General features: G+C 42.6%; 2 protein-coding genes across 2 annotated transcripts in view; both read right to left on the minus strand.

Annotated features, from left to right (window-relative positions):
* Window positions 1-25,324: 25,324 nt before the first annotated feature.
* LOC311057683 (zinc-binding protein A33-like) lies at window positions 25,325-29,865 on the minus strand. The gene is made up of 2 exons (XM_084074709.1): window positions 29,551-29,865; window positions 25,325-27,375 (listed from the first exon to the last, which is right to left on the minus strand). Exons 1-2 carry the CDS (start codon window positions 29,801-29,803, stop codon window positions 26,357-26,359), a joined length of 1,272 nt encoding a protein of 423 aa, XP_083930835.1. The 5' UTR covers window positions 29,804-29,865; the 3' UTR covers window positions 25,325-26,356.
* Window positions 29,866-55,380: 25,515 nt separating this feature from the next.
* The window catches only part of LOC311056701 (zinc-binding protein A33-like), a gene marked incomplete at its 3' end in the record, with an annotated part of 15,175 nt that continues 5,555 nt past the window's right edge, over window positions 55,381-65,000 (minus strand). The window contains exon 2 of the mRNA XM_084073508.1: window positions 55,381-56,381. Coding sequence (XP_083929634.1) covers window positions 55,381-56,381 — 1,001 coding nt within the window. The remainder of the gene's footprint in view (window positions 56,382-65,000) is intronic.

The raw sequence follows: 65,000 nt of genomic DNA on the forward strand, positions 1-65,000 counted from the left end.
AATGGAGTTCATGCATTCTCATTGAGTGATTTGCATGTGAAACCCAACAAACAAAGCATATTAACACTAATGGCCCTGGCTATCAGTGTAACAACCATGGGCATGCTCACCTTTACCATCGAGTATAGAGTTGAGTCGTCCAAAATGAGGGACAATTTCAGGAGAAATTACAATTGGCTCTATGCAGCAAGTGTTACCAATGATAGTAATGAAGGCTTTGTTCCATTCTGGTCAAACAGAGTCAGGGTGCTGATATTGTGCATGTTGGCCCTCTGGAAACACTCTGCTACACCATATGGGTCTCAAAGTGTGGTCCAGGGACCCTCATGGTTCCTTGAGGGGGTTCCGCATGGCCCTTTACGGTTGTGTGTAACATATACACTCTCAGAGTTATGGGGGTCCTTGAAAGGTTTGAGAACCACCGTGCTACACTAAATGGAACGGAGCCTCCATTAGTATAATTGGTAACACCTTTCTGATGGCTGAACAGTGTTTGTATCAGTTTGGTGTGCCTCACACACACACACACACACACACACACACACACACACACACACACACACAAACACACACGCACGCACGTGCATGCAAGTGCACACGCAAACACACACGCGCGTTCACGCACCCACGCACGCACTCACACACACACAGTGATTTTCAACAAACATCTAAGTAAAGTGCAATTTCAATTTGGGGGTCCTTGACATGAAAATGTTTGAGAACGACTGCAACATTAGGAAGCAAGTCCAAATAAGCATCTACACTTTAGAAACAAGCCCCCCCCAATAAACCCTGCAACTACCAATATTCACAGGCGACTTTATACGGAAAAAAAACAAGCCCAAAGTCGCTTACAATAAGCTGACTTGGCGACACTGATCGCATGTGACGTCCAGCCGTCACCTAATCAATACAGCTTCCCATATCATCTGATCATGTAATCAATACATTTCACATATCATCTGATCAGGGGGGACGGGGTTATCGGCACCGGACCCCTGGGATCGTTGATGTTGACAATCAGCGCGGGTAATTAATCCTCTAAATGATCAATCACTCCAAACGAGCCATTTATCTTCATGTTGGCTTTTAATTGGATCCAGCTGCTCGGCAGAACGGAACCGGTTCACACTCGTTTGATTTCCTGCGTTTGAGTTCTTTGTTGTTCCGGTGACTCTGTGGCAGAAAATACTTTATGGTTGTCGGGTGGCAGTGGTGTAAAGTAGGCCCTAACTAAGTACATTTACTCAAGTACTGTACTTCAGTGCAATTGTGGTGTTTTTACTCTACTGGAGCATTTCCAGTTTTCTATACTTTTACTTCTACTCCACTACATCAGAGGCACTACTCCACTACATCAGAGGCAAACCACAATTATTTGAAAGCTTTAGTTACTAGTTACTTTGCAGATATAAAGTATTACATTATAAAACATATATTAACCACTTCAGCCCTATTTTATACCTAGGCTATTTGAAAATAGCCGATCTACAAGCTCACAATGTGTCGCATTGCGACGCGTTGTGAGCTTGTAGATCGGCTATCTTCAAACATTTTAGTACTTTTACTTTTGGGGTACTTTGAGTATATTTTGAAACCTGTCCGAAACTAACTAACACAAAATAACAGTGTTCCGATGGATGCGATGTAATTATTACTCAGTCCCAAGCTGTTGTTAATCATTTTAATTGGTTCAATATCTATAAAAAAAACACATATTTGAAAACCAGCGGACCGGTAGTCAGTGGTTCCGGCAGGAGACACAAAGGAGACTCTTTTTGTCTCCTACAGGTCCGCCGGTCATCAAATTATTGGCTTAGGAATGCGACAAAAGCTAAAAGATATCCATGAATTCAAGTCTGACAAATCGATAGAAAAAAACTAGGGCTGGGACTTTAACTGATTAATTTGGATTAATTAAAGGTAGGGTAAGTGATTTTCTTTGGTTAAAATAAGTGTTGAATAGTTCTATATTCTGATAGTACTCATTGCTATAGAGTGTTTGTTCAGTAAAAGGAGTCTCCTTGTCTCTCCACCTCTTTATAAAACAGAAAATGCAGTTTCAGTTTCATTTCCAATTTTATCCAATCAGGATAGAGAACTCAATCAGGATATAGATTAAGTGAAATAGGAAGTGATGAAGAATTGAGCAGGCAGAATTGGAACTGGAACACTATAAAAAATAAGCTTAAAAATGGGTACTTTCTCCTGATTGGCTGAGATTTTGACACCTACCAGACAATGTATTTTCTGTTTGTTAAAGAGCTGGAGAGACGGGGAGACTCCTGTTACTGAACAAACACTCTATAGCAATGATTACTATCAGAATATAATGCTTTAACCTTTTAACAAAATACTTTTTGTTTTAACCAAAAAATATCACTTACCCTACCTTTAATTACAGAAAATTCACGGGTTTAAAAATAATTAACACACTTAGTGTATTTTTATTTCACCTAGTGGTCAGGGTTTCCACTGTTCTGGAATGTACTTGAAAGTATTGTGTTTTACTTGTGCTTGAGTTTACAGAAGGTCCTTGAATTTGTATAGGCTACCTGAATCTCTGAATATATTCCTAAAATTGCTGCACTGCACTATGGTAATACTTATGGTAATACTGATCTGTTGGTCTTTTTAGTACCACCTTGATAAAAAAAAACAATTATATTTTGTTGTTCAAACTTATGTATTCAGTCATTGATTAACTCATATACCAAAATCTGTTTTAACTGAAAAGAAATGGCTTCTCGGGTGAAATATTGATATGCAATTATTTTCGATTAATTAAAGGTAGGGTAAGAGATATATATTTTTTAATTTTTTTGTTAAAACGGTTAAAGTACTATATTCTGATAGTAATCATTGAGGCGTTTGTTTGACAAATGCAGTGGTCTCTCCAGTTCTTTAGTAAACAGAATATACGTACATTTTAGGTAGGTGTAAGGTGATGCATTTTAAGCCAATCAGGATAGAGCACCAAAAATGCATTTTCTGTTTAATAAAGAGCTGGAGAGACATGGGAAACTCCTTTTGCTGAACAAACACCCTATAGCAATTAGTACTATCACAATATAGAGCTATTTAACATTTATTTTAACCAAAGTAAATCACTTACCCTACCGTTAATTACAAAGCTTCTAATTAATTAGATTTTTTTTTTTAATCGAGTCCCGGCCAAAAATCATTATGGGGGTGAACTATCCCTTTAAACTAGATATGATGACCATGCAGACACACCTTGGTCATTTGTTATCATGTTTTTGTTACTGCCTTTTTTTTTTCTTGACCACAATGTTAAATGTTTTTTTATTTAGATAGTATGTTGTTTAGACAGATGCTAGGTTCATAGTTTACCTGGAATCAAATCAAGGTACAGTACAAAGCAATGTACCCAAAGGGTTAGGGGCAGATCTACAAGCTCAGAACGCGTCCCATTGCGATGCATTGTGAGCTTGTAGATTGAATAGAATATTGTAGAACAGTTTCAGAGTCAAAAGTGCAAATAAAAGTCATATAAGTATCCAAACAATATGATGAAAACAAGAAGTGTGTGTGTGTGTGTGTGTGTGTGTGTGTGTGTGTGTGTGTGTGTGTGTGTGTGTGTGTGTGTGTGTGTGTGTGTGTGTGTGTGTGTGTGTGTGTCCGTCCACAGGGATTAGGAGTGATGTCAGGTTGTCAGGCTGAGGACATCATAGCAACACACACACGCACGCACACGCACACGCACGCACGCACGCACGCACGCACGCGCGCGCGCGCGCGCACGCACACACACACACACACACACACACACACACACACACACACACACACACACACACACACACACAGGTGTTTTGTAGTTACAGAAAATTTGAGTTTAATATTTCATCTTTTTCTCTGTCTGTCTATGATGATGCAGACAGACAGACGTGTCTGACATGAAAAATACATCTTACTGTAAGTCTTACTGTACACGTCATAAATATTAGAGAATATGACAGCAGCCTACCTCATCATGAATCATAGAAATATCATCTCGGTCAGGTGGAAAACACGTACGTACAAAACTGTTACTTTTCAGGAAATGTAAAAAAAAATAACCTGTTCCAATGTAGTTATTATTTAGTCACAAGCTCTTGTTAATACTTTTCATTTGTTACGTATTTATAAAACCCACACAGACCACTTTCACTTAAAATAGCTGATCTACAAGCAGTGGTGGAAAAAGTACTCACATGTTTTACTTAAAGAGGTGCTGCCATGGTTTTGCACTTTTTCTGTTTTTCATGTGTCTATGAGGTTGATAGAACTTCATTAAGCCCCCTGGTGGTGTTTTTATGGTGTTTTATGTCTTCTATGACTACTTTGAGTTTCTACCTGGAGGCTCAAACGTGCCAATAGAAAAACAGCGCTTTAGTGACATAGTAAAAACATACCCTCCCCCTCATTATCATAACACAACAGGTGTGGGCATGAGGAGGAGGAGGGACTAGGACAGGTGGGTGGTGCTAAGGTGGTGGAGGAGGTGCTAAGGTGAGAACCAGGTATACTTTATGAACTGGAGGCGTGTCCACATAAAAACATAATTTTAACCATTTCTGTACACTTTTTTGAAAAAAATCTTCCTCCTAGTATAACCATAATACCTGATGATTATGTTTTAGGGGGGGAAAGAATCACTGAAAATCACGGCACCCCGTCTTTATATAAACTATCTGAGTACTTCTTCCACCACTGACTGTACATCATAAATATTAGAACATACTACTGTATGTCATCATAGAAAATATGACACAAGGAAAGCATGACTCGTTGTGTATAAGTGATATTATTTGTTTTATCTAAAATAAATGTTAAATAGCTCTGTATTCTGATTAGCATTCTGTATAAACCAGCTTTCACACTCGAGCACGATAACTATTATAGCTATAATTAATTACATTATAATTATAGTTCACACTACACCAATTATAGTTGTAGTGTGAACTGTGCCTTCCACTTCAGTTAGAACAACATATTTATTATGAATTGTGTATGCATTACTTCTGGAGGTCCCTGGCACAAAATATTTCTGAGATTGGTGTCCACAGCCAAATATATATCATGGTGGGGGTCCTTGACATGAACACGTTGTATACTGCCTTATGGGTTTATCTCACCTCCTTGTAACAGGTTCAGAGTCTGATCATCCATAATATCATCCTGTTCATGTCTGTCAAACAAACAACAAATCTACGTAAAAGCAATGCTGATTTTTATGAGAAGTGATGTAAAGAAATGATCAGCTTGTTTTACTTAAGTAAACGTGTGTGTGTGTGTGTGTGTGTGTGTGTGTGACAATAATCCAGACTGTATGAATTCACAGGAGATTTTAATTTAAAAAAAGAAATTGCGGTTTGTTTATCATTAAACAACCTTGTGGCTTAATTACGACTTTGTGTGCGTACGCGCACGCACGCACGCACGCACGCACGCACGCACGCACGCACGCACGCACGCACGCACGCACGCACGCACGCACGCACGCACGCACGCACACACACACACACACACACACACACACACACACACACACACACACACACACACACACACACACACACACACACACAGTGTTAATTATCTCAACAAGGTCTCATCAGTGTCTCTGTGCTTACACTGATGACTTAATTAGTCTGTCTGTCTGTCTGTCTGTCTGTTGTCTGCCTGTCTGTTCATAAAGTCATCATCAGGTGTTAACTATCGCTCATTAACTCCTTATAAGTCCTTATAATTCATTACAATTCAGTATAAATCATTTCAATTTATTATAAATCCATAATCAATCATTTGGCTTTTTTGCCACCATCTTTCCACTCTTAGACGGGTGTTTTTCCTGAGCATCATCAGATTTATTTTAGACGAGCCCATACACTGCGGGACAATTACTTACCTCCAACTGGAAAAGAATCTTGGCTCAAAAGGCCAATAGGTTCTTAAAAATGCATGAATTGTCCACACTGCTCAAATGTTAACAGACAAAAACTGTTATTGACTTTAAACCCAGAAGTTGTACGGTATTAATGACTTCATAAAACCACCTTTGATATTTACAGACTCACTTGTACCTGTCCTGATGTTTTTTTTTTATGTAGGCCTAGGTAGGCCTAAGCTTGATTTGGCAAATAGGCTCTATGCACAGCAGCCATATTATCACTTCTTTCACATGTGTTACCAATGATACTAATGAAGGCTCTGTTCCATTTAGTCTAGCACAGTGGTTTCCACGGGAGGCATGCGTTAATCCGACAGACCTTTTCTCCGACTATGTGGCATCCGCGTGCGGTTAGGGTTAGGGTGCGGGTTTGGTTCGGGTTTAGTATTGGAAACGTCGGAGCGCTGCGCTGTCGGACTAACGTACTGCACCCGGTTTCCACGACCCCCATAACTCTGAGAGTGTACAAATGGAACCAAATGGACCCGTAAGGGTCCATTTGTTACGGGTCCATTTGGTTCCATTTGTACACTCTCAGAGTTACACACCTGTAAGGGGCCATTTGGAAGCCCATGAGGGTCCCTGGACCCCAACTGTAGACCCACTGGTGTAGTAGAGTGTTTCCAGTGGGCTTACATGCACAATATCAGCACCCTGACTCTGTTTGACCAGAATGGAACAGACCCTTCAGTAGTATCATTGGTAACACCTGTGAATGTCTTCATGATATGTGTGAATAGAGCCTATTCCTCACACCAGTCAAATTCCCCACACCTGTCATTTGATTAGTTAGTCAGTCCACTTTCCGCAGTCAGTTTGCACTCTTCCCAAATTCTCCACACATTCTCCACAGACGTTTACCACTGCACAAGGACTTTCCAGAACCGCCCATCACCCACGATATGCCCATATATGATAACATCAGGAATCTCCATTCTCCATATTATGGGCATAAAAGGGACACGTACAGACAGATATAGAGATCTCCACCTATGGCCATAAAAGAGACACAGGCATAACAGGGTGGGCATGCTGCATTCCCTATTTGCATCGTTCCCGAGTAGGCTGGGCACTATTCTAGTGGTTATCAATGGCCTGTTCACTTGTAACGTCACGTGAATAGACACTATTTAATGGGTTTCTATGTTTGTTGGTCCAGTTCTTGCCCCGATGAAGACTTTAAAACCCTAGAACATTGAATATTATCACACCATCACTAACGTTGGATGTATTTTACCCAATATAATATATTCCATTAAAAATACATCTCATGAAAATATTATAAAGTACAACAATACATGGCAAATTGAGATACTCATCTTTAGTGTTTCGATATAAAATATATAACAATAAAAATAAAAACTCATCCCTATACAAAAAAAACAATACCATAATAAGACCTCATGTAGGCAGAATCTGTGAAAATGTGGCAATTGTTAACAAAGAATTCCTACAATAAATACATAATGGAGCTGGGAACTTCTTTGGTCCACCATTCCTGGGTGAGCCTTGTCCAGCGAAGGCACAGTCTCCCTACATGACTGACAACTGTGGGAGAGCCCACCCAATTTGTTTTACTCTCTATCACTGACGTCGGGTGAAAATCCACCCAACAAATAAAACAGGGCTGGGGCCAAGAGGCAAATAGCAAGAGTCACGATCTCGTTTCTGCGTGACGTAGGTGGACGCCTTTTTAGGAGACAGGAAGCAGGTTGGAGTCTATTGATTCCAATGGGAGGGTGAACGTGAACACAGCTTCTGAACCATTCCTTAGCTCCATGGTTACTGAACTAAATATTGGACCCAATCATCACAAGACACACAATATGTACACGATTTTCATACTAAAATGGCTTTTTTTAGAGACACAAATTAGGAGAAAATCTACTTTGTTATCGACCTTTCTCTATCCCAGCAACACACTCTCGCGAGATTTGGGAAGATATCTGAAGAGTCCATCTGCAGTCTGACGGACATAGAGGGCTCTGTCTGTCCCTTATTATATTGTATTATTATATTAGATTTTAATGCTCTGTGCTCTGTCCCCATAAGATGTTCTAAAAACTGATAAACTGAGATTCTATAGGCTATGTGAATGTATAGGCCTACGTGAAATCATTATGGACAGTTCAAAAATTAAATCAATAATATAATTTTCCATTATTAACGGTCTTGGTTGATGGGGTATGATTTGGGAATCTTGACATTTTGTTAAACATTCATGCTAAACACATTATAGTCTATAGTGGTAAAATATATACCATATAAATAAAATAACCTGTTACAATGTTGAGCAGCAGAAACAGGAGCACATCTAGCATAAGACTGAATGATACGTGTGAGTTTGTGGGGGGAATTTTATGGGTGTCTTAAAAAGCATCTTTGAACAATAACAGTGCACTTTCAAACATGTAAAGCATTTATTTTCTTTAATGAAGAAAATACACAAATGCACATCCACATGACATTGTCAGCCAGGGAGAGGGGAGGGGTGAGACGGTCGGGGGAGAAGCAAACCACGCCTACTTAGGAGACCATTTGTAGGATGTGTGTACTATTTCGCCTCTAGTGGCTCCAATAGGCTCTATGCACATTACATTACATTACATTACATTACAGTCATTTAGCAGACGCTTTTATCCAAAGCGACTTACAACTTTCTTAAACAGATAGTAGGTAGCTGATATGCACAGCAGCCATATTATCACTTCCTTCTCAGGTGTTAACAATGATACTAATGAAGGCTCTGTTCCATTTAGTGTAGCACAGTGGTTCTCAGATATTTCAATTTCCACGACCCCCATAACTCTGAGAGTGTACACATGGAACCAAATGGACCCTTACAGGTCCATTTGGTTCCATGTGTACACTCTCAGAGTTACACACCCGTAAAGGGCCATTTCGGAGTGTTTCCAGTGAGCCAACATGCACAATATCAGCACCCTGACTCTGTCTGACCAGAATGGAAAAGACCCTTAGTATCATTGGTAACACCTGTGAATGTTTTACAATATGGCTGCTGTGCATAGAGGCTGGGGCCAGGAAAACAAGCCTACCTTTGATGATGTCACTGAGCAGCCTGAAGGTACCCAAGGACCCGCCCACCTCATCAGCAACACAATGAAAATCGCATCAACATAATTGTGTGGGTGAAAATCACCTGACACTATAGTGTTCCAGGTTTAACTGGTCGAAACATGTTGTCATTTTTATAGAATAAAACTTGTTTTAACTTTACTTCCTCTGCTCCACATTTTTTTGAGAGCTCAGATCTCCTCTTCCTTTTTAAGTCTACATTACCGCTTATCCTAGAAGCACCTTTAAACACTTTATAAAACATTTTTTATCTCCTGTGAACACTCGGTTGGCCTCTGTGTTTTTTCTCTGCTACCGTCTTACTGACATGACAACCTCTGACTTACACTGACATCTGCTGGTGAAATATGGATACTGCAGTCTTCACACGACATGTCAGTCAAGTCAAAGGGGAATCAATCTGGGATTTATAATCAGTTAATCAAACTAATTAATTGATTATAAAATCAACTAATAATCAATTAAAATAAAATGTATTGATTTTAAAATTTAAGTTTTGCTTTGACATTTATTTATTTTTTATTGTGAAAATAGCCAATCTACAAGCTCAAAACACACCGTGATGCGACATGTTGTGAGCTTGTAGATCAGCGTGTGCGTGTGTGTCTGCACCTGTAAAGGCAGCTACTCTCATCCACCTAAAGGTCCATTGAATGATTTAATATTTTTTATTAGACAGAAAACAGCACAAACAGTCAAACACTTTGTCAAAATGGATAAAAACAAAAAAGTCCTTACGGTCTTGTTTCCATTGGGGTCCTTGGTATTCAATTCATAAACATATAAAATAGCACCTAACAATTCAATATCAATTCAACAATTCCATCACACACCTTTGAGGGTTGACCCCGCCTCCCTCTGGTTCACAGGGTTGGGTGGAGAGTAAAAACATCTAGATGTGTTGAGGTGAACACCTCACCTCTTATCACCACTGCTCACTGACCTCACTTTGTATTTGTACTCTCTCAGAGATACACACCTGTAAGGGTCCATTTGGTTCCATTTGTACACTCTCAGAGTTACAGACCCTTAAGGGTCCATTTGGTTCCATTTGAACACCCTCAGAGTTACCGACCTGTAAGGGTCCATTTGGTTCCATTTGAACACCCTCAGAGTTACAGATCTGTAAGGGTCCATTTGGTTCCATTTGTACTCTCTCAGAGTTACAGACCTTTAAGGGTCCATTTGGAACGCCCTCAAGTAACCCAGAGGGTCCTTGGACCTCACTTTGAGAACCACTACAACAATATGTATGAAATAATATATGCATGCTGTTAAGGAATGGGACCGTTAACAGGGAATCATTAAGGAACAGTAATTGTTAAAATCATAAAGGATCATATTTCAGTATTTCTTCACTACATCTCAGGGTAAAATTGTACTTTTTACTCGGTTACAATTTTTTTTAAACTTTGGTTAATTTGTAGATTTAGATTATTATTGCAAAGCATAAATTAATTCAATCAACCGGTCCCGTACGTTCCCAAATCACGCGTCAGTGGTTCATCAAACTTTGTCGTGTCTGTTTTTTCAACTGTTCCTCATGCATGTTCCCTTTTCTGCCAGCAGGGGCCGTCAGCACACAGGCTCTTACTGTAAAACACATCCCCGCTCATTCTGCACACAGAATGTAGATCTACAACTAACGTGTCTGTCTTGTACAAGCAATGATGTTCTTCCTCCAGATAAAGTCAGATAATTACAAATGGCAGTGAAGACATTTGGCTATTTTTTCAATACAGCTGTTGTAGGCTACAGTGGTGGAAAAGCTTCTAAAATGTTTCACTCAAGTAAAAGTATCAATATACTGCAATGTTGAAATTCTCTTTTACAAGTTAAAGTCCGGAATTCAAAGAGTACAAAAGTATTGGTATCAAAATGTACTTAAAGTACCAAAAGTAGAAAGTACTCATTATGCAGAATGTCCCATTTCACAACTTTTCAAATGTATAAAAATCTTTTGAAAATAGCAAATCTACAAGCTCACAATGCGTTGCTTTGCGACACATTGTGAGGTTGTATCGGAATTCTAAATTAACTTGAGTAAAAGTAGGTTTTGTATTTTTGTTTTTAGTAAAAGTATGTACTTTTACTTAAGTTAATTTAGAATTCCGGACTTTTACTTAGCAGAGTATAATAATTCCTGTGTGGCCCTTTGGATTACTATTATACTTCATCATGTCAAATTTTCGTGTCATCCATACACAGTACAAAGGTGTCAACGGTGCTTTCGGGACACTTCTGTGAGGGAAAGAAAAAAAATGTAATATACAAATAAGGCAATTAATATTTTGAACCTTTCTCTATTTTCTCTTTGTAACATTTCAACCTGTTTTTTGCACTTTCACCATTTACACATTTTCAAATATAAAGTGCTTATTCCATAACCACGGATGTTACAATTCACTTCGGGCGGGTATGAATACCTGTACCTTCCGTATTGTTCAATAAAAAGCATTTTAATCGATCGGTGGCCATTTCCTCAAAGAGTTATAATGTATCATATTGCAATACACCTCCCAACCGATAGGGTCACGTAGTTGAAAGCATATGGAGAAAAGTCGGAGAAAATGGCCACCGATTGGATTAAAATGCTTTTTATTAAACAATACAGAATATACGGGTACTTCTGAGGGCCAACACAAAATTGTAACATCCGTGGCCATGGGGTAAGCACTTTATATTTGAAATCTGAACGTTTATGTGGATGTACGGGTTGTAAATGGAGAACATGCAAAAAACAGGTTGAAGTTCAGCAATGACGCTCGTGACAGACAAGCGGTGTGTGATCCATGGATAGAGACACACGGGCGGAAACGGAAGGCCTACAAATTCACGCCCACTTTTGAGACAGTGCCGCTACTCGGGGTCCGTTAGAACGATGAACTGCAGCTCTCAATGCAATCTCTATGAGAGGCATTGTAAAAGACCGTCATTTCACTGGTTAACTACTGAAGCTGTAGCGATTTTTTTTGTGTTCCAATAAACTGTCCCATTTGTTTAATTTGTCCTTTTTAATGTCCCATATCTGTCATCTCGATATACTACCCACAATATACTATAATATACTCCATCAGTGTGTCAAAACCGCTAGCATCGGAGATCTTGATTTTTTTCTGTCGCATTATATATACGTCACGCATTCATCCCAATATATTCCGAAAGATGCGACATTCGCAGCGACGGGTTGAGCAAGCCTTGAGCGACTACGACGAGCGTCGAGCATCCTGTGTAATAACAGTGTATCGTGTGAACTGAGTAACACAGACTGGCATTATGCCGAAATCGTGCTGTGTGCCACTATGTGGGAACAACAAGGAAAAAAACCCAGATTTGATGTTTTATCAGTTGCCGGCCAATGATGACAGGCGATTGAAATGGCTGCAGGCAATCCGCAGGGAGGATGAGAAAGGGGGACTGTGGCGTCCGAGCTCACTATACTTTTACGTATGTCAGAAGCACTTCATCACTGGTAAGAACGTTAGGCGATCTAAATAAGTAAATACAATTTACTGCATTAAATCTGATAATCATGTTCATTAGTAGCCTTAGATCAAGACTATCGTATGTATTTATCGATGTTGACATTTTATATCTACGACAGTCTTAGTGCCCCCCCCCCCCCCCAGATTGCCCTGGACTTTCACCAGTAAAGCCCTTACTTCTCCGTACATGTAGAATATAAATATATACGGTGCTGACCCGGTTGCTCCAAATGTTAGATAGCGGTCCGGAGTCTTTGTGCAATATATTAAACCATATGTTTCAATAAGAAGTGTTTTAATCCCGTCTGTGGCCGATTCTGTCCGAAGTTCCTAATGGGTGGTGGTAACGGGGCGCATCCGGTGAAAGGCGTAATTACACAATTATACATCTAACATAGTCTTGATCTAAGGCTGGTTCATCGGCAGCATTGCAGACGTGCTTAACCAGTTTGTTACACAGCTGAATTAACTTGAGTAACTTTTTTAATACATTATCTACTTTTTACTTTTACTCAAGTATATTTCTGAAGACAAAAACATGTTTATTCCTTCACACTGGGGCCAAATGTAAAGGGGTAATATTTTTCAAATTATTTGCCTACATCCCGTTTTTTTGTTTTGTTTGTACCTTTCTCCTCTTTTTTTTACCCATTGTTATTAAATGCAAGTTAGATCTGTTGATCTTTTTCCATTTACTTTTGTAGAACAAATAAATCTAAACCCTGCCCACCCTGACTATATTCCCTCCATATTCCCTTCGCGTCCTCCTACAACCTCACCAGCTCTAAAGATGAGGCGTTTCAGCAATTCCCTGAAAAGGCAGCACACCACCACCACCACCACCACAACCAACAAGAAGGATATTGAAAAAGCAAAAGAGGAGACAAGAGGAAGAGGGGGGACAGGAGGAGGAGATGAGATGAGGAGAGGAGAGGACACAGGACAAGAATATGAGACAGGAGAGTTGCAGGCCAGTGAGGAGGAGGAGGGTCTACTCTACTGTCTGGAGCGGAAAGTGGCAGTGGTAGTGAAGAAGACGAGTCTGGCGAAGAAATGGACAAGTGTGACCAGGCCTGTGGTATAAATGATGAGGGCCTAGACTCTGGAGAGGAAACGATGGACCAGGCCAGTGAAATTGAAGCATTGAGGAGGCAGGTCAATGCACTGAAACTAGAGAAAAAGGCAGGGTGGTTGGGTAATTTAAAGGCAAAGAGTGTGGAGGGAGACGATATGCGCTGCAGAGAACTGACAGGACTGAGCTGGAGCGGTTTTCAGTCGCTGTGTTCTTTCCTGATGCCATTTGTTGAGGCCAGCAAGTCTAAACTTACCCAAGAGGACCAGCTCTTCATTGTCCTTCTGAAACTGAGACAAAATCCATCCACATCACTGCTCAGCCATGTACTGAACATGGGGAAGACAACTATTCGAGACATTTTTTCTAAATGGATCAACCTGCTATATTGCAAAATCAGGTTTCTGATACACTGGCCAGACAGGGAGTGTATTCACACCACAACACCCCCAGCTATGAAAGCTCTGTTTCCCAAGCTCACCTGCATTGTGGACTGCTTTGAGATCCGCATTGAATCATCCAGAAATCTTAAAGCTAGGTAGGTAGTTGTACTACTTAGGGTGTGTGGAACATAATTGAAGCTAGTGTTAGTGTCCCAACTGAGTGGGATTCATTCACTCAATATTTATCTGTAGGATATTAAATATGATTTTGGTAACACTTTACATAAAGGTCAGGTCTATGCATCATAATGCATATATAAGACATATTTATTATAGCATTCTAATGCTTTATAATTGAATTATGATGCATTATAGACCCAACCTTTATGTAAAGTGTTAGCATGATTTCAGTACTTGTTCTACAAACTAATTGAGGTAATCCAACAATTTTACTTTAACAGAGCCCAATTCTACTCCAGCTATAAAAAGAGCGCAACGGTAAAGTATTTCATTGCGTGCAGTCCAGCTGGGAACATCATCTTCCTGAGCACAGGATGGGGAGGGAGAGCTTCAGATGTCAACATTGTGAGAGAGTGTGGCTTTCTTTCCCCCAACTACCATCACCATGGAGATCAGGTAGAGTCATGTCATCTGTGATCTGTAATGCTATATTGTCTCTGTGCATAACTGTAATATATGTGTCAATATATATTACTGGAATCCTGGCAATTTGAACTGGAAACACATGAAGGTTCCATATGTGTTTCAAGTTCAAATCTGCTATCGAGCCAATCAAATAACTATGTGGAAAATGACCCCGAACAGAAAACTGGTATGCCACCTTCAAGAGCCGTGGGGCTACAGATATGCACAAAGCCTATGAACCATTGCTTGTCTCCCCCCCAGATCTTGGCTGACAGAGGCTTCCTGCTGCTTGACGACTTTGCTGTGCTGGGAGCACATCTGCTAACCCCTTCCTTCACCCAGGGCCGAAAGCAGCTACCTGGCAAAGAAGTGGAAGAGTCAAGAGTCAAGTCCAATGTCAGGATCCACATTGGTAGTGACTTTGCTCTGCTTCTGGTTTCTGTAATAATGTGTTTTTTCCGGGAGCGGGTTATCAGCCCACAGCCCAACCCTCAACCTGGAGGGCCAGTGGGATCACTCTTTGTCTGGTCTCTACCCTTCGACCTGTTCGGCGTGGGTGACCCTGCCAGGAGTACAATACTCCTGCCGACATAGCTCTAGGGGTCATGGAGACGCACAAACCACCCCACCACGATAAGGTGGTGATCCCATCGGGGGGAAAAAACAGTCTTTTGCTGTACTTAAATTATAATTCCTGTGGGCATCTCCTCCGATCCCGTCGGGGGGAAAAAACAGTCTTTTGCTGTACTTAAATTATAATTCATGTGGGCATCTTCTCTGTCATCTCAACAGAGCGGGTGATTGGCGTCCTGAAAGGCCGGTTCAGGATCCTTGATGGCCCCCTTTCACTTCGGCTTGTGAAGACCCTGAAAGAGGAGAAGGAGGGTCAAGTCACCATGCTCGACAAAATTGTCCATGTCTGGGGGCTCTAGTGAACATGAGTGAGAGTGTTGTGTACTCATATTAAGGAAAGACATAAATACCTGTTTCAGCTTCACTGCCTGAGTGCTTTCTCCTACGAAGAAAATATGTGGTAGATTATTTATTTATTTTCTCTTACACACACACACTTCAAAATTAGATTATACGTTAAATTAATTCTAGTTGGTGATACCTTTTTCCTTCACTTGTGTCTCCCGGGGATCTTGTCCTAAGTTCAGGGTAGATGTGTGTTTCCCAAAATGGTTGCAATCTGCTCAACTCCGTTGTGAGGAACACATCATCTTTCTTAACACGGAATATCACAGCCATATATGGAGTCCAGGTGACAAAATCACAATACTGTGCTTGACACACAAGCATCTGCATCTGGGTCTTTGTGTGAAAAGAAAATAATTCAAATGCATTATTAGTTGTCCTTCTGATGACAGTGCTTACATAAACACATACTGTAGGCTACATTTACTATTTGTATGATTCATTTGTAAAACCAATAAATCACCACTGACCATGGACACTAAGCAGCTTTTACCTGTGTATAAAAGGAATGCTTGGCCTTCAATGACAATGGACTAAACAGATGTCCCTTTGGATCTTGTACCCAGTCATCAAGTGTCAGCTTCGTATCCTGTCCCCAGTTGTACGGGCATTTAACCTCCAGCACACCTTTCCCGCAACACTCACAGTGGACATAGGCATCACAGGACACACCTAGGTAGGGTAGTTATTGACAAATGTGAAAACCTGCTTTCTCCACTCTGAGATTGGAATGACCTTTAACATCCTCAGAAACATACACACCTAGGTAGGGTTGTTTTTGACAAATGTGAAAGCCTGCTTTCTCCACTCTTAGATTGGAATGGCCTTGGCATTCATGAGAAACATACACCTTTCCTGAGGTTTTCTCTGTGTGGCTACAAAGTCCTCGGGCATGGGTGTAAGTCTGGATGGCATGCTGCTCATTATTTCTTCCCCATTGAAGATATATATTGCGGAGCTGTGTAGATGTAGGCTTACAAATTTTGAGGATGACAGATTGTGCTGGTTTGAAAATGTTTGTGTGTAACACCGAATGTGCAGTTGAGCCAGTGATGCGGCCTGCCCTCTGCATATGCCAGGTATCGGAAGAAGCCTGCTCCAGAGTTTCTTCCTCCACTAAAGCGATCTGTTCTTCTGTGATTGCTGGAACATGTGGTACAGGATTTTCAGAGCCAAAGAGCGAGCGGAGTGTAGGCGGGAGACTGATTGGGGGGGGAGTTCACAGGGGGCACATCAGGCTGAGTAAAAGCATGCGAGTATTTGGCAAAACTGCTCAAACCTACTGGTTTTTCACCACTTGATGCGAGTAGTCCCAGGAGTACATTTTGTTCTGCCAGGGTGGATTCTGGGGCCATGATTTTGTTAGTTGATTTAAGTTTGTTTTTTGCCTCACTGCTGTATATCATAATGTCCTTTATTTGGCCAGCCTCAACTTTTTTTACAGACACATTGTTCCATTCGCATGCAATGCTTGTGGATGCAACAGCATTCATCCCCAGACGCACTGATGCCTCAATCTTAAACAGCACTGCACCAACATGTGAGCAGCTCTCACCAAGACTGAAAATCAAAGAAAAATTGCTTTAACAACCAACCACAGTTGCTACCCTACTATTATGTTAAGAATTTAGGTACATCAGTGAAACTTAAATACATGACTAACTCTGTAAGGTGTAGCCTATCAAAAAAGCTATATATATTCTCTCAATGACAACCTAGTCCAATTCAATGAAAAATAAAATGTTACCTTTGTTTAATGAACACCTACCCTGCCGTGCAGTCGCAATGAGCAACAATTATGCTCCCATCCATGCTGACAGCAACCCAGGCATTATGATATGCCTCGGTTACCTTCCAGGAAGGCTTAACCTTGGCCTTAAGAATGATGTGATTCAATCCCTCTGGTTCCAAATGAAGTATTGGTTGCACCCATCCACTTGTGAAGAAGATATGAGCATCCAGGGATCGATGGTTCTTCATTGTGTGGGTTGTATAGACCCCTGAAACCATTCAGAAGAGGTTTGTGAACTCCACAAGTGGAAAAAGTATTCAAATGTTAAAGGAAACACTACAACTGGATTTATGGCAGTTTAGATTTACAATATCAAGAAGTCAGACACAATCACCTGAGGAGCACAGGATTACATAGGATTACACTGCAATCAGTCATTTATTATATTATTCCTATTGATGCAGCTCCCTAAATTGAAATAAATACATTGTATGAAAACTGCAATAAAATAGATGAATTCCTAGGCATGATATGTGAATATACACGCACAGTGCCTAGTATGTATCTTTTTTCTAAAATACATTCATCACATGACAGTCTTGATCGCAATGTCGCTATAGTCACTGAAAATCCTCCTCTAAAGCCTGTACTTATCCGCACATGGACAAATGCAAAGTATGAAGTTCCAACCTTGTAGCCACGGATGTTCACTCACCATTCGGAACCTGTGTGCACTGCATTAATCAGTATTTCTCAATAAATATGTGTTTTAATCCCGTCTGTGTCGGAAGTTCCCTGTATTCCGTAATGAGTGTACTGGCGGAGCGCATCAGGTGAAAGCTGGTATTACACTCAATGCATAAGAGGAAATTGAACGGGGTTCAGGCACAGACTGGATTAAAACACTTATTCGTTGAGAAATACGGACCAATACAGTGCACACATGTTCCGAATGGTGAGTGAACATCCGTGGCAAGGTGAGCGCTTTATATTTTATCTATGGCAGTCTTCCAATAGGCTATTACTACAAACCTGGAGAATCCACTAGATAATTGACGATGTCGGGATATGTCACGTCTGGCCATTTAGTTGGGTCATTTCCCCAGCTACTTTTAGGCAAGTCGTAAGGACAACATGCTAAACCTACTAGTTGTAATTTCTCTTTGTACCGTCGGAGCTCCGCGGCAGGTAGAGAATTCATATAAGCCATGTTCACACCATTCACCACATACACGGAGAATCGTCTATTCAAAACCGGCGCCGCTTGTAATGATTAACGACAGACACGTCACGGAAGAGCGACAGGTTGTCTGTCTGTCAGCTCCTCTCCACTCTGTTAACATTATGGGTAACCCACCCGACTGGCAAATTAAATGTGAAACACACCATCTATTGAGAAAACAAGAAGATATGTTGACAAAGACACTCCATACATTTGGAAACATATTTTTATTTAAATCAATATCGTCTCCAGTTAATGTAGGAATATTTGAAAAGTAGGCTAACTCTCATATCCTCTCATAGGGAATGCATTGAGAGCTGCAGTTCATCCTTCTAACGGACCCCGAGTAGCGGCACTGTCTCAAAAGTGGGCGTGAATTTGTAGGCCTTCCGTTTCCGCCCGTGTGTCTCTATACGTGTGGCTGCGTGATTTTGACAGCCTCCTGGCTACTTCAAGTTCTCTCTGCTCCTTCTCCCTCCTTTTCTTTCTCCTCGCCGCCTGCAAACAACACCAAAGCCTTTTTTTCCTCTGGTAGACAACTTTTTGTGTAAGCAGCATTTGCGCTCCTCGGTAACTGCAGCCAGCAGCAGCTGAGAAAAGACTACACAGCGGACATTATGTCATTTTGCGTCTCACGGAACTGCCCACTTCTCGCAATAAAGCATTGTGGGAAATGAATGCGCATTCTGATAAAACACAGATAAGGCATAAGGCAGCCATAAAACACTTGTTGTAACTGTGTGAGGGAGGCCTTAGAAGAACATATAAAACCTTTTTGGAAAATTATTTTACTGCTGATGTAGAAAATAGAGTGGGATACTGTGCTTGGGAAGATATGTGTAAATGCTACATTAGACTCCTTTATGAATTTATTTTCTGCAGTGTGTGATCTACTGAAAAAATATGCCATGTCAGGTAATGTCACAATATGAGACAAGTTTTGGACCCAAGTGCAGAACCAGGCAGGCAGGGAAGGTTAAATGAAGATGTATTAATGAACTCAGGCTACAAACTGACATTAAAGCAGGACATTCAAGGGCAGAATACACCATTAACTAATCTGACAATGGAACACTGAACACAGGGAGGTTTAAATAGACAGACTAACAAGACACAGGTGAAACATAACTACAATCAACACAGGGATTGGCTGGGAGACTAACAGGACACAGGTGGAGAAACAAGTAATCACAGGGTGGTGAGACAAGACAGGTAGCAAACACTAGGGCAGACAGGAAACACTAGGAACATAACTACACAATAAAGTACAAGGAGACAGGAAACAATAGGAGCGATACTACAAAATACGAAACAAGGACACAGATCCTGAAAGGTAATGCAGCAGATTGGCAAGCCTACCGCTCACTAAGAAATAAAATAACTAAATCAAATAGACATTTGTCTGTTAAAATGGCCAAAACACCTTCATTTATTGAACTGAATGGATAATTCATTACTAAACCATTTGACATTGCAAACTTCTTCAATAATTATTTCCTCTGTTAAGTGAACACACTAAGACATCAAATGCTGCCTTTGAGTAGGGGGCTGTCCAAAGCTATAATAAAAAATCATATGAAGCTGCACACAATTAAGTGTGATTAACCGTGTGGGTTTGATAATATTGATGGCAGACGGCTTCAGTTATCAGCTAAATCAATTGCTAAGCCTGTCGGCCATATTTTCATATGTTTTAAGGAATTTGCTTATCCTGATTTGTGGAAAATTGCAACGGTTACTTCTCAAAAAACAGTAGGGAGCCATTTACAGGTCCAAACAGTAGGCTTATCAACATTTTACCTGTCTGGAGTAAGCTTCTGGAGGGAATTATGTTTAAGCAGATCCAGCAATATCTTGCAGAAAACAACATTAACTCAGATCTACAGCATCAGCATGCAAACAAATCAGGTATGGTCACCCATGGTACGTAGGTTGGTCTTGTGGGTTTTGTGGAGGTTAGTGTTTGAAGAGGGGAGGTTGCGGGTCGAGGGTTGTAGGGAGACTAATAGGCTCTATGCACAGCAGCCATATTGGGAATGAATTGGGCCCCTTCCTTACTTCCTTCGCAGGTGTTGATTGATTGATTGATTGAAATTTTTATTAGGCAAAAGAATGTAAAACAACACAGTTACATTTATAATGCTTTTGTCTAAAAGGTCCGGCCAAAAAAGTCCTTCCGGGCTTGTTTCCGTTGGGGTCCTTGAATTAATTTCATAGACATATATAGTAGCAACCAAACAGTTCAAAAATCAACATAAGAATACAGAGGGAAAAAAATATATACCATTATGTACAAAAAAGGCATGAGAAAATAATGAAATATAATACAAAAAAACACATTATAAAATAAAATAAAAAGTATGTACAAAAAAAAGGGGAAGGGGGGGGTCGTCTGTCTACAGGGAAACTGGTACTAGCTCCTCTTTAGGCCTCCAGAAAGATGAGTTTTTAGGGCTGTTTTGAATGAGCCCAGCGAACTGCATTTTTTGAGGGATGGGGTTAGACTATTCCATTCCTTGGTGGCAGTGCTATAGAAGGAGAATTTGCCCATGTTTGTTTTATGGGTGGGTGTTACCAGATTGTTGTTTACGCTCCCTCTAGTTTTGTGACTGTGGGTGTCACTAACTTTTTCGAGGTACTTATACAGATATGCAGGTATAGGGGGCATTTCGGGCAAATCTGCATTTACAATTTTGAAGACCAGTCCCATTTTTAATTGTATAACCCTGTCTTCCACCCTGAGCCAGCCTAGGCTGGCAAAGTGAGTGGGAGAGAGGTGGGTCATGGGCCCCAGTCCGAGAAGTAGTCGAATCAGTTTGTTTTGGGAGGTTTGAAGCTTAGTCTTCAGTGACACTGAGGTGTTGGAGTACCAAGAGGAGCTAGCATAGTCCAAAAGGGGCTGAATCAGGGCCCCAGAGAGGGTCCTGAGTGCCTGAGGGTTGACAAAAGAGGAAACTCTGCCCATAAATCTGGTTCTCTGGTTTACTCCTTTGAACACCTTTGTTGCCATGCTTTCACCTGTCAGGTGTTTGTCAAGAATACATCCCAAATAGGTAATCTCTTCTTTGCTAGTGATGATTGTGTCATCGACTTTGACCTTGAAGTCATTTACCTTCATTTTACTGAGGGAATGTTTGGTCCCAAATAGGATGGATTCGGTTTTCCCAAGGTGTAGTGACAGTTTGTTATCGGTAAGCCAGGTACGGATTTTTGAGAGTTCAGAGCTGAGAGCTTCCTCGACTTGCAACTTGTCCTCACCCGAAATCAGGAGTGCCGAGTCATCAGCGAACAGGAACAGTTTGCAGTTACAGGCAGCATTCATGTCGTTAATGTATAGAAGAAACAGTAACGGCCCTAGAATGCTGCCTTGAGGAACCCCGCAGCTCACCGGGAGGGATGAGGACATGGTTCCGTTGATGTCAACCACTTGTTCTCTACCCTCCAAGTAAGATCTCATCCAATTTAGTGATGTGCAATCAAAACCAATCGCCCTCAGCTTATCAAGTAGAATTTCGTGGTTTACAGTGTCAAATGCCTTTTGGAGGTCCAGCATGACCATGCCGCAGTATTTGCCCGAGTCTACCTCACGTTTGATGTGATCGGTCAAGTACAGTAGGCATGTGTCAGTGGAGCGGGATGTTCTGAAGCCCGATTGGAATTCAAACAACAGCTTACGCTCGCTGAGGTAGCTGTTGATTTGTTCTTGGATTGATCGCTCTATAACCTTTGAGATGGAACAAAGGATGGAAACAGGCCTATAGTTGCCAGGATCTAGTTTGCTTCCTTTTTTAAATAGAGGGATTACTCTTGCCAACTTGAATTCTTGTGGGACATGACACTGACTTATGGATAAGTTTGTAATATGGGCTACTAAGGGAGCAATGGAGACCGCTGCGTCTCTGAGGAATCTGGTGGGGATGTTGTCAAGGCCGGTGGCCTTGTTTGGCTGTAGGGCGAGGAGTTTTTTTTGCACATCAACAGTCAAAACAGGTTTGAAAGAGAAAGAATCTTTTTTAGCCCCTAGTTTCTCATAGTGAGCTTGAATGTGGTCGGGGCCATACAGACCTGAATGCTGAGGGAGTTTGCTTACCAACTGGGTTGCAACTGTGGTGAAGAAACTGTTAAAACAGTCCGCTACCAATTGCTTGTCGGAAGTGAGCGCAGGGCCTGTGGAGGGCTGATCGCCGCTCTAGGCGAGATTCATTTGATGCGCCCCCTATACGCGGTTATGGGCGGATTATAATACTTTTTTTTGTGTCTTTGGTTACTTTATTTCGGTTTTAGGGTTAGGGTTAGGGTTAGGTTAGGGTTATGTTATTTAATTCTTATTTTTACCTGATTTTACCGATTTATTATCAAATTATTATCGATTTATTATCAGAAGGAGACATACAATAGCGTCAGAAATATTAAATAACAACATAGGGCATACTGTTTCAAATTAGGCATTTATTAAGAAGACAGACATAAGATTGGAATTCCTACTATCATTGCAAGCAGAACGCTATTAGCCTATATAATGTTTTAATTTGTGAACGATTTTGTCGGGTGGAGGGTAGAAACGGTCTCTCTCTCTCTCTCTCTCTCTCTCTCTCTCTCTGTCTGTCTCTCCGACTCTGCATTCCCTTCTCTCTTCCAGTCTGTAGATTTACAGTGGGGGAGGGGGTGGGGGAAAAAGTTGTACAGTATTTATAACCGTACTGTAATATAACCACCAAACTGAACTAAAGGTTAAGTCTGTTTTCGATGCGCACACACACACACACACACACACACACACACACACACACACACACACACACACACACACACACACACACACACACACACTACTACAGTCTACACATTACAAGTGGCGCTGTCCATAGTCCTGAAACAGCCTAGGTAGCCAAGCGACAGTATTGTAATTGTACACAGAAAGGGACACAAAACTAACCAGCAATAATTATCCATAAATTAATAGAGTACCAACCACTCTGAATAATAATTAAAATTACTGGTTCTAACATTAACAGTCATGACGCACGGGCCGGCCGACTTTCTCATGTGTTCTCATTAAACACACTAACACATCTGCAGCAGCAGGCAGCAGTCAGCAACTCGACAACCACAGCAAATTATAAAGCTATAAATGGGCCTTACCTTTCAGAAATGAACTTGGCGGGCCTTCATGGAAGCAAAGCTCCTAATCGCATCCTCAATGTCAATCTTCTGTGCCAATTCGTGCTCTATGGAGATCGTTGCCAGTCCATTAAGTCTGTCTTGCTTCATTGTACTACGGAGGTAGTTTTTAATTATTTTCAATTTTGAGATGCTTCGTTCCCCAGTAGCAATGGACACGGGGAGGGTGAGAAGCACTCTTAATGCTATAAAGGCATTGGGGAAAGATGATTCCGTCACACTGTCACAAATGTACTTGAGTGCATCTAATGGTTTAGTTGCAGCTGTGAGACGTCTACTCAGACCAGTTAACTCTGCGAAAAGTTCTTCCCCATCAATATCTCTGGATGCGTTGTGTGTCAGGGCTTTTTCCAGTGACTTGCATAGGAGAACGTCATTTCTGTTTTTCTCCTTGATGGATGCAATGTCATACAGCACCCCAGGAGGAGATGAGGTAGCTGTACCTGTGTGACTGCAGCCAGCGGCCTCGTCAGAAACTGTGTCTGACTCCTTCTCCTTGCTCCCGGTCCGGGGATCAATATACTTTAAAATGAACCCCTCTGTTTTTGGAATGCTTGCTCCTTCAATTGCCGCCTCTTTTTGTACTCACAGCCTGATAAACTTGGTCTTTTTGACATATTTGCTTAATGAATGACTAGTATCTGTCCTGTCCTGCGCTTCCTGTTTACTTCTGTCATGGGTCACTGGGTGGGTGTGTCTGTGTGTGTGTGTGTGTGTGTGTGTGTGTGTGTGTGTGTACTGGGGCGTCACTTGGGGGCCCTCCCTCCCCCAAAGCGGCTTCAGGGACAGCGATTGGCACATTCATTCCTGGGGTGCGTTTGGAAATTACGCACCGGAGCAGGAGCACTGAGCACACTCGCCTATTAGTTTGTATTGGCCAGTGCGCTCAGTGCTGTATTTTCGAACGCACACCCCTGATGATGATGAAGAATGTGATTAAGACATTCTTCACCAATAGGCCAATTTTCGAAAAACTGGTTGGCCGACACTTTTTTCCGCCGCCGACTTTTTATTTTTTTATTTATTTATTTATTTTTTTATTTTTTTTCCCCGAGTTTTTTTTGCCGCCTCTCCAACTGCCGCTCTAGGCGGCCGCCTAGGTCGCCTCTATGGGTGCGCCGGCCCTGAGTGAGCGAGCCACTTGAAATAATGCAAATGTTTGTAGATTTTGTCTGAATTTTTCCGTTGCAGCCTAATTGTTTTAGTGCCTCCCACAGTTTTTGTGGGTGGCTTTTGTTAGCCTCTATGTTCTCATTTAAGAAATTCTTTTTGGCATTTCTGATCAAATTAGTAACTACGTTTCGTAGTTTTCTGCACTTTTCAAGTAGCTCCTCACTTTTGTTTTTTCTGAACTCGGAGAAGCTTTTGTTCCTGAGTTTGATGGTATTCAAAATATCACCCTTCATCCAAGGTTCTGTGCTTGCTTTGACCCTCACCACCTTTGTGGGTGCGATGTTATCAAGTACACACAAAAAAGCTGTTACCAATGATAGTAATTTAGGCTCTGTTCCATTTAGTGTGGCATAGCGGTTGTCTTATTTTCAAGGACCCCCATAACTCTGAGAGTTAGACACCCACCATAAGGGGCCATTTGGGAACCAAAATGGAGTGTTTCTAGTGAGCCAACATGCACGTTATCAGCACCCTGACCAGAATGGAACAGAGCCTTTATTAGCATCATTGGTAACACCTGTGAAGGAAGTAAGAAGAGGCCCAATTTCTTTCCAATATGGCTGCTGTGCATAGAGCCTATTTCTTGAGGTAGGAAGCAGCGTTGCCGTGGATGCACTGATGAGTCAACAGGGATATCTTGTATTCGGTCCGGAAAGTAACGGGAAGCCAGAGTAATGAGTATGAGAATGAGAATGAGTAATGGCATCTATGCCATTAGAAGGAGTGCTCATCTGCTAACTTACACAAAAATGATACTGTACTACTGTCCTGTTATCTGGTTTAGTGCATCAAAGCAAGAACTTGATAAACTTCAGCTTGCTCAGAACAGAGCGGCAAGACTAGCACTTAGTAGTGTGGATGCTATGCATGCCAGGCTGTCATGGATGAGGTTGGATGAAAAGCTGGCATGCAGCCTTATTCTGTTTTTAAAGAATGTGTATTTCTCACAAAAACTCTTCAGTTTGTTTTTACGGCTATTACCTGCCAATGAAAGACATGGTTATAATACTAGCACTAAATGGTCACTTTACTTAACCTCTGGCCAGAATCAATGCACTTAAGAAAACAGTAATGTACAGAGCCATTGCATACTGGAATGTGCTCCCCCCACATTTGACTCGAACAAGAAATACATTTGGTTTCAAAAATAAACTTAAGGAAGCAATAGCCAGAAAGGAAATTAGATTAAATTAGATTGTTATTATTATTATTTATTTTTTCGGTTAATGTAAATTGTGTTCTCTAAGTTTGTGTTTTTGTTCACTAACATTGATTATGTTGCACTGCATTTTATGATTTGTATAGTGGTGTTTGTTTGTTTTGCCTGGACCCCAGGAAGAATACTCTCCACTACGGCGCCGTAGACTAATGGTGATCCTTAATGAACAATAAACAATAAACTAAATCCATTTAAAATCAATGAAATGGTTTCTTCACATTGGGACAGATGACTCTACTTGACAGACTTTGATATCAATGGTAGATTCTCCAATATAGAAATAAGGATAGAGTTTCTCAGTGAAAGTGTGTTCATGAGTGTAGATTTGAGTCATGTCTTCAGGGTCGTAGAAGGACACCTTCCCTCCGTCATAGTCCAACTGGACTCTGATCCTCTGAGGATTCCTGAGAATGACTGAGATTTTACTTTGAAACCCATAACTATACTGCCCATCCTTCTGACGTAAACACCATACTCCATGTTCTGGTGTGTAAGTTATCGCTCCCTTCCTGTCAACAGACTCTTTAACCAAACCTATAGCCCAGTTGGGATGGACTCCCACTTCCACCTCCCAGCTGTGTTTTCCTGAACTGAAACCCTCTGAACCCAGAACACTGGCATGCTTAGTGAACCTCTCTGGGTTGTCAGGAAGCAAATAAGAAGAAGACAAAAACATCCCGGAATTTGCTGTCTTGCGTCTACGTCTCACACTGGTCAGGTCTTCAGACAGACATAGATCGGGGTATGCTGTGTTTGGGTCCAGAATGACAGGAGTGAACTTGACCTTCTCCTTCATCTTCTCACAGACTCTGTAGGTCAGGTTTCCCAGGTGTTTGGACACGTCTATCATCACTCCTGACACCAGCTGTGGTTCTGACACTGGACACTGGACTCTGTGACGAATAGATTTCTGCAGCTCTTGTTCGACAGCAGAGATGTTGTCTGATAGAGATGAGATCTTCTCCTGAATTTTCTCCATCTTTCTGTTGACAGTCTCTGCTTTCTTCTTCTCTTCCTTCCTCAGAGCTTTCAGTCTGGTCTTCTCTTCGTCTCTCAGGAACTGGTGGAGCTTTTCAATCTCTGCTCTGATCTGCTTCTCTGTGGTCTCCACCTTCTTCTTGTTGTGTTCAATCACTGTGTTGTATGTCTGTTGAAACTCTTCATATTTGTCACTGGTGACCTGTAGAGACTTGAGGTCAGACTCCAGTTGGTTCTTCAGGTTGACTGCTTGTTCTGTAGGAAGGAAGATAATAATCATAACATCATAACAAACTGCATAAATATGAATAATACCTGGAAGTAATTGCAATAATTGCAACAATTACATTTAAAAACTGAAAAAGAAAATAATAATGTGAAAATAGCAGATCTACAAGCCCACAACACATTGCGATTGAGGGCATTGTGAGCTTGTACATATTGGCTAATGTGTAATGACTTATAAAGTTAAGTATCATAATCCTTCATAATTGCTGGTCATTCACAAACAGAACTATTTTATGATTAATACTTTGTTATTGTTTTTTATGGCCAGGATCATAATGTATTTTAATTGTCATAGTTGTAATCCATTATTATAACGTTATAATGAATTTCAATTACTGTTATAATGTTATACCGTAACGTTATAGGTGATTATAAGTCACTATAAGTGGTCATTGAGTGCTTTAAATAAATCTATGTAAGACAACAAAAAACTTTCTTGCCAACACCTGCAGAAATGTAATTTCTACACTTATCATTATGAAATGCATTATCATAACACATAACTAATAAGTTGTTATGCGATGGAGGAGATGATACTGTATATGCAGGGCCGGCTGGGATGAATGGGCTAGTGGTGCCCATCTTATAGATTAAAGATGATAAATTATGATTAAAATGTTTTAGAAAAGATTATTTTATATGCTGGTGGAACCTAGAGCAGCAACAGCATCAAATAGTTACAAGCAAAACACAATATACTGTATGTCAAAATGGGGTAATTCTTTACAGCCAAAATCAGCTTACTTTGGCTCATGTCCGTGAAGGAAAACATACAAGTCAAGAGATTGGGGACGCTGTTTTGTTTCCCGCGCTTGCTTTTTGGGGTAGACACGGCTTGGACCAGAAAGGTATTGTGAATTTTCATAATTTCATTATCGCTGCTTTAATCTTATTGGAAATGGCCTCAAGCTGTCAATTTTGGGGAAAGTTAGTCAAGTTGATGAGTAGGCTACCACCGACCGGCAACACAGCCAGAGAGATGGATGGTGTGTGAAATTGGTGCTGTGTGTGTGTGTGTGTGTGTGTGTGTGTGTGTGTGTGTGTGTGTGTGTGTGTGTGTGTGTGTGTGTGTGTGTGTGTGTGTGTGTGTGTGTGTGTGTGAGAGAGAGGCTGTGTGTGAGACAGATAGATAGAGAGAGAGGCTGTGTGTGTTAGAGAGAGATAGAGAGGGAGAGGCTGTGCCACTTTGCCACTGTGTGTGTGTGTGTGTGTGTGTGTGTGTGTGTGTGTGTGTGTGTGTGTGTGTGTGTGTGTGTGTGTGTGTGTGTGTGTGTGTGTGTGTGTGTGCGTAGAGAAGATGAGTTTCAGTATATACGTAGCCTGCCATTGCTTTAAAGCTACATTACACCTCAAGCAGACTGTAATAATCAAACCTTTTAATTCATTGTCTGGTTCTGGTCTTATTTTGTATTAAGTGCAGGCTAATAGCAGATCTATTATTACATTATTAATATTGCCACCATTCCTAATAATAATGATAATAAGAGCAGCTATCTGCACATACAAACAACGTTAACCGGAGCAGTGGAACCCCTGTTTTGTTGTGGGTACTTGTGTTGTTGTGAAGCATTTGCTATAACCAAGTACAGGCCAACTGTAGTGTCATTACTGCAACTGGTATCTGGAACGTGATGCTGTTGCTGCAGGGTGAACTATAGGTAACCTACACTGTAAGCCTAGAGTATGATGGATTTCTAAGCCCTCCATTCCAAAATCACCACCAGCCGCTACTGCTAATAACTACTGTAATATGATGATGATCATAACATATTAGTTATGATTATCATTACAAAGCATTAGGAATATTTATGAATGCTTATAACTATAAGTATACAGTGGTATGTAAATTATGGTCAATTTTTTTTTTTTTGTATTCTAAGCAAGTCGCAAAGGTCCATAGAATATTTCAGTGGTTCTCAAAATTTTGCATGTCAAGGACCCCCAAATTGATATGTATTTGGCCGCGGACCCCAATCTAAAAATATGTTGTGCCAGGGACCCCCAGAAGAGAAGATTTGTGTTAAAATAAAAACAAAACAAATTATTCAACATTTTCCAATACTTTCAAGATTATTTTTAAAATGTTCAAAATGATCAAACATCACTGCCTACACAAATTATTCTATTAAGATAAAAACGTACCCAGATCCTTGGTAATATTGTTGCAGTCGATCTCTTTCATAATCTTCAGTGTTACTTCCATGGCTCCGTCCTCAGTGAAAGTTTCAACTAATTGATCAGTAATCTGTATTCTACTCTTATCCTCGATGTCACATTTATAAATGCGTGGTTCTTCTCTGAGATCAAGCAAAACGCTGCAGAATTCCTCCATCTCAGACCTGCCCAAATCCTTAAGAGCGTCTAAGATGAGCTTTTTAGGAGTTTTAGCAGCCATGTCCAAAGACAACTTCTGGTGAAGTTAGCCGCTAAAATATAGAAGAAATGTAAAACATACTGTGTTCTCTATCGATACGGAAATGCATCAGACAGCTTGTAGGCGGTGTAATAGGCTACTTTATGATGACACTGTTAAAGCAGCATGTATGAAGGCGGTGTTAACATCAGTCGATGTTTTACAGGATGAACCGTTTCGTATCGAAACCACACAGACAGACAGGAAGCCACTGTGGTCGAGTGACACAGCTTTGTGAGCAACAGATATCATCTCTGTCATGTGGAAACCTCGTAAGTTACTTTACAGAAAATGTAAAATAAGGATAACCTGTGTTCCAATGGAACCAGTTATTATTTTGTCACAAGCTCTTGTTAATATCTTTCATTAGTTCAATATTCATAAACCCCCCCCCCCCCCCCAATACACACACACACACACACACACACACACACACACACACACACACACACACACACACACACACACACACACACACACACACACACACACACACACACACACACACACACACACACACACACACACACCACCACCATCACTTTCACACACAACTGTGAATTGTACCTTCCACGTCAGTTAGAACAACATATTTATTATGAATTGTATTTACAGGGCCAGAGCTCAGCTCTGGACCTGTTTTGTTATTGGCAGTATTCTGTCTTCTTCTTCTTCTTCTTCTTCTTCTGCCACTTTTCGCAGTTCTGGCTGAACCGTGCTGTCGCTTTTTACGAAACTTGGCCATATGGTAGATGGTCATGAAAAACGATCAAAAAATAATTCTCACAATCTTTCGTCCAAAGGTGGCGCTATAGCACTCAATTGAAAATGCCAACTTTGAACAGGTACAACTCATGCCCTGTTTGACCTACAGCCATGAAACTTGGATACACATATGCGTCTCCTCATGCTGAACAACTTTCACACTCTGACTTTTGACCTCTCCCACCATTTTGAATTATTATATATGAAAAACAGTCATTGGCTCCTAACTTCATTTTTTCACTTATGGAAAATCCGCTCCCAACATTATGTCGGCAGAGGTCCAAAGTTCAAGTGTTAAACGTTTCGTGCAGATTGCGCCAAAATCCTAGGATTCCATAGATTTTAACTATTGCAGTTTCATGAAAATTATTCATCTGCGCCTAAAACATACATGCAGACTCACATTTCTTTGAAACTTTGCAGAAATGTACAGGGTCATTACAAATATCACTGAAACCAATCTTACTCCAATTGGCCAAAGGGGGGCGCTATAGCAATTTTTTGAAAATGCAGAATTTAAACAGGCATAAGTCATGCCTCGTTTGGCCGAAAGTCGTGAAACTTGCTTACACATGTGCCTTGACTCATGAGGAACACACGTATCGATTTGACCATTAAGCTCTGCCCTTAGATTTTCCGCAATTTTGAGCAGTTTGAAAAATACTTGTTTTTGCCAGTTCTGGCTTAACCGTGCATACGCTTTTTACGAAACTTGGCCATATGGTAGATGCTCATGAAAAACTACCAAGAAATAATTCTCACACTCATTCGTCAAAGGGTGGCGCTATAGCACTCAATTGAAAGTGCCAACTTTGAACAGGTACAACTCATGCCCTGTTTGACGTACAACCATGAAACTTCAATACACACATGCGTCTCTTCATGCCTGACAACTTTTGTGGTCTGACTTTTGACCTCTGACCTTTAGATCGCCCACCATTTTGAATTATATGAAAAACAGCCATTGGCTCCTAACTTCTGCATTTTTTCACTTATGGAAAATCCGCTCCCATCATTATGTCGGCAGAGGTCCAAAGTTCAAGTGTTAAACATTTCGTGCAGATTGCTCCAAAATCCCAGGATTCCATAGATTTTAACTATTGCAGTTTTATGAAAATTATTCATCTGCCCCTAACACATACATGCAAGACTCATATTTCTTTGAAACGTTGCAGTAATGTAGAGAGTCATTCCAAATATCACTGAAACCAATCTCACTCCAATTGGCCAAAGGGGGGCGCTATAGCAATTTTTTGAAAATGCAAACTTTAAACAGGCAAAAGTCATGCCTCGTTTGGCCGAAAGTCGTGAAACTTGCTTACACGTGTGCCTTGACACATGAGGAACACATCTATCGCTTTGACCAGTAAGCTCCGCCCTTAGATTGTCCGCAATTTTGAGCAGTTTGAAAAACACTTAAACCCAGGATTTTTCAGCTATTTGCGTGAAACTGTATCATCTGTGTGATCTCCTTTTTCAGAGTTCCTTGTCTGTTGGTCCAATGGCGTCTCCCTTAAATGAGTGCCTCACAATATCAAGGTCGTTAGTTCAAGCCTCACTTGCAGACTTCATGTAAGTTGAATTGCAAACAACATGACTGTATCAATGAATACATGTGCAAATGGTAAAGATAACCTGAAATGCATATTTGAGAGTACGTTTTTCAACGTATGACATACTTCATTCTGAAAATAGCCGATCTACAATCTCAAAACCTTTCAGATAGCAACGTGTTTCTGAGCTTGTAGATCGGCTGCTTTCACTGTTTTCGGTTGCGAGGAGACATACAATTTCTCTATTGGTAAATGGTTTGTGAACGAGTGATCTTAGTGTTGGCTTGGTTCATGACAGAAGGCAAGAGTTTATAATCTTCAACAGACAACATCAGCTTGGACAAAGCTATAGCACTATAGGTAGTGTCGCAGCCTATTAGTCCGAAGGTTGAGAGTTCGATTCCTGTTAATGGCAATAGGTTGAGATGTCCAATCAATCCATTCTGTTTTCATCTCTCTCTCTCATCAATCTATTCCGTTTCCATGTCTCTCTTCAATCTATTCCGTTTCCATGGCGCTCTCTCTCTCTCTCTCTCATCAATCTATTCAGTCTCTCTCTCTCTCTCTCTCTCTCTCTCTCTCTCTCTCTCTAGTTTCCATGTCTGGCCCTGTATTATCGCTGCTTGCAGCTATATTTGTTATTATTATTGCTTAAAGGGCCATTCACGATCACAATAGCGATAAATATGTCGTTTAAAAAAATATGTATTTTCAAAAAGCGAAAAAGATGTCTTTTTAAACGGACTCATGCTCCACCGCACAAGTCCGTGCGGTGGAGCACGGACTCAGAATTGATGAATGCAGGTGTGGAAGATGAACGGGGACGCAGTGATTGATTGCATTGGTGTCAGGTGGGGAGAGGACGCCGACACTATAAAACAGACGGACTTGGGCATTAGCCTGGGATCCAGATGTAGCCCCCACAGTCAAATTAGACAAGAACCGGCATGCAACAGACCTGCCAATCGGGCTCAGCCCTATTGGCATGACTGGTAACACTTCGGACTGGCGAGTGGGAGCCTCGGGTTCAATCCCAGCTCACTGCGTTCCACTACAATCTGGCGTAGTCGGCAGGATGAGGAGCGTAATGTCCTCGCGTGAGGGACATGAGGAACGTTGTGTACGGTGGTCCGCGGCGTGAAGTGTGAAGTGCGAGGACGCGCTCCAAAGATCGGGGGGGTGATTGTAGCCCCCACAGTCAAATTAGCCAAGAACCGGCGTGCAACAGACCTGCCAATCGAGCTCAGCCCTATTGGCATGACTGGTAACACGTCGGACTGCATGGCGAGTGGGAGCCTCGGGTTCAATCCCATGCTCACTGCGTTCCACTACACAGACATAGACAGCGTTTTTTGGGCGGATTTTGACAGTTAGCGAGGGGGAGCTAGCTGGCTTTGTGTTAGCAGGAGGGTGAGACTACATTTACGGTCTCCTGTAGTTAGATAGGTGGGAACTGTAGCAGAGTGTGCGTTCGCTTTGCTCCGCCGACCTGCTGTCTGTGCGAGCTGTCCGGCACAGAGTGAACATTGTCCGCACCGTCACGTTGTCCAGCTAGCATCTCCCCGGGGAGTGGGACTACGTCACGAGCTCAGACTCCGGGGGAGGGTCCCACCGACAGGGCGAGTTAAGTACCCGGGCAATAAATATTGTATTGTTGGATAGCGTTTCGTGCACGTGATATAGGCCTGTATTTTAAATAGCTAATGGTTTTAAAGGATCTACACCATGAATTTAAAAAAACATATGTATTACTTAATATCATATTGTTTATGTCCCCCAAACATTTTTCAAAAGGTTTGAGCCTAAATCAAGCCTCAGATATACTCATTCCAACTAACTTCTCTCTGGCTTATAAAGCACTTTCACCTGCAATACCACATTGTCCTGATTTGCACGTTGCGCTATTGAGACAGTTTGTATGCATGTTATCTCCTGGTTCTGAGTGGAAAAAGTAAAAAAAAAAGAAAAGAAAAAAAAACTTACTTTTTTTTTCTATGTTGGAACTGAAAAACGGGAGGGATTGTACCGCTAGTGACGTCACTTTCGGGGCCAAATCAGTTTGGCCTGTTTTGAGATTTACATAAAACCCCAGGTATGCTGTGAAAGCCCGAGTGCTCCAACTGGGGTATTTTTTGGGATAGAAGAGAGGTAGGGGAGACCAAAAACACACAAAAAAGAACGAAAAGTTCAAATTCATGCTGTAGTCCCTTTAATAGTGTGGAGGTAAAAGCACTGTATTGTTTCGTCTAAAGTAAAAAAAATACCTCAAAATTGTACTTAACTACAGTACTTACTTAGAGAGTAAATGTACTTAGTTACTTTACACCACTGACGATATCTCTCTTTTTAATTATCACCATACATATTTAGCGTGGTACTTGCTCTGGTGGAGCTACATACATATCCCTAAGACCACCTACAGTACCTTAAATCCCTGTATCTCCCCAGGGAAAGTTTAGTGATTCACTTTAAGTGTGGGTGGTGTCAAAGTTTATCTAGCTGTGACATAATTTTGAGTTGTAAGTACAACATTTGCATTTGAATATTTAGCTTGTGTTATAAAACAATAGAATGCCATGCCTATTCATACAGTAATTGCTCAAATGAATAACAAGTGCTAGATGTAGGTTTCAACTGTTTTGATGGCACACTCATTCTTTTGGATAAGTGTAAAATTATGCTTAAACAAAGATCAAATGTGTGATGTTATTTGATCATATTTTGTTCAAGTGACCCCATCTCCTGTCCATATTGGCTCTATTCACAGCAGCCATATTGTGAAGACATTCACAGGTGTTACCAATGATACTAATGAAGGCTCTGTTCCATTCATGGTCAAACAGAGTCAGGGTGCTGATGTTGTGCATGTTGGCTCACTGGAAACACTCTGCTACACCAGTGGGTGTAAAGTTGGGGGTCCAGGGACCCTCATGGGCTTCCAAATGGCCCCTTACGGGTGTTTAACTCTGAGAGTGTACAAATGGAACCAAATGGACCCGTAAATTTGGTTCCATTTGTACACTCAGAGTTATGGGGGTCGTGGAAACCACTGTGCTACACTAAATGGAACAGAGCCTTCATTAGTATCATTGGTAACACCTGTGAAGGAAGTGATAATATGGCTGCTGTGCATAGAGCCTATTGCAGCATGCTGTGAGTCAGCTGGGTGTAAAAGACACGCATACTGATGTCCCTGATGTCCCTAAACCTGCCATGACACCTGCAACAGTCTCTGTATTTCAAGCGCCAGCAAAGACATCAGTTCATCATGTGGCCTTTTCACTTAAAACAGTAGCCTACAGGTCAGTTTAGATGAAGTAGTGGAAAAATTAGTGACATGACATGAAAATGTTTCAATCACACCTTTACATTTGTAATTCATTGATAATCATGGGTTATCTCTCGTCCACATTGTAGCGTGCTGTTACACGTTTAAGTGCAGGAGACACACACATCAGGCTGAAGTCCCTCAGCCTGATTTAGTGTCAACAGTTGGTTGAGTGAGTAAACATGTAAATACTACTGTGTGGTGGATATACACACACAGGACAATCATTAAGTACAGTTATAATTCACAATGTTTACATTAGTTTTGTTCCACTTTACCAGAGGCAGTATTTCCTTTAAATGCATAACCTGTGCTGTTACCTTTAAGAGAAAATGCACACCTCCGAGGTGATGACGTAATTACCTGCGCGACAGGTCTGTTGTTATTGTTTTTCGTTTGAAATAAACGGAGTGCTACTTGGCTCTTCAAAGAGGAATACATCTCCGTCGTTTCTCTGCCTGCACTCCTACATTGGTGACCCCTTTTACTCTTGGACGTTTCCAGAGTTTACTGAACATGTCTGCTACACTAAAGTTGCCCGACTTTTGGGAACGGAACGCAAGTGCTTGGTTCGCACAGGCGGAGGCTCAATTCGCCATCAAGGACATAACGGTGGACGAAACAAAGTTTTATCATGTCGTGACGTCCCTTACCAGCTCAACTGCGGGAAGAGTGGTGAGCCTACTAGAACGTCCTCCGATACGGAACAAATACACCACTCTGAAGACGCATCTACTTAGTGGAGCGGCTAAATGCTTTTTTCTGGCAGAATCTTTCAGTTGATGATAAAAGCGTGAAAATTGGCATGAGCAGTCTCCATGGGTCACTTGACAAGAATATTGTCTGAGCCATTTGTAATTTCAAGATGGCGGCCATTTTTCAAGATGGCCGATACCTTAGTGGGCAGTTAAGTGATATGATGGTTTATTTGGTGATACAAGCATGAAAATTGGCATGAGCAGTCTCTGTGGGTCACTTGACAATAAGCCACCCACAGCTACTTGAAATTTCAAGATGGTGGCCATTTTTCAAGATGGCCGACACTTTAGTGGAGCATTTAAGTTATATAATGGTTCATTTGGTGATACAAGTATGAAAATTGGCATGAGCAGTCTCTGTGGGTCATTTGACAATAAGTCACCCACAGCTACTTGAAATTTCAAAATGGCGGCCATTTTTCAAGATGGCCACCACCTTAGTGGAGCAGTTAAGCTTAAGAAATCATTTAGTTGGTGATACAAGCATGAAAATTGCCATGAGCCGTCTCAAAAGGTCATTTGACAAGAAACCGCCCACAGCCACTTGAAATTTCAAGATGTCTGCCGTGCGCCATGTGGATCCTTAAATGATACCTTTTCTCATAGAAATGTATTGGGTTCCTCAAAAAGCTCTGTCAAGAGAGGTTGTTTGACTGTGTTTTGTCTGACTCCTCGCCCACAAGCTATCCAGTTTGGTAAAACCTGTCAGGAGTTGCCTCCCACCGGCATAGCTCTCAGTGTTCACTGAGGTAGGCTTACACAAGCTCCCTTACCACGACAAGGTAACAGTCACAAGGGAGGATAATATATATCTTTTTTTTTTTAAACTAACAGCCATTACATGTGTCAAATAGATACTAAGGGGTGGGGAAACAAAAAATAAGATGAATAAATTAACACAGTTGTGGTGCTGATAAGCACAGTTGTGGTGCTGAACGGACAGTGCTCCAAAATTATGAGCAATGGCTAACACTGAATGGCAATAGCCACGGAACCATGACAAACTATATTAAGGAACTAAACTGAAAATGTGCTTCACTGTTAGATATGGCAGTGGAAGGTAGTGGAAGCAATGTTACAAAGTAACAACTGAAAATTACACAGTAATAGACTAGATACAAAGTAAAACATGATGCGCCGATGTGGCGAGGGGAAGCCGAGCCATAGGCCTACCCTTGAAAACACAGAGGACAACGGGGAATAACTCTGGCAAAATAAACATGCAAATATAGGTTCTAGCAGGGGCAATTACATAGGCATGTGAAACTGGGTCCATATCTGAAGCACTTACACCTTCCAGTACATGCCTTGGTGCACCCACAATTGGTCAACTCCCAACAACTCTCCGCAATAGGTGGAAGTGGAGTCCAGAAGACTTTCCACTTCTCGTCCTGTTCCACCCATCCCCAGTCAGATGGGCTCGGCATTTGTGGAGGTCGCTTCAATGCCTGTCCCCACACGTATCCAGCCTCATAAGAAGCACGTTTGGCATGCTCTTTGAGTGCTGCTTGAGTTGGCAGGATCAAGTCATATCGTCTTTGCTTTCTGGCAAAGAGATCAAGCCTGGCCTCGTTCACAGTTGTGACATCACTGGACCGGTCATACATTAGATCTTCTTAGTCTCTTGACATGGATATCTTTGGTATCTTCAGTGTCTTCAGCAGATGTAGATGCTCTCTTTTGGGCCCTTTCCAGCTCTGTGTTGTTGAACAGCTTGAATGATATGTTGCTCTGTTTCTTGTCAATGTGCTTTCTATGCCATCACCTTCATCTAGTCTGGTTGGACTAAGTAAGATAGGCAGAGCATTGATCTTATGAAATAATGGAACATTTCTTGCAATGGTATCATGACCAGTACGATCGTGCTCTCTGTTGAATAAACTTGGCTGAATGAGTTTTTCCTTGGTGACCTGCTGACAAATGAAACATCTGTCCCAGTTAGTTTTCACAACTGTTATGATGGCTTCTGCCATGTCTGCAGCATAGGGAGAGGCAGAGGGTTTATCCTTTTACCACCTTTTACCAAGCACTTTGATGTATGGGATACAACTAAGTTTGTGCCTTAACCCAACACTTAGTCCGATCGTTCATCCAATGCCATTTAAATCCCATGCGATCTGTACACCATCCGGTTAATTAAAACCCCATTAACCTTGGCTAGGCTCTCCCGCGCTGGCACAACCTGTCAATTCAGGTGCGGCTATCTAACTGTTTTGGGGTAAATTAGACAGCATTTGGGATACTAACTTTCAATTAGCTGACATTGAACCCCACTCTGAGGTTTAACAGCAGTGATATATCACCAGTGTGCCCTGGTAGTGCAGATATTCACTCTTATCTAATCTATCTATGATCAACAAATCAACACAACTGTTTTAGCATAATAATAATAATAATAATAATCGTCCTTAAGGAAAAAAAAAACGTACATTTCTATGAGAAAATGTCTTTTGAGGATCCAGGGGGTGACCATCTTGAAAATAGAAATTTCAAGTGGCTGGGAGTGTTTTCTTGTCAAGCAACCCTTAGAGACTGCTCATGCCAAATGTAATGCTTGTATCACCAAATAAACCATTATATAACTTAATTGCTCCCCTAAAGTGTTGGCCATCTTGAAAAATGGCCGCCATCTTGAAATTTCAAATAGCTGTGGGTGGCCTATTGTCAAGTGACCCACAGAGACTGCTCATGCCAATTTTCATGCTTGTATCACCAAATAAACCATCATATCACTTAACTGCCCACTAAGGTGTCGGCCATCTTGAAAAATGGCCGCCATCTTGAAATTACAAATGGCTCAGACAATATTCTTGTCAAGTGACCCATGGAGACTGCTCACGCCAATTTTCACGCTTTTATCATAAATTGAAAGATCGTAGCACTTAGCTGCTCCGCTAACTGGAGACGTTTGGACTTAATGAATCCGAACGTGCGCGCCAACTACTCTCCCTTCCCGGTCTCGGCGACAGTAAGCCTTCTGAGCTGATGGATCACATGCTGGCTCTGGGAGACCATCAGCCGTGTTTTCTTTTTAAGGAGTTATTCCTGCAGCAGCTTCCAGAACAGGTTCGTTTGGCACTTGCAAATTCACCTATTACTGATTTTCGTCAACTGGCCAGGGAGGCAGACAAATTTTTCTCAGCTGGAAAAAAGTGTTTTGCAGCCACGCCCCCTTCCACCTCCAGTGCCACCAGTGATGACTATATGCACCAGCCTTACTCCATCTCTGCCACCACCACTGTGCCCCGACGTGCAAAGCAGTCAGGAGGATTGTGTTTCTACCACACCAAGTTTGGCAACAAAGCCAAGAAATGCCTGCCCCCCTGTACATTCAGTGCGTCGGGAAACGCACCGGCCGCCACCTATTAGCAGCCGTGGGTGTCGGCCGTTCCGGCGGCTTGCTGTTTATTACTAACTCCCTCTCCGGTCGTCGCTTTCTTTGTGACACAGGCGCCCACATGAGTGCGCTGCCAGCATCAGCCACAGACATTCGAGCAGGGCCACGCGGCCCCCCCCTTGTGGCTGCCAATGGCAGCACAATCCACACCTTTGGCACACCCACTGTGACGGTGTGTTTTGCTGGTCAGCGTTTCACCTGGGATTTTGTGTCAGCAAAAGTGTCCATCCCCCTCTTGGGTGCTGATTTCTTTTTTGCCAACAAGCTTCTAGTGGATGTGAGGAACCGCCGCCTTGTCCACGCCGAGACATTCGGCTCATTTCCCTGTGAACACAGTGACAATGCCCCGACAAAGCTGTCCAGTGCCCTCTCGCCCACTGATGACTTTTCTCACCTCCTCGAGGAGTTCTCAGACATCACCGCACCTACCTTCTCATCCGCCTCCGCCAAACATGGCGTGTTGCACTACATCTCCACCGATGGCCCACCTGTGCACGCCAAGGCCCGCCGTCTTGACCCACACAAGCTCGCTATTGCAAGGGCTGAGTTCGACGCCATGGAACGCCTTGGCATTGTTCGTCGGTCGAGCAGTCCGTGGGCCTCCCCCCTTCACCTGGTGCCCAAGCCCAACGGTGGTTGGCGCCCGTGCGGCGACTACCGGCGCCTTAATGCTGTCACTACACCGGACCGCTACCCTATTCCGCACATTCACGACTTTTCAGCCCACCTGGCGGGTGCGTCTATTTTTTCGAAAGTGGACCTCGTCCGGGGCTATCACCAGGTACCCGTTCAGCCTCAGGACATTCCCAAAACAGCGGTGATCACCCCATTTGGGCTTTTTGAGTTTCTCAGGATGCCATTCGGCCTGAAAAGTGCTGCCCAGACCTTTCAGCGTTTGATGGACACTGTGCTGCGTGACTTGTCGTTCATTTTTGTCTACCTGGACGACATCCTGGTGGCCAGCACATCTAAGACAGAGCACCTGTCACACCTGCGTATCCTCTTCAGTCGTCTCCAGCAGCACGGCTTGATCATCAACCCAGCGAAATGCCAGTTTGGACTGTCTTCCATGGATTTCCTGGGCCACCACATCACTACGGCCGGGGCGGTTCCACTGCCATCGAAGGTGGAGGCAGTGCTGAAGCTCCCGCAACCTCTCACTGTCAAGGCTCTACAAGAGTTCTGCGGCATGGTAAATTTTTACCACCGTTTTGTGCCTCGCGCTGCCAACCTCATGCTGCCCCTATACAGTGCTCTCAAGGGTAAAAAGACTCCTAAGCACGCCATTTCTTGGTCCACGGACATGTTGGCAGCTTTCTCTGCCACAAAAGATGCCCTTGCAGACGCAACTATGCTGGCTCACCCTGTGCCTGAGGCCCCGGTTGCCTTGACCACGGACGCCTCTGACTATGCTGTTGGCGCTGTTCTCCAGCAGTTGGTCAATAGTGTTTGGCAGCCGCTCGCTTTTTTTAGCCGCCAACTTCGGTCCAGCGAGCAGAAATATAGCACTTTTGACCGTGAACTCCTCGCCCTGTACTTAGCCATCCGACACTTCCGTTTCCTGCTGGAAGCTCGTCCCTTCACTGCCTTTGTAGACCACAAGCCTTTGACCTTCGCCATGGCCAAGGTGTCGGAACCATGGTCTGCCAGGCAGCAGCGCCACCTGGCTTTCATCTCTGAATTCACCACGGACATCCAACACGTGGCGGGAAAAGACAATCCCGTGGCTGACTGCCTCTCCCGTGTGGTCATTGGCGCTGTCCACCTCGGAATAGATTATGCCCGGATGGCTGTGGACCAGGCCTCGGACCCCGACATTCAGGCGTACAGAACGGCGGTCACTGGCCTCCAGTTGGCGGACGTCCCGTTCGGCGATGACGGCACCATGCTGCTCTGCGACGTGTCTCTGGCCCTGCCCCGTCCTGTGGTGCCGCAGGTCTGGAGACGGCAAGTTTTCGACACCATACATGGCCTCTCGCACCCGGGCTGCAAGCCGTCACAACGTCTTGTGGCGGCAAAGTTTGTCTGGCATGGCCTGAAGAAGGACATTCGCGGCTGGGTCAGAACCTGCGTGGCATGCCAACGCTCAAAGATCCATCGCCATGTTAAGGCCCCATTGGAGCAGTTCACAGTTCCTGAAAGGCGTTTTGATCAATGTTGACCTGGTGGGACCCCTTCCTCCCTCCAGGGGATTTACTCACCTCCTGACTATGGTGGACCGGACCACCCGTTGGCCGGAGGTTGTCCCGCTGTCAGCAACGACTTCAGCTGACGTGGCCCGGGCCTTCATCGGTACCTGGGTCGCCCGGTTCGGGGCCCCCTCTGACCTTTCTTCTGATCGTGGGCCCCAGTTCACTTCCGAACTCTGGAATTATGTTGCCCGTCAGTTAGGTGTCTCACTCCACCGCACTACAGCATACCACCCTCAGGCCAACGGCATGTGTGAACGATTTCACAGAGACATGAAGGCCGCCCTTAAGGCTTCTCTCACGGACGACGGTTGGGTCGACAAACTCCCGTGGGTGATGCTGGGGATTAGGACAGCGCCTAAGGAGGACCTCCTTTCTTCCACTGCAGAGTTAGTTTATGGCCAAACCCTCAGAGTCCCGGGTGATTTTATTCCCCGCACTACAGTCCCCTGGTCTGCTGCTGACCAACGGAGTAGTCTCCTGGACACTGCCCGTACCTTCCTACCAATCCCAACCTCGCACCACTGCCTGCCCCAGGTGCACATGCCTCCCGACCTGCGAGCAGCAGGGTATGTGTTCATCCGCCACAATGCCCATCGGGGACCCCTGCAACCACCGTACGATGGCCCTTATCGGGTTGTGGAGGCTGGCGACAAGACATTTGTCATCGATATCGGGGGCAGGCTGGATCGCGTCTCAGTGGACCGGCTGAAGCCGGCCCACCTGGATTTGGGCCGCTCTGTTGAGGTGGCTCAGGCACCACGCCGCGGCCGGCCCCTTTGAACCCCCCGCACGGCCACCCGCCGCCTGCTCACCGTCAGCGACCTTCTGTCACCCTCCCGCTTCACTCCCCTCTGCCTGCCCAGGAGCTTCGGAATAGCTTTGGGCGGGTCATTCGGGTCCCTGGTCGTTTCACTGGGCCAGTTCTTGTGAATTCTGGGGGGACGTGTGTGGTGGATATACACACACAGGACAATCATTAAGTACAGTTATAATTCACAATGTTTACATTAGTTTTGTTCCACTTTACCAGAGGCAGTATTTCCTTTAAATGCATAACCTGTGCTGTTACCTTTAAGAGAAAATGCACACCTCCGAGGTGATGACGTAATTACCTGCGCGACAGGTCTGTTGTTATTGTTTTTCGTTTGAAATAAACGGAGTGCTACTTGGCTCTTCAAAGAGGAATAAATCTCTGTCGTTTCTCTGCCTGCACTCCTACAACTGTACTTGTCAAAATCTCTCTCTCTCTCTCTCTCTCTCTCTCTCTCTCTCTCTCATATGATTATGACATTTTAAAGTTTTTTTTTACTTGTGTGTCAGATTAGAATCTGGCCCTACTTTATCCCCTTTCTTCTTTGCAGCATGCAGGTGACATACTGGAGCGGGCAGACTTGTCAACATCCTCCATGTTACAACCACCCCAGATTAATACTCCTGCTGAGAAAATACCTCGGCCTAAACAGAATGCTAGGGTGAGTTATTTGATACCCAAACAACAGAAACCATGTTTACAGCCAAATACAAAAACATGTCCTTTTATCTGATTTAATTGTGCAATACATATTATGTGATATTGTCCTGTCATTGACCTGATGTTTAATTACAGGTCACTGTGAAATGTGGATCCTTTGAAAAGACAAGAATTACTCCAAGGGCCATGGGAGATTCTTGCTACGAATTTGGCTCAGGGTTCAAGGCAATACCAAGAAATGTCATGGCAGTCCCTGGTATGTGTGAAATTATTGTTGAAGAAGTCACAAAGCTTGTGAAAGAGGAGTGCAGCAACCTTACCGCTTTGAAATTCAATTCTATTACGCGGCAGACTAGCCCAACATCAATATAATCATTCAAATGGTTGAATTTGATAAAGGAGTAAGAATACTGCACCAACCTTCCTTAGTTTTTTGGAAGCTTCTAGCAATATTGTTGACAGTCTAGCATTGAGAAAAGATCTTCAAATCCATCTAAGAGATGTACCATGGCAATGGCTGGGGCAAGTCTTCTTAAAGCACGTGTGCACCCATGTACTGTACCGTAACTCCTTGATCCTACGGCAGGGAGGAGCCAAAAAGAGATTTTTAAATAGATTGGCAAGACTAGGAGTTTGCGTGACCCATACCCCGCTCCTGAATAAACTCAAAAGCATTGCAAATGACTTTGATAGCAATTGGAGGATAGTTTCCTCCAATGGAAATCCAAATATTCTGAGATTGCCAACAAATTCACAGCAACAGTGATTGGGCCTCATCCTGGATCCAGTACTACTGAACATCAGGTATGTTTTTCCTGATTAGTTTCAATTGGTTATTTTATGATATGATATTCACACAGTGTTAACTTAAAAGGCTATTTAGCCTAAATGTTTTTAAACAATATTATACCAAAGCACTTGTTTCAAACCTAGAAAGTGTTGAAATCCAGTTTAACTTCTCTCTCTCCCTCCCTGTCTCCTGTCCACATTACAGCGACGAGCGTGCTGTGATTCGGCTCTGTGTGAGAAATGTGCAGGCTGAAGTCCCTAAGCCTCCCTTGATCTCTGCAGAAGCCTCAGAATTTCAAGCGCCAGCAAAGACATCAGTTCCTGTTGCCTTTTCACCTGGTACAGTACAGGTTAATGACATTTCTAAATCATAATTTTGTATTCATCAGAAAGTGCCTGGAAAGTTTCAAACAGTTTGATATAAGTTAAATAGATTTTTGTTAGTGTGGCAAACAGGACATCTTTCTTTCTCTCCCCCTCTGTCTGTCTCTCACTGCTGTGAGTCAGCTCAGTGTAAGAGATGTGCAGACTGAAGTTCCTAAACCCCCCCTCATCTCTGCAGAAGCAGAAGAATTCCAAGCGCCAGCAAAGACATCAGTGCCTGTTGCCTTTTCATCTGGAACAGTACAGGTCCATTAAAAACAATGTCGTGGAAAATTGTATTTTCTTCCGTAAAACATGTATACAATTTCATTACATATTAACAACACATTGAGTGCCAAAACCATATTCATACGGTTTTGCAAATACACCCGTGGAGTGCCAACTTTCCTAAAAAAAAACGTTTATAATACGGTTTTTTTTATCTTTTTGTTTTTTGTTTTTTTTTTCCATGCCGGAGGGGCTAGAGCAGCTCTGGGATCACCCTAGGCGATTCTGAGAAGGAAGGGCCAGATGGATCATCGTGTCAAAAACATGACTCCCCATCCGCTTCCGGTCTATTTCCTTCTCTAAAACGCCTATAACTCCGAAACGTTTTACGCTGGGGAAAACAACTCATTTTGCATCCGCGATCGCTCCGCCATTGTTACTCGCGTGAGAGATGTTATCGTTCCAGCCGTTAGCCTGGACCATCGGGTAAAATGGAGGCATGCTTTTTTTTTCATGGATCGCTCCTCATGGAGTCTACAGCTTTAAACAGCACAATGGAGCTTAACGGTGAGATTCCCGGCACCGAACGTATTCTGTTATTATAAAATTCTGGCACCCAATGTGTTAGTGAAATATTCCACACAAATTTTTGTTTTAATCTTGACGATTGCGGCTCATGAAAAAAAGGATTTATGATACAGCAATGTAAAACTTCTGATAAATGGTTCAGTTTTGCATTTAATACTTTGTATTAATTAATTATTAATTATTATAGGTCGGTGCTCCTTTTACTCAAATTACTGCCTCTTAGAAAGTGAATTTTGCATTTGATTTGGAAATGAATGTCCCCAGAGTAGAGAAAGAGGGGAGAGGCACAGAATCCAAGATGCTTGAAGTCTAGTGTGAAGTTTACATAGCACCCCAAACCACAATAATGGTTTGGGGTTCTATGTCATCTGCTGGTGTTGATCCACTGTGTTTTATCAGGTCCAGAGCAATCTGGGAACCCATCGCAAAATAAAAAAGGAAAAACAGCGCCCTCTGCTGTTTTTAACTATTTTACTTAGCTCTGGGGGGAACAAAATGGCGCAAGGAAACCGGGGTTTTGGTCTGCCTTCAGCCTTTCACTTCCGGTGGTGCGACTATGTTTTCATTCCCACTAACAACATTTCTACACGGAACACTAACACCACTTCTCCCAGAGAACATGGATCGTTTTGGTTATAAGCCCACTTGTTTCTATGATGAAAGAGCAAGTTAAAATGTGAATATCTTTCTGTGGTTTTGTCTGCTCCGAGGGCGCTATTGTTAAATCGGTTTCGGTTTGTTTCTAGTGGGGAAGGATCAGTACACACGTAAATCCCGCCCATTACATTTGATTGGGTAAAGCGCGGCCTGCTTCCTGATCTGAAGACACGCCCACTTGTAGGCCAGTGCGTACGCGATATGACGAACCCCCCGACAGATTCAAGCGGAGAGCAGAATCTGTTCTTGAGAGATTAGGTCCAGAGTTAATGCAGCCGTTCACCAGGAGATTTTAGGGCGGTTTCTCACTATGGTTCCGCGTGCGCACTCCAGACCGCTCCGTTTCCGAGTGCGCTTGGCTGGCCAGCATTCACACTGGCCAAGTCTCTAACGCGCCCGAATACGCTTGCATATATACCCCCGATCCTATAGGTGGCGGCACGCACATAGTGCTTCGCCAGTGGACACAGACGTCATCAACTATGCGACAATGTTTGTGCTGGTCGCGCATAAATATAGGGTTGCCGCTGGGGAGGCGAACGGCCTTCTGGAGAGAGTCAGGAGCGCACTGAGCGCACAGCGACGCGAGCGCACAGAAGTCAAGGCACAGACTGCTGTGTTGTTGGCGCGCGTGTTGTTGACAGACAACGGATGCACGCTTATGAGAAACAACACAAATAAAACCTGGTGAAACACTTGTGTGCATTAGCGCAAGATGAGGATACAGGAAACATTCAGTCTAAATGTCCAGTTTGCTAACCTTCACAACTACTACTACTTTTGTATTTGAAACTTTACATTTCTCTAAATATTATAAACTTTCACGACAGCTTAAGTACAAAATATATCATTTATGAAAAGGCAACTAGCCTATACAGTGAAGTCGGACTGAATGACTGAAACCTTGTATTGTGAATTGTACTTCCATGTACTGTTTCTCATGTCTTACTAAATAAAGTAACGTCTTTTCTTTTTTTACTCTCTTTGTGTGGGGATTATCTGGCACATGTATGCATCTGTTATGAAAGAGAAATTGCATCATGAGTGAAACGGCTATAGTCCTTGGGAAACCATAAACCTACGTAGGCCTACATCTAAATGAGTTACCATATTTACTTACAAATTACAAAGCCTTATAAGCTATATATTTCTGGGATGCATAGTAGCTGAAACTCCACAAGATATCCACAAGATATACTATATATATATATATATATATATATATATATATATATATATATATATATATATATATATATTGTTGCTGTCATTATATGGTCATGACACGGCCTCTCTTTCTATCTCGCGCTCTCATTCTATTTCTGTATGTAATGTTTTATATATAAATAATGCGGGTTTTAGCGCATCATCCCGCAGGTTCATTTTATAATTTAATGATGAAATTAACCCGCGGGATCCGGCCATGGTTGAACCCCTGTGGATTTACCTGCGACGTCTTTTTGTTGACTGTTTTTGTCGAGTTTATATACCGTCACCTATTCCAAATAGCGGGCCACTTCCGTCAAACAGTACGCTTGCTTTCACACTGCAGCGTACCGTCTCCGAGGACGCATGATTCGGATCCGAGACTGCCTCCGGAGGTGGTTTCGGGAACGGAACGGGGATCCGTTTCGGGGAACGATACGCAACGTTCACACTACCACAACATCAGCCAAGTGGCCCAGGGTGCGCACCCGAAACCATAGTCTGAAACCGCTATTAGATTACTTCATGCTTTCGTCTGCTGACAGCTTTATGGAGAGGATTTTATTTCCCAGAAGGATATGGTATCTCCCCAACAATGCAAAAATGATTTGTATAACCATCGTATTACTGTGCTTTATTGGCCAGCCAACTCTTCTGACCCCCATAGAGAATCTATGTTGTATAGTCAAGAGGAAGATGAGACACCAGACCCAACAACAGATAAGATGAAGGCCGCTATCAAAACTGGGCTTCCATAACACCTCAGCATTGCCACAGGCTAAAATTATTTTCAAAAGTAGCCCAGAGCAAGGACTGAGTGAACAAAAGGATGATTCTTTTCAGATGGTCTATATAAATGCATGATTTACCATTTTAGTGCGCACGCACGCACGCACGCACGCACGCACGCGCGCGCGCACACACACACACACACACACACACACACACACACACACACACACAGTGTTAATTATATCTACAAGGTCTCATCAGTGTTTCTGTGTTTACACTGATGACTTAATTAGTCTTTCTGTCTGTCTGTCTGTCTGTTCATGAAATCATCATCAGCTGTTAACCATCGCAGTCATTTAAATATATTGAAATATAATTAATTATAAATCATTATATCGCTAATTCATTATAAATCATCTTTATAATTCCTTATAAATCCTTATAAATCATTATAATTAATTACAAATCATTATCAATCATTTGGCTTTTTGCCAACAACTGCCACCGTCTTTCCACTCTTAGACGGGTGTTTTTCCTGAGCCTCCTCAGACTTCTTTTAGACGAGCCCCAACACTGCAGGACAAATTACCTCCAACTCTAAAATAATCTTGGCTCAAAAGGCCAATAGGTTCTTACAAATGCATGAATTGTCCACACTGCTCTAATGCACAACAGACACAACTTGTATTGACTTTAAACCCAGAAGTTGTACAGTATTAATGACTTGTTGAATTGCAACACCACCTTTGTAATTTACAGACTCACTTGTACCTGTCTTTATGTTTTTTTTTATGTAGTCGTAGGTAGGCCTAAGCTTGATTTGGCAAATTTATCACACCAGTCAAATTCCCCACACCTGTCATTTGATTAGTTAGTCAATCCACTTTCCACAGTCAGTTTGCACTCTTCAGACATATTCCACACATTCTCCACAGACGTTTACCACTAAAATAAATAAATAATGGAGCTGGGAACTTCTTCTTTGGTCCACCCATTCCTGGGACATGTGAGCCTTGTCCAGTGAAGGCACCGTCTCCATGACTGACAACTGCGGGAGAACCCACCCGATCTGTTTTACTCTCTATCACTAACGTTGGGTGAAAATAACCCAATCACCCAAACACCAGGGATCTCGGATCTCCTCTTCCTTTTCAAGTCCACTTTCCCATTGATCCTAGAAGCACCTTTAAACACTTTTAAGACATGTTTATCTCCAGTGAGCACCCACTTGGCCTCTTTGTTTTTTCTCTCAGCTACCGTCTTACTGACATGACAACCTTTGACTTACACTGACATCTGCTGGTGAAATATGGATACTGCAGTCTTCCCACTACATGTCAGTCAAGTCAAAGGGGAATCAATCCCGGATTTATCATCAATCTGGGATTTATCATCAGTTAATCAAACTAATTAATTGATAATTAAAACATCCATAATCAATTGAAAGAAAATGTATACATTTAGAGGCTAAAATCTTCATTTAGCTTTAACATTTATTTATTTTTAAAGGTAGGGTAAGTGATTTGCTTTGGTTAAAATAAATGTTAAATAGCTCTATATTCTGATGGTACTCATTGCTATAGAGTGTTTGTTCAGTAAAAGGAGTCTCCATTTTATGCAATCAGGATAGAGAACTCAATCAGGATATAGATTAAACAAGTGAAACTGTTTTGTGATGACATTAAGAAATAAGCAGGCAAAATTGGAACTGGAACACTATAAAAATGAAGCTTAAAAATGGGTACTTTCTCCTGATTGGCTGAGATTTTGACACCTACCGGAAAATGTATTTTCTTTTTAAATGTATTTTATGTATGTTTTCTCTTTATTAAAGAGCTGGAGAGACGGGGAGACTCCTGTTACTGAATAAACACTCTATAGCAATGATTACTATGAGAATATAGTGTATTTAACCTTTTAACAAAATACTTTTTGTTTTAACCCAAAAATATCACTTACCCTACCTTTAATTGTGAAAATAGCCAATCTACAAGCTCAAAACAGGCGACATGTTGTGAGCTTGTAGACTCAGAAAGGAGAGAGCAACCACCAAACAGGTCCAACCTAAACCCACCACCACTACATTCCCCTGTCCACACTGCACAAGAATAATCGGGTCCAGAACCGGCCTCTATGCCCACCTGAAGTAGCCTGGTAAACCCTCCATCCGGAAATCTCATTTCCATTTGATTTCAGGAGTGAGTCTGGCCTGATCGCCCATTCTGCAATATTGGCTGTGGGCTGGAGTTGGGCGGGAGTAATACCGTTGACTGACAACCCCTTCAGCCAATGATCGTTTTTCCCCTTCAGCCAATCAGCAGTTCACCAGACTAATGTGACGCAACGGGACTTTTGAGACGGTCATGCCCAAAATAGGTTGCCTTATTCGGATACATGTGTGTCACTGCCCGCCCCGGCCGGTTCTCTGAATTTGTATTTTTAAATAGGCTCTGTCATGATTAATTGACCACATATATGAAGTTAAACAACTAAATCCTATCCAAACGATATCTTTTAAGTAAATTCCAAAATAGAAGTTTGAGAGCTTTTTGAAGTAAAAAAACAGCGGAGAAAATAGCGGACAGAAAAGATGGCTGCCGTTCGTGTTTTGTCGGCTGCATTCAGGCTGCACTCGGTGCCATTTGGGCTCACTCGAACTCGCCACCTGATTGGCCAACTGTCGCTGTCAATCACAAAACGATGTGCGACGACGCTGATAGGCTCGTCCGTTTGGTGTACACAGCCAATATTGCAGAATGGGCGATCAGGCCAGACCGACTCCTGAAATCAAATGGAAATGAGATTTCCGGAGGGAGGGTTTACCAGGCTACACCTGAAGACCCACAAGGACCAATAGGGAGGACAGTCATACTTGACTACGAGTGACCGTCGATGATGGTTTGTGTGTGTGTGTGTGTGTGTGTGTGTGTGTGTGTGTGTGTGTGTGTGTGTGTGGGTGTGCGTTTGTGTGTGTGATCTATAGCACATACACCTGTAAAGGCAGCTGCACTCATCCACCTAAAATTCCATGACACACCATTGAGGGTTGACCCCGCCTCCCTCTGGTTCACAGGGCTGGGTGGAGAGTAAAAACATCTAGATGTGTTCCATTTGTAGAGTTACAGACCCTTAAGGGTCCATTTGGAACCCCCTCAAGTAACCCAGAGGGTCCCTGGACCTCACTTTGAGAACCACTACAATAATATACTGTACAGTATGTATGATTGAATTTGTGTTCATCAAATCATTTCAAAATACATACATATATATTTTTGGGGCGGTGTAACCGCCCCCTATAAGTGAGTTTTGGACACTGACCAATCCTGCACCGTGATTGGCCAATAGTCTACAACGCAGTCTACAATGTGATTGGCTGACTTTGCAAATTCAGGACTGTGATTGGCTAGCGAAACACATGACACATGTGCAGCCCTATGAATAGCAGTATGGACTTAAACAAAAGTCATTTATATTTTTTTTAAGTGAGTCATGTTGTGATGACCACACACCGCCCACTTCACACAGGGTGTGATTTTTTGGGGCGGTGTAGCCGCCCCCTATAAGTGAGTTTTGGACACCGACCAAAACATTTGTGTACCCCCTAACCCTTCCATTGTTAATGCAAATCGATACTTTTTTCATATCAGCCAATCACATTACAGCTAGTGTCATCACCACTAACTGTAATGTGATTGGCTGACTTTGCAAATTCAGGACTGTGATTGGCTAGCGAAACACATGACACATGTGCAGCCCTATGAATAGCAGTATGGACTTGTTGTGATGACCACACACCGCCCACTTCATACTGGGTGTGATTTTTTACAATATAGGAATGGTTAAAGGTAACCGTTAAGGAATGGGACCATTCCTTAACCGAGGGAATCGTTAAGGAACCGGAATCTGATTATTGCAAAACATACATTAACCAATTAAGCCCTATGTCATAGTCCGTCTATTCGAAAATAACAGATCTACAAGCTCTCAAACAGTGTTTAAAATATGTATTTGTATCAATTCTTCAGTCAAAGTGTAACCAATATAATGCAGAAAGCACAGGTTCAAGTTGAATTTACATTTTAATTAAAGTTGTAAAATCACACAGGTGTGTCAATACACTTTACAATAACAGTTATCAATGCATTGATGTATTGATATTTAGAAAAGTCTGAATGATAAGTTTACATAATTGTTTGTTTTGCAGGCAATTTAAAGCAGGCGATTAATAATTGCATACATAGTAAAGAATCAATGTTAATTTAAGTAATACAAAAATAAAACATACATAAGATAACAAGGTAGCCTACGTAATAATAACCATACCACCATAACACATAAATATAACCGAGTAGCTGTATGGCATAAATCTTGTATAAAACAATATATATATATATATATATATATATATATATTGTTTTTGATAAAATAATAACCTGTTTTATACTTCATGTGACAGTGTCACGCATTATTAGCACAACTAACAGATCTACAAGCTCACTTGTAGATTGGTTATTTTCATTTGTACCAAGTTTTTGAAAATTCCAAATAGGTTCACCAGGTTCAACGTGTTTAAGTGTGTGTGCGTGCGTGTGTGTATGTCTTCTCCACTAGTCTCTCCCATTTTAGCCAAGTTTTCATTTGTCACAAAATTGTCAAGTTTTAGTCATGATAGCTTAGATTTTTTTTTTTTTTTGTCAGTGTAAAAAGGTAGTCGACACACATTTTTCATCATAGTTTTAGTCAATGATTGTGCTCAACAGTGCAGACTGGTGCAGTGATTTCTACCATTACACCCTACATGTCCAAACATTATAATGTATTTATTACAAAGCTTGGTTCTGATTGGTCGATCGCTGAATTTAGCTGTTTGCAATGATTAACAGTACATGGTGATTGGTTGTTGCTGTATCCAACATGGCAGCCATGTGTTCAATCAGTCATTTTACAGCTAAACATAAACCAAAGAATATTGTTTTGTAAAACATTTGAGGTGAGAAATAAACAATGCAGAACAGAATGTTGGTTTGAGCAACATTTCCTATGGAGTTCTGTGAGCCGACCCGTTGCACTGGACACAACTGACCTGGTATCAATTAATGGACTTTGTCTTTACTGTAAGATACTAAATCCATTTTGATATCAATGAAATGCTTTCATTACTTGTTGTGTCAATGTATTAATGTCTTTATTAACAGGTATTGTCAGGAATTATTTAATTAATTCAACCACTGGTGCCAGCGTTTTTTACCTCATATTGACTTTCTTTTGAGAGCCGCGGAAGCCACGACGTGCACGCGGATGGTGCAGGAGGGGGGAGGCATACGTTAATCCGACATCCCATTTCTCCGACTATGTAGCATCCGCGTGCGGTTAGGGTTAGGGTGCGGGTTTGGTATAGGGTTAGTATTGGAAACGTCGGAGGCATGCGCTGTCGGAGGAATGCGCTGTCGGACTAACGTATTGCACCCCAAAGGGTTGCGTATCCACCGGAACAAAAACATTTTACCGCGATCGGCAATTTTGTTGCTGTCGCCCGTTGAATATGGCTTGTTTTCACCAAAACAAAAAGAAATCCGACCAGATGGGTTTTTGAATGAATGATGAGGTCATTGTTTAGGAAAAAACCTGTCTCTTCTTTCCTAACATCTACAAACACGCACCCACACACACACACACACACACACACACACACACACACACACACACACACACACACACACACACACAACCTCTCACTGACGTCAGTGTAACATCACAGAGACAGATGTCTCTACTTGACAGACTTTGATATCCATGGTAGATTTTCCAATAAAGAAATAAGGGAAGATTTTCTCAGTGAAAGTGTGTTTATGAGTGTAGATGTGAGTCATGTCTTCAGGGTCATAGAAGGACACCTTCCCTCCGTCATAGTCCAGCTGGACTCTGATCCTCTGAGGTTTCCTCTGGACTGGGATTTTAGTTTGATACCCATAATCATAGTTCCCGTGCCTCAAACATAAACACCATGTTCCATGTTCTGGTGTGTCAGTTCTCTCTCCCTTCCTGTCAACAGACTCTTTAACCACACCTATAAACCATCTAGGATGGTCTCCCACTTCCACCTCCCAGCTGTGTTTTCCTGAACTGAAACCCTCTGAACCCAGAACACTGGCATACATAGTGAACCTCTCTGGGTTGTCAGGAAGCTGCTGCTTTGTGTCTGTACGTCTCACACAGGTTAGGTCTTTTATACTTCATGTGACAGTGTCACGCATTATTAGCACAACTAACAGATCTACAAGCTCACTTGTAGATTGGTTATTTTCATTTGTACCAAGTTTTTGAAAATTCCAAATAGGTTCACCAGGTTCAACGTGTTTAAGTGTGTGTGCGTGCGTGTGTGTATGTCTTCTCCACTAGTCTCTCCCATTTTAGCCAAGTTTTCATTTGTCACAAAATTGTCAAGTTTTAGTCATGATAGCTTAGATTTTTTTTTTTTTTTTGTCAGTGTAAAAAGGTAGTCGACACACATTTTTCATCATAGTTTTAGTCAATGATTGTGCTCAACAGTGCAGACTGGTGCAGTGATTTCTACCATTACACCCTACATGTCCAAACATTATAATGTATTTATTACAAAGCTTGGTTCTGATTGGTCGATCGCTGAATTTAGCTGTCTGCAATGATTAACAGTACATGGTGATTGGTTGTTGCTGTATCCAACATGGCAGCCATGTGTTCAATCAGTCATTTTACAGCTAAACATAAACCAAAGAATATTGTTTTGTAAAACATTTGAGGTGAGAAATAAACAATGCAGAACAGAATGTTGGTTTGAGCAACATTTCCTATGGAGTTCTGTGAGCCGACCCGTTGCACTGGACACAACTGACCTGGTATCAATTAATGGACTTTGTCTTTACTGTAAGATACTAAATCCATTTTGATATCAATGAAATGCTTTCATTACTTGTTGTGTCAATGTATTAATGTCTTTATTAACAGGTATTGTCAGGAATTATTTAATTAATTCAACCACTGGTGCCAGCGTTTTTTACCTCATATTGACTTTCTTTTGAGAGCCGCGGAAGCCACGACGTGCACGCGGATGGTGCAGGAGGGGGGAGGCATACGTTAATCCGACATCCCATTTCTCCGACTATGTAGCATCCGCGTGCGGTTAGGGTTAGGGTGCGGGTTTGGTATAGGGTTAGTATTGGAAACGTCGGAGGCATGCGCTGTCGGAGGAATGCGCTGTCGGACTAACGTATTGCACCCCAAAGGGTTGCGTATCCACCGGAACAAAAACATTTTACCGCGATCGGCAATTTTGTTGCTGTCGCCCGTTGAATATGGCTTGTTTTCACCAAAACAAAAAGAAATCCGACCAGATGGGTTTTTGAATGAATGATGAGGTCATTGTTTAGGAATAAACCTGTCTCTTCTTTCCTAACATCTACAAACACGCACCCACACACACACACACACACACACACACACACACACACACACACACACACACACACACACACACACACAACCTCTCACTGACGTCAGTGTAACATCACAGAGACAGATGTCTCTACTTGACAGACTTTGATATCCATGGTAGATTTTCCAATAAAGAAATAAGGGAAGATTTTCTCAGTGAAAGTGTGTTTATGAGTGTAGATGTGAGTCATGTCTTCAGGGTCATAGAAGGACACCTTCCCTCCGTCATAGTCCAGCTGGACTCTGATCCTCTGAGGTTTCCTCTGGACTGGGATTTTAGTTTGATACCCATAATCATAGTTCCCGTGCCTCAAACATAAACACCATGTTCCATGTTCTGGTGTGTCAGTTCTCTCTCCCTTCCTGTCAACAGACTCTTTAACCACACCTATAAACCATCTAGGATGGTCTCCCACTTCCACCTCCCAGCTGTGTTTTCCTGAACTGAAACCCTCTGAACCCAGAACACTGGCATACATAGTGAACCTCTCTGGGTTGTCAGGAAGCTGCTGCTTTGTGTCTGTACGTCTCACACAGGTTAGGTCTTCAGACAGACAGAGACGGGGGTGTGCTGTGTTTCGGTCCAGAATGACAGGAGTGAACTTGACCTTCTCCTTCATCTTCTCCCAGACTCTGTAGGTCAGGTTTCCCAGGTGTTTGGACACGTCTATCATCTCTCCTGAATCCAGCTGTGGTTCTGACACTGGACACTGGACTCTGTGACGAATGGATTTCTGCAGCTCTTGTTCTACAGCAGAGATGTTGTCTGAGAGAGACGAGATCTTCCTCTTAATGTTCTCCATCTCTCTGTTGACAGTCTTTGCCTTCTTCTTCTCTTCCTCCCTCAGAGCTTCCAGTCTGGTCTTCTCTTCCTCTCTCAGGAACTGGTGGAGCTTTTCAATCTCTGCTCTGATCTGCTTCTCTGTGGTCTCCACCTTCTTCTTGTTGTGTTCAATCACTTTGTTGTTATTGTATGTCAGTTGAAACTCTTTGTATTTGTTCCTGGTGTCCAGTAGAGACTTGAGGTCAGACTCCAGTTGGTTCTTCAGGTTGACTGCTTGTTCTGTAGGAAGGAAGATAAAATCATAAAGAACAGCATAAATATGAATAACTAGAGGTCCGCACGGGGTACCAAAATCGTGGGATAAAAATTTCCAAAAGTAAAACAAAAAGAAAATATAGCTGCAAGCAGCGATAATACAGGGCCAGACATGGAAACTAGAGAGAGACAGAGAGAGAGAGAGAGAGAGAGAGAGAGAGAGAGAGAGAGAGAGAGACATGGAAACTGGAGAGAGAGAGAGATAGAAATGGAATAGATGAGAGAGAGAGAGAGAGAGAGAGAGAGAGACATGGAAACGGAATAGATTGATGAGAGAGAGAGAGAGAGAGAGAGAGAGACGGAATAGATTGATGAGAGAGAGAGAGAGAGAGAGCGCCATGGAAACGGAATAGATTGAAGAGAGACATGGAAACGGAATAGATTGATGAGAGAGAGAGATGAAAACAGAATGGATTGATTGGACATCTCAACCTATTGCCATTAACAGGAATCGAACTCTCAACCTTCGGACTAATAGGCTACAACACTACCTATAGTGCTATAGTTTTGTCCAGGCTGATGTTGTCTGTTGAAGATCATAAACTCTTGCCTTCTGTCATGAACCAAGCCAACACTAAGATCACTCGTTCACAAACCATTTACCAATAGAGAAATTGTATGTCTCCTCGCAACCGAAAACAGTGAAAGCAGCCCATCTACAAGCTCAGAAACACGTAAGGTTTTGAGATTGTAGATCGGCTATTTTCAGAATGAAGTATGTCATACGTTGAAAAACCTACTCTCAAATATGCATTCAGGTTATCTTTACCATTTGCACATGTATTCATTGATACAGTCATGTTGTTTGCAATTCAACTTAAATGAAGTCTGCAAGTGGGGCTTGAACTGGCGACCTTGAGATTGTGAGGCACTTATTTAAGGGAGACGCCATTGGACCAACAGACAAGGAACTGTGAAAAAGGAGATCACACAGATGATACAGTTTCACGCAAATAGCTGAAAAATCCTGGGTTTAAGTGTTTTTCAAACTGCTCAAAATTGCGGACAATCTAAGGCCGGAGCTTACTGGTCAAAGCGATAGATGTGTTCCTCATGAGTCAAGGCACAAGTGTAAGCAAGTTTCACGACTTTCGGCCAAACGAGGCATGACTTTTGCCTGTTTAAAGTTTGCATTTTCAAAAAATTGCTATAGCGCCCCCCTTTGGCCAATTGGAGTGAGATTGGTTTCAGTGATATTTGGAATGACTCTCTACATTACTGCAATTTTTCAAAGAAATGTGAGTCTTGCATGTATGTGTTAGGGGCAGATGAATAATTTTCATAAAACTGCAATAGTTAAAATCTATGGAATCCTGGGATTTTGGAGCAATCTGCACGAAACGTTTAACACTTGAACTTTGGACCTCTGCCGACAACTTCTAGGCGGCGGAATTTCCATAAGTGAAAAAATGCAGAAGTTAGGAGCCAATGACTGTTTTTCATATAATTCAAAATGGTGGGAGATCTAAAGGTCAGAGGTCAAAAGTCAGAGTGTGAAAGTTGTTCAGCATGAGGAGACGCATATGTGTATCCAAGTTTCATGGCTGTAGGTCAAACAGGGCATGAGTTGTACCTGTTCAAAGTTGGCATTTTCAATTGAGTGCTATAGCGCCACCTTTTGACGAAAGATTGTGAGAATTATTTTTTGATCGTTATTCATGACCATCTACCATATGGCCGAGTTTCGTAAAAAGCGACAGCACGGTTCAGCCAGAACTGCGAAAAGTGGCAGAAGAAGAAGAAGAAGAAGAAGAAGAAGAAGAAGAAGAAGAAGAAGAAGAAGAAGAAGAAGAAGTGACAGAATACTGCCAATAATAAAACAGGTACAGAGCTGAGAGCTCTGTCCCTGTAAAAACATGTACAAAAATATATATTTTTTTATTTTTCTGGGGGTCCCCGGACCCCCTGGGAGTGTTGGGACCCCCGGGGACCCCTGTGGAACATGGCGGAGCCCTTCGGCTGTTTTTTTTTTTTTCATGAAGGTGGTTGCTTGTTTCTGCCGCAAATGTGGCAACACTGATATTTTCTTGTCTTTTGTGCTTATCTTCTGAAAACGTGGCAACGCAGATGTTGTTGTGGGAAGTGGGGAGATGACAAAGTTGGCTGCGTGTTTTGTTTTGTGTTTGGTATGTACATGGCACGTGAATGACGGACATATTGTGATACATACAGTACATGACTGAAGTGAAAGCAAGGGCCTGGGTCATCAAAAAGGTAAGCTAGAGGGGGGGGGGGGGTGAAGCGAAGGACGCGCTTGTGTTGTTGTGCTGGCGATACAGAGAGCTGCGGAGTTTCAATGGCGGCCGCTTCGTGTTGTTTCGGCTAAAGCCGTCGGCGTTCGGTGTCGGTGGTGCGCACGGTAAGCGGTGCGAAAGTGTTTCCCCTTCCGTTTTATCCGTAATGTGGTGAGTGGAATTAATTATGTTGCGAGGTGGAAAATATGTAGTGAGCAATGATAGGTGGCCTACGCCACCCGTAAATTCATCGCGCCTGCCGTGGCTACTGTGGTGGGTCGGTGTTGTGTTTACTCGACAACAGAGCGCAGGGGGGGCGGAAGTCAATCCTCGATTATATAAGTAGATACCTGGAACTACAGTAATTACAATTGTAACAATTACGTTTCAAAACAGAACCAAAGAAAACTAGAAAAAGTGCTCCTCGGAGCACAGGTCTCCGCCAGGTCAGGTACATTATTATAGCCTCCTGGTGGCGCTATAATAGGGCAATGTGAAAAGGGTGCCATTTCTTCTTAATCGGACACTGCATTCATGATTTGAGGCATTTTGTTCCAAAAATGTGTTTTGCTAAATTAGACCTGCTGGTGGGGCTATAACAGGCCAATGTGAAATGGGTGGCATTTCTTCCTCGGCCTAGGAATGTGCGTGTGAAATTTCACGGAAATTGCAAGCTGCGTTCATGATTTGAGGCATTTTGTTCAAAACGGACCAATCCTGCAAACTTTGGAAGCCAACCTTAGCCAATCAGGATGGAATATGGGAAATCGGACAGATCCGGGTGACTATAGAGATACTGGCCCTCATTTATCAACGCAGCGTATAAACCGCCGTATATTTTTCCATATATTCGGCGTACACCAACGTCGAGGTCACATTTATCAACGCATCCTACACAGCTGATTCGAGCTTACACTTGGTCCCAGCGTTGATAAATGTCACGGCTGAATTCAATCTGGCACGCCTTTAAATATTCTAGTTTCTGGGGACTCGCCCTCCTTTTTGCGACAATGGCAGGTCGACGTACGGTAGCGAAGAAGAGGAACTATTCAGAAATAGAAATCGATGTCCTCACCACTGAGGTAGCGAAAAACCGAATGTTTTTTTTTGGCAGCCTTCAGAGTGGCATTAAAAGCACTCTTAAAACGAAGCTGTGGAAGCAAGTCACGGAAAGTGTCAACAGCGTGGCATTGGTCCAGAGAACAACAGCAGAGGTTTGATATTGTATTTCAATATAGATGTTGACATTAAATAAATACATGCCATGCCATATCCTATAGCCTACAATATTTATATAATAAGCCAAAAAATATATATAAAAGCGCTAATTTGGTCTCTCCCGTTCAGGTCAAGAAAAAATGGAGCGACCTCAAAATGAACGTTAAAAAACGGGTTTCAGCGCTCAGGCAAAGTCAGCTGCTGACTGGTGGTGGTCAAGTAAGTTGATATGACATTGTTTACTTGAGACAAAGCAACAGGTTAATTAAACGCCTAATGAGCTCCTCCCGCCTCTGTGCAGCCCTCGGGTAGGGATTTCCAGGGGGGGGTCAATGGGCATGGGGTCGTCCAGCACCAGCTGGTCCTCCTCCAGGGGCACGCCGTAGGCTTGTGCAATATTGTGCAGCACTGCACATGCCAACACAATATTGCATGCCTTTATAGGTCTATATAACAGCGTGCCCCCAGTTTGGCTGAGACACAGCCATCTGCCTTTGTGACACAAGCAGACGTGGATTAAACGTTAATATTTGATTTAAAAAAAACACATTATGGCAGAAAATAAAGAGCTACACATGGAACTACAATACGGGCATCCCACCTTTAAACAGCCCAATGCACCTCTCCACAGTCGAGCGGGTGTGTATGTGCGCCTGGTTGAAACGGCGCTCCTGTGGCGTTTCGGGTTCGGCCAGTGGTGTTACCAGGTATTCAGACATGGCATAACCCTTGTCCCCTAGAACAGGAGTCCCACCGAAATGTTAGTAATTGGAATAAATGCAAACGAATGTATTTCATATGTAAAACACAGCCTATACTACTCACCTAGGAGATGACCATGGCTGCGCAATGTGCCAGCCTGCAGCTGCATCCCGAGTGTGCTGTTTTGGAATATAAAGGAGTCATGGGACCCCCCTGGCCACCGGGCTACCACATTGAGCAGGGATAGGTTGGCATCACAAATTACCTGCACGTTGATGGAATGATAATTTTTGCGATTGATGTACGCGTAATCATTAACCGATGGTGGCTTAATACGCACATGTGTACAATCAATCGCGCCCACCACATTAGGAAACCCAGCAATCTCATAAAATTCTCTCATAATCACGGTTTGCTGGTGGTCCTCAAATGGAAAGTGAATATAGTCCTCAGTGAGGGACTTGATGGCCTCCAACACTGAGGGCATCATTCGACTCATGGTGGGCTGTGTGATGCCAGACCTATCCCCGATCTCGCGCTGGAAGGCCCCGGTGGCCAAACACCCCAGTGTGGACAGAACCTGGCAAGGCACTGAAATGGCGCGTGAGCGCCTTGTCTCCCTCCTTAGCAGAGGATCTAATCGGGCACAGAGTTCGATTAAAACATGTCTTGGTAGACGGAACCGACTCATCAGCCATGCGTCACTCTCTGCCAATAAGTCATCTCTGTCTTTAAAGACCCGATCAGCCCGAAGGCGCTGGCCGTTGTCATCATCATCATTATTATCATCATCATCATCATACAAGTGGACTTCCTCGAGAAGAGCCAGGTCTGCCATTGTTGAGATCTGATAACTGTCAAAGCTGGTTTAAATAGGTGGCTGAATCTGTATTCATGTTTGTCATTGGTCGTTTCTGATTATTGCACCTGTTGTAAAAAAAAAAGGGAGATGGGCTACCGACTATCGAAATAAAAGAAAACTCAACTTGCAAAAAAACTGTTCGTTAACTAAAAGAAATACAAAAACTATTAATTGCCAAACTTTTTATTTTTTAAACTGAAATAAATACAAACTATAATAATTGCCAAAAATATTAAACATTGAATTAATTTATATGTCACTGAATATATTTTTCAGTGCTATCTTTTCTTGGGCTTTCCTTAAACAATAATTAGCCTTCTCAATCCTGCACCTGACTTATTTGTTTATTTATTTTGTGCAAATAAATAAACAAATACGTCAGGACAGGTGTATGCCCATTATTAGCATTATAACTAATACAACTCTGCTATAGAAGCTAATTAAAACGAACTGAATTCGAACGAAAAAAATGCAGAACGAACTAAAATGAATAATAATAATAATAATTTTAACGAAAATGTTTTCGCTTACATTTCATTATTTATTCAGTTGTTGGCTATATATTTTTGAGTGTTGAGATGCCTGTCGACGGTGCTCCGCAGCTCTAGGATGGAATAAACGGGTGTAGCCAACGTCAACAACTGGTCTCGACCAGACGTGAGATCTCAGCGTACCGTAGGATAAAGCCCACGTCAGGATATATTGATAAATGCCGAAAATTGCGGTGATCTCGCCGTACGCCCATTATTCGGTCTACACCGCGTTGATAAATGAGGGCCACTGTGTACCAATTTGCATGACGTTTGGATAAAATCTGTAGGAGTAATGTAAAGAAATGGGTTTTCCACAAATCGGCCTCCTGGTGGCGCTATAACAGGCCCATGTGAAACAATTGGGGCAGAGGTTCTGAATTGGAATCCATGGAGTGTGTGTGCACAGTTTCGCAGCAGCAGGCCAACGGTGCCGGAGATTAGCTGCTAACACACGGACAGGACACACACACAGACGGACGGACGGACAGGGGGTAAAACATACTCTCTCGCCAGATGTGAAAATAGCAGATCTACAAGACCACAACATATTGCGATGGAGGACATTGTGAGCTTGTACATTGGCTAATGTGTAATGACTTAGAAAGTCAAGTATCATTCATAATCCTTCATAATTGATGGTCACTAACAAACTTAACTATTTTATGATAAATTATATTGTGACAATTGCACATTATTGTATTATTCCACTCGACCTATGCATGTTATTATATTTGTTGAATGTATGTAACATGATTGAAGCTGTGAGAAATATGAACTTGTCCTATTCACATGAGCTGTAATGGGTCTGATTGCGGGGATAATTGAATCAGTGGTGCCACCTGAGGTTACAAATAGAGGGGGTGGTACACGGGAGGGGGGTTGAACCAAACCTGTGAGCCAGGGATAACGGGTGTAAAGCGGAGATCTCCGAGGCGCCAGTTTATACAGTTTATACGTGACAGTAAGCTGCAGCCAAGATTAAAGAACTGTCGAGCCCAACGGAGGAAGGAACCTGCCGTTACTGCCGTACGTGGGACATCGAGTGCTGCGGTTTTATGAACGAGACGCCGGTCGAGGTTGGAGTTGGGAGGACCCAAGGCCGGTGAGATAAACCCAAGCGTCCAGTTCTTTTTGGAATACAAATTACAGGGGTATCCCGAACCTTATATATTATTTGGGCCGCTTTGTGCGGAAGAGACGTTTCGTTGGATTAAGGAACTTTGCATTCGCGGAAGCGTGGTAAGAAGAGGACGATCGCGGGGACTGTTTATTATTTATTTAAATAGCTGGTGTGCCGTTGCGGACTTCTAAACACCGTGCGTGGTTGTTTATTGTTTACGTTTAAACGTGTGATTTGAGAGTTGCAAAGGACTTGGGAATTGTTTGGGTTGAGAGGGGCGTGTGAAATAATCATTGATTGGTGATGTGTTTGTGTATTTATTTTCTTTGTTAGGGACAGAGGTAGGGACAGAAGTCAATTTAAATCCCGAAGTGTATCTAATTTACCATTTTGCTATGTCAAGTGTTATTTTTGTGGGTATAATATAAAGTACCTCATCTAAAATCCTGCCGATCCCATTGTTTTTCTTGTTAGTGAGCGGTTAACCTTTCAGAGATAAAGGCCGATTGCTACAGGTGGTGGCCCATACGGGGATCGCAGGTGTAAAGGTAAATGAAAGCCACAATAATTTAATATTTTACAATATTACAATTTAATAATTAGTTTGAAAAGGTAAAATAAAATAAAAATAAACTGTAAAAAAAACAATCGGGAAAAAAACTGGGGAAAATAAAGGGAAAAGCACAATGGAACAAAATGGGGAAAATCCGGAATAGGGAGTAGAGGCGGCAGCCGACTTGGAGGAAAGTGAGGGCCCTAATATCCCAGTACAGCAACAATTGGCCTTAATTAAGGACAAGCTGCAACCCTGCGAAAATGAAGTGCAGCAGGTGCGGGGTGAATTTGAAGAATCAGTGGAGAGTACTGTTAACAGGGAAGAGAGCCTTAGGGGGTACACAGGTCGCAGAACTTTGGAGATGGATACTCTCATAAAAAACTCAGTTGATCAACTCCAGAAAGAAGTGGTTGAACATTTTATGAGGAGAGGTGAGAAATGGAACAGTGAGGTGGGGAAGATAAAAAGAGCCAGTACATCACACCTTAGGTCCCAAACTCCACCTAACTCAGACATTAGTTTCTATCGAACCCGTACTCCTCACGATCGTCCCTCTAGGGAGTATCTCAGGTGCATCTCAGGGGCTGCCCACTATTGCCTCCCATGGCCTGCCCTCCAGCACCTGCTGGAAGAAGGTCAACCAACAAAGAGGTGACAAAGGAACCAAAAAGGTGACAGGGAAAGGCACTCAGGTTGCGCACGCGCACATCAAACTTGTGCAGCATGACAAGGTGGGATTGGAGTCCTTATTGTTCGTGCCCTTTACCACGAGAGGCATGAAGTTCGACGCCGTTGTGGACACAGGGTGCTCGCACACGCTAATGCGGAGAAGTAACTGGCAGCAGATATCCCGAGCAGGGGAGCAACTGAAGAGGGCTGAGGACCGGAAGTTCATCTTGGCAAATGGGAAGCAGCGCCAAGCTGTGGGGAAGGTGTTGCTGATCTACTGTATGATTGGCATGGTCATACGTGGTCTGTGGAAACTTACATCCTAGACGACCACGACCTCACCTTCCCAGTAATGTTGGGCCTAGATTTCTGCCTCAAGACCAAGACAGTCATCAACCTTGGTGATAAGACCTATGGAGTGGGGGGACCAGAGGGCAACAAATACTATCCTTTTGCCTCACAGTCACCGCCCGACCTGTCGTCGGCGCAGCTAATCTGCCATGAGCGTGAGGCTGCGCTGACCTGCGCTGTTGCCCATCTCTAATAAACGTTGGGTCTCGGGGCTCAGACTGTGAAATGGACGGTTCCACTAATACCCGAGTGGGTGGAGGGAGGGAGGGGGGTCGCTCAGAAGACAGACTGGCAGTGACGCAGTCACGCAGTCAATGACTGGCTGCTATTTATATTAT

Source organism: Gymnoscopelus microlampas (genome assembly GCF_963454915.1).
Source record: "Gymnoscopelus microlampas genome assembly, chromosome: 12".
Classification (NCBI taxonomy): domain Eukaryota; kingdom Metazoa; phylum Chordata; class Actinopteri; order Myctophiformes; family Myctophidae; genus Gymnoscopelus; species Gymnoscopelus microlampas.

Excerpts from the sequence above, each read along its gene's own strand:
- LOC311057683 (XM_084074709.1), bottom strand. The coding sequence starts at position 29,803 with ATGGCTGCTAAAACTCCTAAAAAGCTCATCTTAGACGCTCTTAAGGAT. Across the intron at positions 27,376-29,550 it reads CAATATTACCAAGGATCTGG|AACAAGCAGTCAACCTGAAG; the intron begins GTACGTTTTTAT and ends TCCTTCCTACAG.